This window comes from Bos indicus, chromosome 2 (assembly GCF_029378745.1).
Source record: "Bos indicus isolate NIAB-ARS_2022 breed Sahiwal x Tharparkar chromosome 2, NIAB-ARS_B.indTharparkar_mat_pri_1.0, whole genome shotgun sequence".
In the NCBI taxonomy this organism is placed as follows: Eukaryota; Metazoa; Chordata; class Mammalia; order Artiodactyla; family Bovidae; genus Bos; species Bos indicus.
Genome location: NC_091761.1, coordinates 58,100,201 through 58,172,289, shown reverse-complemented (window position 1 = coordinate 58,172,289; position 72,089 = coordinate 58,100,201).

Below are 72,089 nucleotides of genomic sequence, written 5' to 3'. Positions count from 1 at the left end.
TATGAACATTTATGAATAAGTCTGTGTGAACATGCATTTTTTTTTTTCTTTTGAGTAAATTCCTATGGTAGGATTGCTGGGTCATGTAGTAAATGTATGTTTAATTTTCTAAGAAAATTTCTAAAGTAATTAAACAAGGATGTAATTTGACTGAGATGACACTGATGCTTTGGCAGCCCATGTAGACAAACTAAAACCTAATTGTGTAAATGCCTTCAGGTTGTGAAATTAAAATGGTAAAAATGACCAATCACAAACAGCTAGCCAGGCTTTCAGCAACAGCCAATCAGTCATTTTCTTACTTTTCTCTGCCTTTTCTCTGTGAAAGTCTCTCCCTGAGCTCCTGTCCCCAGAGTACTCCTAACCACTTCTCTTTGGTGCTGCCTTATTTGAATCAATTTTTTTCTTAGATAAATTCTTAAAATTTTTCAAATGCTCCAGTTAATCTTTCAACACTGGTTTCCAAAGGGATTACCATTTCACATGCCTACCAAAACCAGAGGACAATTCTATTTATTCCACATCTGCTCCAATACTTGGTATGGTCAGTCTTTTAAATTTTATCCATTTTAGTATGTGTGGAGCATTTTCTTCTTGTTCAGATTTGCATATCTCCAATTACTAATGATTTTGGACATCTTTTAATATGTTTATTGGCCATTTGATTATTATTGGTATATTGTCTGTTCAAGTTTATGTTCATTTTTAAATGGCTTGTTTATTCCTCGTTACTGGATTCCAAGAGGCTTTAAAAATATATATTTTGGATATAAGTTCTCTGTCATATATATGTATTAAGAATGTATTATTCCAATATGTGTTTTGCCTTTTGAAGAGAAATAGTTTTAAATCTTGATGAAGTTTATTTTGTTGATGTGGTTTCTTCCTGAGAAGTTTTTGCAATTTCCGAGCAAAGATAATTTCTTGTGTTTTCGTCTAGATACTTTATGTTGTTAGTTTCCATGTTTGGGTCTTTGATTCACTTGGAATTAATTTTGATGTACAGTGTGAGGTAAGTGGTGGAGTTCATTTTTTCCAACTGTATGAATACCTGGTTGTTTTAACATTATTTGTTGAAAAGACTTTTTTCCTCAATATTATCTGGAAAGTTTTGTTGAAATCAATTGACATATGTATGTGACTCCAGAGCTATTCTGTCCCATTGATCTATTTTTCTATCCATATGCTAATGCAAAATGTCTTAATTTCTGTAGCTTTAGAGTAACTCTTGAAAACAGTGTATTTCCATCGCCTTTTTCCAGATGGTTTTTACTTTCTAAGTTCCTTTGAATTGCCATAAAAATTAAAGTCAGCTGGTCATTTTGTACAAAAAGTCCCAATAGGATTGTGCCTGGAATTGTTTTGAGTTTATAGATCAATTTGGAGAGAAATAAAATTTTAGCAATATTGAGGGTTTCAATCCAACTGTTTAGGTATTTAAAAATTTCTCTCAATATTCTTATAGTTTTAGTGTAAATCTTGCAGATTTATATTAAAATAATTCCTACTGATGTTGTAATAATGATATGATATTTTATTTTTATTTTTTGTATGCAATCGTGTTTCATTTTTTAAAATAATTTAAAATAATATTTTAATTATTAAAAAATTTCCAGTTTATTATTAATATATAAAATAGAAATAAATAGGGACTTCCCTGGTGGTTCAGTGGATAGAAATCTACTTTCCAGTGCAGGGAACACGGGCTCGATTCCCGGTCTGGGAAGATCCCACATGCCGTAGAGCAACTAAGCCCACAAACCACAACTCCTGAGCCCACATGCCTAGAACCCGTGCTGCCCGAGAGAAGCCGCTACAATGATAAGCCAGCGCACCACGAAGAGGAGGAGCCCCCGGGGAGAAATGCCAAGCACCGTGACAAAGACCCAGTGCAGCCAAAAATGAAAAATAAATAAAATTATTAAAAAAAAGAGAAATAAATATTGGAGTTTGTGACTTTTAAATTTTATGTATTAATTCTATTAATTTGTTTGGTGGTCATTTTTTGATTATGTAAAGAATCAAGTTTATGCTAATAAAGGAAGTTTTACTTCTTGCTTTTCCAATCTATTTTTTTCTTTACAAATGTTCATTATTTAAATTTTTTTTTCAAATTCTATGAGATACAGATTGTTATAGATGAATAAATAGAATCACAACAAAGAGTAAGTAAATTGCCCAAGGTAACACAGGACTTGAACTTAGGTAGCGATTTCTGTTCTTTTTTCTTGCCTTTGTTCCTCCATACAAATATGAATAGGAATGAAAAGAGCAGAAATTCTTGCTTTGCTCACAGAACCCTAGGGCGTAAGCCTTCAAAACTTTTACATTAAGTATACTTTAGCTGTAGATTCTTCCTAGGGGGTAAGCCTTCAAAGCTTTTACATTAAGTATACTTTAGCTGTAGATTCTTCGTAGATGTTCTCTAATAGATTTAAGATGTTCTACTTATGTGATGAGAGTTTTTATCATATTCATTAAATGTTGTCAAGTACTTTTTCTGCTTCAGTTGAATAACTTAGGCCTTTTCCTATTCTTTTATTAATATAAAATTCCAAATGATTTCGTTTCGAATGTTAAAACACCATTGCATCTTGGGATAATTCCCACTAGATCATTATGAATTAGCCTCTTTATAAATCACTGGATTTTATTATTTTATATTTTGTTTAAGGATTTTTGCATCATAAGTGTTGGTGGTCTATAATTTTTTCTTGTAAAACGCTTTTCATATTTTGGTAACAGAGTTATATTAGTCTTATGAAATGAATTGGGAAGTATTCCTTCTCTTCTTTTCTTACAGCATTAGTATAAGATTGGCATTATTTATTCTCCCTGGTGGCTCAGTGGTAAAGAATCCTGCCGATGCAGGAAATGAGGGTTCAACCCCTGGATCGGGAAGGTCCTCTGCAGAAGGAGATGGTAACCCACTTCAGTATTCTTGCCTGGGAAATCCCATGGGCATGGCAGCTACAGTCCATGGGGTCACAGAGAACTGGACACGCCTCAGCCACTAAACAGCAACAGCAACAAATATTTGACACAATTTATCACTGAAGTTAGCTGGACCTTGAAGGTTTTTGTCAGGTGGGTAGAGTTTACCATGATTTCTTTAACAGAAATCTGAGTTTTTTCCTTTTTGTGTCAGTTTTATGACAATGTTTTATGACAAACTTATCCATTGTGTATAAGCTTTCACATTTATTGACAAAGTTTTTTTTCATAATCTTTGCTTTTTCATATTTATATAGTATATAGCAATGTATTATTTTTATTCCTTCTGTGAATCATTTGTGTCCTTTCTTTTTTTATCTGCCTACCTAGATTTTGTCAGTTTTTAAACAATTTCAAAGTTTTTTCTTTTATTTTTTGTTATTAGTATTTTTTCTATTGTATTAATTTTTGCTCTTGCATTTGTTATTTCTTTTCTCTCTCTCTCTCTTTTTTTTTTTCTGAGTTATTTTATTGTTTTACTGGCTCCTTAAGGTGAAAGTTCTAGATTGGTAATTTTAACTTTCTCTTTTCCCTCATTTAAAGCTATAGTATTTAGTCTTGAAATTGTTTACCTGCTTCCCATACATTGTGTCTTTTGAGTTATAATTAGCTTTGCTGCTGCTGCTAAGTCGCTTCAGTCCTGTCCAACTCTGTGTGACCCCATAGACAGCAGCCCACCAGGCTCCCCCGTCCTTGGGATTCCCCAGGCAAGAATACTGGAGTGGGTTGCCATTTCCTTCTCCAATGCATGAAAGTGAAAAGTGAAAGTGAAGTCTCTTAGTCATGTTCGACTCTTCGAGACCCCATTGACTGCAGCCTACCAGGCTCCTCTGTCCATGGATTTTCCAGGCAAGAGTACTGGAGTAGGGTGCCATTGCCTTCTGTAATAATTTCTAAACTCACTTTTAGTCTTGTCTTTGGTTCATAGGTTATTTAAAAGAGGATTAGTTGTTTTCCATATTTTTTCTATATCTTAATATCATTGATCTTAATTTAATTTTATTGTATTAAGAGAATATACTGTAGATAATTTCAGATCTTTGAATTTTATTGAGACTTGGACTTCCACCAAGTAAAGAATCCACCTGCAATGCTAGAGATGGGTTCTATTCCTGGGCTGGAAAGATCCCCTGGAGAAGGAAATGGCACCTCACTCCAGTTTTCTTGCCTGGAAAATTCCATGGACAGAGGAGCCTGATGGGCTACAGTCCATGAGGTTGCAAAGAGTTGGACATAACTGAGCACACACACACTACTGTGCTGTATACAGTATATGATATATTTCAGTGAATGCTCCATGTGATTTGGAAAAAAAATGTGTATTCTGTTCTTGTTTTAGGTATCAGTTCAGTTCAGTCGCTCAGTCGTGTCTGACTCTTCGAGACCCCATGAATCGCAGCATGCCAGGCCTCCCTGTCCATCACCATCTCCCGGAGTTCACTCAGACTCACGTCCATCGAGTCAGTGATGCCATCCAGCCATCTCATCCTCTGTCGTCCCCTTCTCCTCCTGCCCCCAATCCCTCCCAGCATCAGAGGCTTTTCCAATGAGTCAGCTCTTTGCATGAGGTGGCCAAAGTACTGGAGTTTCAGCTTTAGCATCATTCCCTCCAAAGAAATCCCAGGGCTGATCTCCTTCAGAAGGGACTGGTTGGGTCTCCTTGCAGTCCAACGGACTCTTAAGAGTCTTCTCCAACACCACAGTTCAAAAGCATCAATTCTTCGGCACTCAGCCTTCTTCACAGTCCAACTCTCACATCCATACATGGCCACAGGAAAAACCATAGCCGTGACTAGACAGACCTTTGTTGGCAAAGTAATGTCTCTGCTTTTGAATATGCTATCTAGGTTGGTCATAGCTTTCCTTCCAAGGAGTAAGCATTTTTTAATTTCATGGCTGCAGTCATCATCATAGTGTTATATAAATGTCAATTGTATTAATTTGATTTAAATATTCTTACTAATTCAAATTGTGTGCATGTACTCAAGTATTGAAAGAGATATGAAAATGTCCCTTTACTGCTGTGAATTTTTGCTTCCTGTATTATATTTTACTTTAACCCCTTTTGGGGTTGCAAAGAGTCAGATACTACTGAGTGACTGAACTGAACTTAACCCTTTTATCCTTTTGAAGTGACCCACTACTTGACTTGAAGTTTAATTTGTCTGGGATTATTATAGCTTCACAAGTTTTTTTCTAGTTAGATTTTGTGTGGTTTATTTTTCCCATTTTATGTTCCTCCCCTTGCCTCCTTCCTCCATTTCCTTTCCTTTTATTTCCTTCCCTTTCCTTTTCTCCCAACGTTCTGTCAATATTTTAAGTCATTAGTAAAAATGTTTACCAGTACTAAAAGTCTTATTATTCCTTCTCATTTATCCACACTTGTTTGTCCCTCTCCCCGTACTGACATTTTTTAAAAGCATTCTTAAAGTACCTAGATTAATACTGAGGATATCATAGGTATTTTCTTAATATTGATATTAATAGCTTGAGTTCATGAACAGATATTTCTTTCTAGTTATAAAGTACTTTTGAAAACTTATAAAATAAAATATCCCTCATAATCCCATATATTATGAACTCTGTTAATATTTGGGTATTTTTAAGTACTTTTACTGGACTTTTTAAAGAATAGTTTTCTGCTTTTTTAAGAGTTTCATAATTAGTTTTTAGATAATTTCAAATAAACAGAAAAACTACAAGAACTGTCAAATGAATTTAAATATCCTTTTAACCCAGATTCCCCAATTGTTAATGTTGTATTACATTTAAGAAATTATCTCTCAGTTTTATCATGTATCCCCTGTTTTAGTGTGTCTTTTCTTTGAATTCTTTTATGACTTTATTTTGGTTTTAAGTCAGTTGACTATGAAATTCTTAGGTGTGGTTTTCTTTGTATTTATTCTATTTGAAAAAATAGAATATTCTTTGTATTTATTCTATTACTAGCCTTTCGGGATCTCTGATTTGATGTTTGTGATTAATTTGGAGAGGTTGTAGTCTTGCTTTGCCTAATATCTCTTCTGTGTCATTTTCCTCTACGTTCTTCCTGAGATGTCAAAAATGTATATTTGACTACTTAATATTGCTGTGTGTATGTACTAAGTCACTTCAGTCGTATCCAACTCCTTGTGATGCTATGGGTTATAGTCTGCCAGGATCCTCTGTCCATAGGATTCTACAGGCGAGAATAATGGAGTGAGTTTCTCTGCCCCCCTCCAGGGGTTCTTCCTGACCCAGGAATCGAACTTGTGTCCCTTATGTCTCCTGCACTGGCAGGCAGGTTCTTTACCACTGGAAGGTTCTTTACCACAGTGTCATCTGGGAAGCTCACTTAATGTTGTTGTACTACAATAATTATTTTAAACATTTTTTTCTATAGTTTAGCATGAGTGATTTCTAATTTTTTATATTCAAGTTTATTGATCCTTTCTTCTGTTGTGTTCAATATGCTCTTAAACACACTCAGTGAATATTTTATTTCAGGTATTTATTTATTAGTTTCCAGGATTTTTTTTGTTTGTTTGTTTTCTTTTATATTTTTAAAATCTCTCCTGAAATTTCACATTTCTTTGCTCATTTCATTTATAGTATTCTGTAGATTGTTATACAAACTTATCAGTCTTTTTTATTTCTTATTTTGTGATTCCAGTATGTGAGCCATCTATCTTTATTAACTGATTTTTCTCTTGATTGTAGGTCACAATCATATTTTCCTGTTTCTTCACATTCTTGTTTTTAAAACATTGAAATCTAGAATTATGTACAAAGGAAAGTAAAGGCTGGAGTGGATTATGATCTTGTGAGACTGGAAGTCCTTTAGGTTTTTGGGATGGTATGGTGGTGAGAGTTCACAAGCATGAGACCTTCCACATCCTAACTAGTAGATTTAAAAATTTTTAGAAATCACAGTATTGAGGTTTATCTGGATCCAGTACAATAATCTCTGAAGTTTCTATTGAAGGACATAATATATTTGTACACAGTCACCCATAGCAGTGTCTGATGAAGAAGGAACTTGTCTTAAGGGAAGACAGTGTTACTCGCTCAGTCATGCTCACTCTCTGCAACCACATGGACTGAGGCTCACCAGGCTCCTCTGTCCAGCGAATTCTCTGGTCAAGAATACTGAAGTGAGTAGCCATTCCCTTCTCCAGGGGAATCTTCCTGACTCAGGAATCGAACTCGGGTCTCCAGCATTGCAGGCAGATTCTTTACTGTCTGAGCTATCAGAGAAGCCAGAGTTTATGTAAAAAGGCTTAGTGGGTAGCCATTCAATAGGGAACAGAGGAAAAGAAGAGAAAAGACACTAGAGTTGTCTTCTAGGTAAATCCCAGTCTGTGAAACCTGGAGGGATGGGATAGGGAAGTGATGAAATGGGAGTAATTGAAATTATGTGCAGTATAACTTGGGATCTTGCAATAAAATCAGAGCACAAGAGAATCAATTCTGTGGTTTATATAATATATTGAAACTGTGAGCCAAGAGCATGTTATCGACTTCTGTGTAGCAATTATTGAAGCATAATAAAGAAAGATAAGCTATTAAGTATTTCTGTGAGCCACAAAAGAAGAAATAGTTGATGTCATATAGCATCTAATGTATTTTACTGTAGCTGCTTAACATGCATTTAAGGCACCTGGTGAGTTTGATTTCTCAAACAAATTGTTTTTCCATATATATCCCAGTGAGAAAGGAACCAGAGATATTGGTTTGGAAAATATGAGTATGGATTTATTGTATTTTCTGGCTAGTGTGACCTGGGAGAAGAAGAAGAAACATAGACCCTAGAGGGAATGGCTAGATCATCTTCTGACCGTGGAGACACAGAAACTTTTTATAGTGATTTGCTTATTATTCTTGACTGTGTAACTCTTAGAGAGAATAATCAGAACTGTATAGAGGCATCTCTTATGTGAAGATTAAATTGTGATTTCTTGAAGGGGAGGCCAGGAAAGGAGTGGACATTGGCTGTAGTGGAGAGCCAAATTAAGGTGTCCAAAGTGGGTCACAAAGCCAATGCACAAAGTTAAATATGAAGTGAGGAAGTAAATAGAAGCCAAACAAACTTGGAACTATGAGAAGCAGGCCATGAATACCTAGAAACATGGAACAAAGAAGTTTCATCATTTACTTACAGTTACACTGGCCTTAAACTTTAATTGTGAGTTTCTGTGAGAGGTTGTTTATCCTTGGGCCACACAGAATGTGTTCAGTAATTGCCCATCATTATTTTGGGGGGAGGTGGCAAAATTAAGCGATTGACATCTGCAGATGAGTTATTTCTCTGCACTGTATCTCATGATAAAGGTATCTTCTTTACCTGCTATTTGGGGTGATTGAGACAGAGCTGAGGGTAGCAGGAAGTGATTCTCCTTTGATGACATATGTTAACTTTTCCATTATTTCCTCTGAAATAAATACAGAAGATTTACACATAAATTCAGGCAGACTGTTGGTTAAGTTCTCTAGTGATACATCTAATTTGTACTGAGATAAAATCAGTAGAAACCCATGTGCTGTGAGAACTTATGTAGTTTTCTTTTCCCATTTGCACAATTTAAGAGCACAGGCTAAATGGCTCTGACTTATCGGACATCCCCCATAGCCATTGCAGAGTTTAGAGAAGTGGACTGCTTATAATCCACTTTTTCTTCAAACATCTTTTCCTAATCCTTGACTTCCGAACTGTGGTTGACATAACCAAGATTCCTTATTGACTTGACACCAAATGGCCCCATGATTGTTTCTTTCCAATGCCTGGATTTCTTTCCCCTGCTATGAGGGATGAGTCTGGGAAGGAAGTTCAGTCCTTCCATACCTGCTAATTTCTCCCTGTGGCCTGCAGTCTCCTTTAGTACCACCTTATCCTTCTGTGGCTTCCCTGGTGGCTCAGACAGTAAAGCATCTGCCTGCAATGCAGGAGACCTGGGTTCAATCCCTGGATTGGGAAGATCCTCTGGAGAAGGAAATGGCAGCCCACTCCATTGCCTGGAAAATTCCATGGATGGAGGAGACTGGTAGGCTACAGTCCATGGGGTCACAAAGAGTCGGACACGACTGAGCGACTTCACTTCACTTATCCTTCTGTGTATTTCTCTTGGGCCCAGTCTTACCAAACTCTTGTCAATTGAGTTGCATTTGCTTATATTTTAGGCTAATCACTCCTAGAGTAGCTCTGCATGTTATGTGACCTGGCAAAAAAGACACACTCTTTGAGTTGTGTTTCTTTTACCAGTGAGGACAAACTTTAGCTTATTTTTGCATACTTTCTCACCTAGGTAACAAGGCATATATTTACAGGAAATTTATCCAAGATTTGCAGAGTAATTTTGGGTTTTGGTATAATGGTTTTTGGTCCTTTGCAAAATGAAATAATAAACTACCTTTATTGGGAATTCATTCAGCCTTTTAGTCTAGTATGATTTTTCTTGTACTCATATCTCTTAGACCAATTTTCCCGGGATTCCCCTTGTACATGCATGTTGCCTTCATTGAAAGCAGCATTGAATACTTAAAAAGCCTTGTGTATTCTGAGTACCTGAGTATATGAATACTTAGCTCCTTCTGAACTAGAAAATTAAAAATATTTATGGCGAGCTTACCTGTGTTATGCTTAGAATGGGGCCCAATAGCAAGAAAGGTTCAAGTTTGTGAATAAAGCTAAGTGCGTTTGAGATGATGTCAACTACATAGCTAGCACTGACGCTGGAAATAGAACTAAGGTTGAAATGAGAGGTGGAGCTGAAAGAATATTGAGGATTTTGTTATTACTTGCTGTAATATAACAGAAAAGACACAAATAAATTTAACCAGTATAATAATCTGCTGAGAGGATAGATTACTTTATAATTATCTCAGAAAGAAAATCATATGCTATTTTCTTTAAACTCTTTATAGCAGAAAGAGTTATACCACCTCAGCTAGAAATTTCCTATGGGTCTATGAATTCTTACATCACCCCATCAAGATCTTTTATAGAAGTTTAACATAATATGTTTTTTAAGAGGCTAAATCATGGTTTCAAAGTCACACTGCCTAGGTTCAAATCCTAGCTCTGTCACTTAGAAGCTGAGTGACTCAGCTTTTTGACTTATGTATATCTTATTTTCCTCATTTATAAAATGGATTTTAAAGGGTTGTTACAAAAGGTAAATTCATAGACATTTGTAAAGAACAGCCCCTGGTATTGGGAGCTTTTCAGTTTATTTATTTACTTTTAGTTTTTTTTTTAGTTGAAGTGTAATCGATTTACAATCTTGTATTAGTTTCTGGTGTACACCTAAGTGATTCCATTTTATATATATATACACACAGACACATATGTAAATATACACATGTGTATGTATAACACATATACATATGGGTATTTGCATACATATGTGTACATATTCTTTTTCTTATCCATTTCCATTATGATTTATAACAGGAATTCAATAGGCTATTAATAATAAATAAACTATATTCAATAGAATATAGTTTCCTGTGCTGTATAAAAGGACCTTGCTTTTTATCCATTCTGTATGTAATAGTTTGCATCTATTAATCCCAAACTCTCGATCCATCCTTCCCCCAACCCTCCTAACCTTTGGCAATCACATATCCATTTCTATATCTGTGGGTCTGTTTCTGTTTCATAGATAAGTTCATTTGTTTCATATTTTAGATTCTGCACTTTGATATCATACAGTATTTGTCTTTCTCTTTCTGTCTGTTTATTTTCTTTCTACATTTTTTCCCAGATGAAATGACTCAGTTTCAATCCCAGTTTCTCATATAAATACCACCTTAAAGTAAACACTGTCTTCTTTTAAAGGTCAAACCTTGATGAGTCTAGGAGAATGGTTTTCTAATTCTTAGACACTGCGTACCTTCCCTGGGTAGCAATTCTGTTACACTGAGCATATGCCACCTGTTTGACAGACAAGAACTGAGAGCACCTCCTCTGGAGCACAACATAAGGGCTTTGCTTAACAGTCACACAAGCAGCTCTTGAATCAAACAGAACAGGAAGAAAGGGAGAAAGTTATAATTTGAAAATAAGGAAGAAGGGTGAGACATTTGTAAAAGGGCAAAGAAAAAGACTAACCACACGTACACACATATACACTCAACAAACACTAGGCTATTAGTCTGTAAGCCACATTACTTTTTCTCTTAGAATAGTTTCCAAATTATATCACAAATTTCCAACATGGCCTGGTTCTACAGAATGTGATTATATACAGAGAAATCTGTACTTTGGCATTTGTTTTATTTGCCCAAAGTCTCAGTCTCCATGATAAGTATAGAACATATTTGTGTGGCATCTCTGTGTTACAAATCCATTCTGGCCAGTGGGTCATAATTTCCTCTCTTCCATTTGCTCCATGATTCCCTTGTGTCATTGGAAGGCAATGTTTGAAATGTATCACCTTGACGGTGCACTTCATCACTCTGCAGCAAAACTTTTCACCCACAAGCTGGATACTTAATTCATATGCTCTTTACAATCGGTTTAAAATTTCCAAAATATCAAATATTGTTTTGCATGACACAGGTGATGCTCATGAACTTATTACCTCTCTCAAAGGCCATGTCTCTTGGCAGCTGCTTCACACTGAATAAAGATAAAGCTTCTTCAAATTGAGATGAATATCAGTACAGCTGTGTCCTACTGAGTTTGAAAGAAGTGAAAATGAGATTAATTTTTCAGTGGGTGAGGTCGATCTATAGAATATGTAGGCACAATTCAAGCCAGAAACTGTTTTGGAAGGTTTCACACCTCTAGTCTAGTAACAGAGTTGCTTAATTCCTTGAATTTAATTTTGACTAAGCGTTACGGTTTAGATATTTTTGCTTTTTATTAGAATTTTGTGTTGTCCAAGCCAGGGAAATTCAGTTGATTTTTACTTCCTGCCAGTTATATATGGTCTAAGGCTGTGCATCTCACCATGGCTACACATCAGAGAGTGACTTGGGATACGGGAAGGATGTAAACAAAGTTAGGAAACATTGGCATTGTATTTATTCTTTCATGTGAATATATTTAACTGGATGCATACTTGTGCAGTGATATATTTATTGATTGAGAGTCAGATTTTTTCAGATACTGGACATTAAAAAATCTAAATTCCTTGACTTTTCAGAAGTAGGGAAATTGGTAAAGAGAATATCTATACACAGTTCTTGAATTATGTGAGAAAGAGTGTGTGCATGTGTGCTAAGTTTGCACATGTGTGCTAAGTCCATGCTAGGTCCATGCTACGTCTGACTCTTTGCAACCTTATGAACTGTAGCCCAGCAGGCTCCTCCAGGCAAGAATACTGGAGTGGGTTGCCATGCCCTTCTCCAGGGGATGTTCCCGACACAGGGCTCAAACCTGCATGTGTTAATGTCTCCTGCATTGGAAGGTGTTTTTTTTTTTTTTTTCTGTGAGTGCTGCCTGGGAAGCCTGGGAGCTGGTAGTGCAAGGGATGGAGTTGGTGCGGAGGAGGCTACTGAACTGAACCCAGCAGGATGGAAAAGAATTCACAGGCTGAAAAAGTGTAAGCGGAATTTCATGGAAAAAGACTGTGTGAGCATGGATAAAAACTCTATTTGTTATGTTAGGAAAAACAAAAGCAGTTTGGTTTTTCTAGAACATCAAGTAGGAGATGAATCAAAAGAGATGAGACTAGAGAGTAGTCAGGATCCCCGGTCTTGATGTACATTGCATGTTAGGCTACGGAGGATGGGTAGATTCGATACGTGATGGGGAGCTCCTGAGAGATTCTAGGTTTTCACTTTATTTTTATATTTTATTATTATTTTTAAAATCTTTTTTCCCTTTGGTCTTGATAAAGGGCAGGCAAGATCTGAGTTTGAGCACCCCCTGCTGTGAAAGCTTGGAGTCTCAGCCACCAGGGAAGTCCCAAGGATTTCACTTTAGACAGCTCCCTCTGGTTTCTGATAACACAGTGGAAGACCCAGAGTCCTGATCTGTGTAAAGCAGGTTGGGTGATATAAATAAATATGTATTAGATATGTTAGACCCTCCTGAAAAAATAATTATTATCACTCAGCAATGCAAATTAAATGCATAGCCACAATATAGAGCCTTATAAATCACAGAAATGGCCCAGGCAATCATTCCATAGAGATTGAGGTAAAGGGGAAATCATTTCTGGCTGAGTGTTCAGGGACAGTTAATTGGGTCCAGTGGCCCATGCTTTGTCTTGAAGTAGGGGAAAGTTTTAATAGGCAGAATTCTAGCATGAAGAAAAGAATAATGTTGAGCAACAAGACAAAATGTGAACTCCTTTTTGTTACAATTGGCAAAAAAATATGTCAGAAAAAGGGGGATTCTTAAGGGAATAGGAAGACAGAAGACTAGAAAGTTAGGTAGGAACCAGTCACGCACAGCAGGCTTTGCTGAATGTCAAACCAAATTTTTGGGCATTTCTAGAAAATGCAATCCAGGGACAATTTCTAAGCAGGAGAGAAGTATTTTCAATACAGAGTCCTATGAAGATTAAGCTAGCAATAGAATTCCTGATAGAATTTTTAAAATGTAAATCAGTACAAACAATAAGAATCTGAACCAGTGCAGAAGCAAGCAGAAACAGAAGAAATCTCTAGGAGAAGAGAGACTACACACCCAACTCTGATCTATTGATCCAGAAACTTTTTTATTAAAGCCTTTTTGTAATTGTGAACTGAATCCGGAACTGGAAGCAGTGTCTTTGTCCATATCCTCAATATCCTTAGTCCTGAGGACTGAATTTTTCACTGGGAGGTGGAGCTATCTATATCAATGTGGACTATGAAGCAATTCAGATATTTCATCAGTGTTCATCAGTGCGCCTATTAAAGTCTCCTGGAGAACTTGTTAAACACATTTCTGGATCCAGTTGAGCTTACAGAGTAGGAACTCCAGGGGTGCAGACAGTCTATGTAAGTTCCTAGTGATTTTTATTATCAGGAAACTTTGGGAAACCATGTAGTAGGGTAGATGTTACTTCAAAGCAGTGAAATAATTGATGGAATATAAGGGCTTGTGTTGGGATCATTGCTATAGCAATTTTTAAAGTATAATGATTCTGTCAGCTTTCTCAGGTCCTGAGAAATTGAAATTATAGTCCCCTCTTCCCCAATTTCACCATCTCTTTGTTTCCATCCACCATGATCTCCTTCCAGAGCTGTTGTATTTATATCCTAACTGGTCTCTTTTCTGAGATATAATCTGTTTCCCATACAGGAGATGGAACAATCTTTTAAAAACAAATATCAGATTATGCCACTCCCCACTCCTCTGCTCCACACCCTCCCCTAGTTTCCAATTATGTACTTAAAAAAAATCCCCGGACTTTCCTGGTGGTTCAGGGGTTAAGACTTCACCTTCCAATGCAGGGGGTGTGGGTTCTATCCCTGGGGATCTAAGATCTCACTTGCTTTGAGGCCAAAATCCAAAACATAAAACAGAAGCAATATTGTAACATATTCAACAAAGACTTCAAAAATTGTCGACATAAAAAAAAGAAAAATCTTCAAAAAATCCAAACATTTTCTGTGGGCTCTGTAGCCACCCTTGGGCTGGCCTTCAGTCTCATTTCAGTTCCTACCACTCTCACCTTGCTCACTGAGGCTTGTTTCTCTTCCTTGTGCATCCCAAGCTTGTCAGACTCTCTGAGCTTGATCCTCATTAATCTTGCTTCCTAGGACTAATTATTCCCTGGACTTGTTCTGTTAGTGTTGGAAGTGGTCATTGAGAGGATGTTGGTTAACCTGTGGGCTGGACCCTGGCACTTGGAGACCGTTCACTTCCTCCCTTTATCCCTGGAAAGTGTGTTCTGCCCTCCATTCTCACACTAGAAACTGTTTCAAGCCTTGAAGGAGTTGTGTGTCACTGAGACCCTCTGGATGGTATCTGTGATTGGATCCCATTTAAGCTTCTCTATGAACTTTGAAGGGCTTCCCTGGTGCCTCAGCTGGTAAAGAATCCACTGGTGGGTGAGTACAGAGATCAACTTGTACCCACCCATGAGAAACCTTGTATGTGATTTCCTTTCCTTATTAACCCTGCCACCTACAGATCTGGAGTGGTCTGCCTCTTTTGTCTTTCTTCACCCTCCATGTAAAGGGGCCAGTTTTGAATTTCAACCCCTGAGGAACTCTTGAGGTTGTGAACCCACAATTGTGTCATTGAGAAAGGTCTTTCTGAACCACTGTGGAGAGGAGCTGCTACTTAACATTGTCACCTGTTCATACTCTGCCTAACCCTTATCCTGATTCATCTTACCTCAAAAGTCTTCTCAGTCTACTCTCACAGTATGTATTCATATATATGCTTTTCACTGTCTTCCTTACTAGAATGTGTGTGCTTTAAGATTCTGGATTTTATCTTGCTTATTGCATTCCCCAGTGTTAAGAGTGGAGCCTAACACTTAGCTACTCTTCAATAAACATTTCTTGAATGGATAGATGGATGGATGAATGGATGAATGGATGGATGGATGATGTGCTCAGAATGTGAGAGGAGCTATTTATTGTATATATGTTTTGAATCAGTGCCTTTTCTATGTTATTGTCTCCATAATCCAGTCTTGAATGATCTGGACTACATATCTTTTGTAATTTTTTCTCACAATTTCATCCTTAAACACCCAATGGTCTGATTTTCTTGTGTGATAACACTGCTTATTTATACCATACGTTATTATATATATTGGGAGAAGTCACTGTTATGCATAGTTGGGTTAAGAAGAAATTTCCTGTATTCATCTCATTATACTTCTTACTTCTCAAACGACTTCCTCCTGGGTGTTCAATCATCCTACTCATGAATCTGAGTGGGGAGGACTTCCCTACATTTGTTCAGGGTTTTATCAAGGATCATATAGTCCTTGGTTCCTCTGATATTTCTCCTCTGATATTTCTCCAGCAGTTACCTCCTGGACTGATCATCGTAGACAAGCTCTTAGAAATGGCTGTTGCTTCCAGTGGTAATAGAGATCGGTCTAGTTTGGGATACTGATAGCATTTAGGGGCTGGGATTCCATTAGCTTCAGAAAAGTCTGAGAAGCCAAAGATTCCTATAAAATACACTGTGTAGTCCAAACACATTTACATTCCTGAATTTGTCTTAAAGACATGAAATTTAGAGCAGAATGGCACCCAGCAATTGATTTAATCTTCACTGTGTCTGTGTCATTGGGCATCAAGTCAGTCACAATTACCCGATCTGCTCTTTCTTGGTCTCTTTATTTGAAACTTCCAAATTTCTAAATTGGCTTCACAGAAAAACCTAACCAGTGGGCAATTCCAAATAGGGTTTACAAGACAGACTTAGGATCTCTTATAATCATTGATTCAGTTCACTTGCAGAAACTCAGGAATTGCTAAGTTGTTACTGTTGTGTCTGTTTTAAGTAATCTGCCAGCTCTATGTTTTTTTTTTCCTTCTCATATTTGATTTCTGTCTTCTCCTTAAAAATAAATTATCTTGAAATCATAGGCGGTAAACTCAAGATCAGATGATAAGAATCATTAATTGGATTGCATGTTGATGATACAACTGTGTGTGTAAATGGAATGTTCATAAACACATGCACAGATCTATCAGCTGAATTTATTCTCCACCCAACAGAAACATACACAGACTTACACCCTCTGCTTTGTCTTTTCAGAGCAAGACAGTTCAGCATGGCCTCAGAATCTAAGTTAGTACTTTATTAAAAGAAATTATTTTTCTTCCAGAATCATCAGTTCATTGAAAGGCAGAATGTTGAAAGGAGCCTTAGGGAGGGTTTCTATGGTTCCATGCCCAGTGGTTCTGCTGGCCGCATGCTGACCTGCCTTCCGGGACAAACTGAAGTAGTTTCCTGACTCGAAGCTGCAGTCCCTGTGGCTTCCAGCTGATTTTCCAGGCAGGTAAGAACTGTTGCCTGTCTGGTAGGTTTCCTCTTGTTGAGGATCTGCCTCGAGGCATATCCATCTAGTTAGCTGCCTGCCTTTTGAAGCTACACTGAACACAGATGCTTTTGCCTGCATCTCAACACCTACCTGCCGGGAAGGGACGCCGGCTGATAAGTCCTGACCAGGGGGCCCAAAGAATTATTTACCTGGAATGTGAGTCTCTCCACAGGCACCTAGAGACTCGATTTGCAAAGCCCGCTTTTCATCACTTAAGGTGATTTTTTCTGGTTCAGATGTCTAGAGCTAAAACATAGAATATATTTTTGTGGTTGCAGGAGCATCCCTTTTCACAATTTGACTGGGGCAAGGCTCTTATGAGAGGTAATTGGCATACAGACTGTTAGTACGTGATAATAATGCCATGAAAACACGGAAGCAACTGCTTCCCTTTCAAATGGCTGTACGATCGGGTAACAAAGGAAAATTTGAGGGCTCACGGATGGTGGGCAAAATGTGTGCAGCTTTGAAAAAATAAATCTAAATTAATTTTGGAAAGTTCACGTTTCTGTTATTTGTAATGAACATCTAACTCTGCTCAGACCAAAATATGCAGTAGCTGTCCAACAGCAGGGTGCCCACATAGTGCTGAGATGTTGCATTAAGTGGGATTAAAAAAAAAAGGAGACTGAACAGAAGGAATGCTTTAAAAACACTGAAGTGGCTTCCTAAATGAGTCACCCAGCTGTGGACTGCTTGGAAACAGCAGGCTTACCCAGACAAGACTGGCTTTCAGCCCGGAGGTCAAGGGATAATGCTTACAACCTCATGTGCACCCGAGTAAGCGTCATTGGCTCATCCACACAGCCAGAAGCCGTCTCAGTGGGGCCAGGAGGCCACTGGGCTTGGCTTGCCTCACCATCAACAGGGCTCACACTTAGGCTTTCAGCATTCCCCCCAAGTGAGGTGATCCACGCTATCTCAGAGATTCATGACAGGGCTGGAAAAAAATAGGTTGTAACATATGAAACATATGTCCCATTACCTATGCCACCATGCTTCTAGGACATGATGAACTAATATATTTAATCAATTAGGCAAAATATATTATTGTGAATCTGATATTGGTTCATTTATTAATTTATTGGATGTCTGTACTCTTGAGGCCTTCTCTGGTGGCTCAATGTTAAAGAGTCTGCCTGCAATGCAGGAGACCCAGGTTCAATCCCTGGGTTGGGAAAATCCCCCTGGACTTGGAAATAGCAACCACTCCAGTATTCTTGCTTGGAAAATCCCATGGACAGAGCAGCCTGACATGTTATAGTCCATGGGGTCACAAAGAGTCATGTACGACCAAGCATGTGTGCACTCTGTGACTGCTCAAGCTCTTAGATGCATACTTAAGTCAGGTGTTATCTGCAGGGACTAAGTTTATCATTCACTTCAGCCCTGCCAGTGGCCTCCCACTGCTCCTAGGAGAACATCTAGTGCCTAGAAGCTGCCCTGTCTCTTCAGGTTCATTTCCTGTTGGCCTTCTGACTCTTTCTTTTCATTCCAGCCACATTGTTTATCTTTCAGTATTTTTTGCCATGCTGTCTCTCTGTCTTAGACTTTGCATGTGCCGTTCCTCCCTGAAACCTTCTCCTTCCCCTCATAGTACACTGGATGGCTGCTGCTAAGCTGCTAAGTCACTTCAGTCATGTCCGACTCTGTGCGACCTCATAGACGGAAGCCCACTAGGCTCCCCCATCCCTGGAATTCTCCAGGCGAGAACACTGGAGTGGGTTGCCATTTCCTTCTCCAATGTATGAAAGTGAAAAGTGAAAGTAAAGTCGCTCAGTCGTTTTCGACCCTCAGCGACCCCATGGACTGCAGCCTACCAGGCTCCTCCATCCATGGGATTTTCCAGGCAAGAGTACTGGAGTGGGATGCCATTGATGGCTGAAGGCAATGGCACCCCACTCCGGTACTCTTGCCTGGAAAATCCCATGGACGGAAGAGCCTGGTAGGCTGCAGTCTATGAGGTTGCTCAGGGTCGGACACGACTGAGCGACTTCACTTTCACTTTTCATTTTCATGCATTGGAAAAGGAAATGGCAACCCACTCCAGTGTTCTCGCCTGGAGAATCCCAGGGACGGGGGAGCCTGGTAGGCTGCCATCTCAGGGGTCGCACAGAGTCGGACACAACTGAATCGACTTAGCAGCTGCAGCAGCAGTTCCTTTTAATCCCAACTGAAGGGTTATTAGGATCCCCTGAATGTTCCCAGCTCCCAGACCAGCTTCCACCCTTTGTTACCAGGTACGTGGCATATTTTATTATCACCACCCTCATGTTCCTGCAATTACTTATTCAATTATTTGTCTCCCCTGGAAGACTGTAAGTTCTGTGAGGGCAGAAACTTTTCTGTCTTGTTCAAAACTGCACTGTCACCCTTCACTTTGTTCAACTAACATTTGTTGCATGAAAACCCTGTGATCACAAGTTTTTCTTTGTTTTTTTTTTTTCTCTACTTCTTTAAATGTGCTTAGTGGTTACCTTTGAATGGGAAAGGAATTAACTGGCTGCTGCTGCTGCTAAGTCACTTCGGTCGTGTCCGACTCTGTGCGACCCCATAGACGGCAGCCCACCAGGCTCCTCAGTCCCCGGGATTCTCCAGGCAAGAACACTGGAGTGGGTTGCCATTACCTTCTCCAGTGCATGAAAGTGAAAAGTGAAAGTGAAGTTGCTCAGTCGTGTCCGACTCTTTGCAACCCCATGGACTGCAGCCTACCAGGCTCCTCTGTCATGGGATTTTCCAGGCAAGAGTACTGGAGTGGGTTGCCATTGCCTTCACCAAAAAATTGGCTAAGAGGTAGGTAATTTAGTAAATTGTGTCCTTGTGGACATGACAATCTCAACATAAGTGCTGTGGATACTTCATAGTCGTAAAATGGAACCGTGACACATAAAAATAATATTAATACTTCATAAAATAATATTAATACCTCTTCAGTGATGCAGATTAGAGTCTGTGAAGGAGCACAAGTTTTCATTGACTCTGTCTATTATAGCTTTGAACGTGTTAAAAGATTTGATTGAGAGCACCATTTAAGCCAGGGATTACTGACCGCAAGACCCACAAGGACCAGTCATTAAGGTGAATGAGTAGAGCTGGGTGGGGGCTGTGGTAAACTGGGATTCTGCCGTAGGTTACTATTTCATTGTAGAATTGTGAGCTCAGCACTGGCCGGTTTCCTGATTTTTCAAGACAGAATCAGAAAACTCACGTTTTTAATTTAATTTTTAATTTAAAGATGAAGTCTTTAATTTTTAAAAATGTTCGTAAATACTTTCAAATTTTTAAAGATGCCTTGCTTACTGGATGAAACATTTCTACTGGGACAGAATGCTTCATAAACTATGAATTTAAAACTTAATCGTTAGGTTGAAATCAGAATTATTGAGACAAATGGTTTGTTTGCCAATGCATAAATAAGTGATGCATGGAAATTTAATCAAAGGATCACTGATACATAAGTAGTAATCAAAGAGTTTTAGAATGAGAAGGGAGATTAAAATCATTTAATGAACACCTTCTTTCCTATTATAGATATGAATCTCACATTTGTGAAAATTACAAAGCTAGGGCTTGAGCTTAGATGCACAGAATTAAGTAACATGGACTTGAATCCAAGTGTCTTTTAAAAAATATATTTTTTATTCTTTATTTTTGGCTGTGCTGGGTCTTCGTGACTGTGCATGGGCTTTCTCTGGTTGTGCGAGTGGGGGCTACTCTCTAGTTCTGGTGCATGGGCTTCAGGAGTTGCAGCCCATGGGCTCTAGAGCTTAGAGGTTCAGTAGTTGTGACACATGCCCCAGGGCATGAGTTGCCCCAGGGCATGAGGAACCTTCCCAGAGCAGGGATTGAACCCATGTCCCCTGCACTGACAGCTGGATTCTTAACCACTGGACCACCAGGAAAGTCCTTGAATCCAGGGTCTTGATGCTTGGCTTTTCTCACAATGCTGAGCAACCTTGTGCATGCATGTGAATGCTATAATTAAGTGGAATGAAATATTGTGGCCTGTGCCAGTGCTTCTCAAATTTTACTGTGCATGTGAATCAACTGGAGAACCTCATAAAAATGCAAATTCTGATTCAGCTGGTCTGGGATGGGGCCCAAGTTTCTGCATTTCTGAAAGCTCTCAGGTAATGCCAATATAGAACCAAACTCCGTGTAGAAAGACCTACCCTCCACCACTGCTCTGGTTGCCTGGGCTGCCTTAAGACTTCCCAGAATAGAATGTGTGCTTTGTTCTATTCTTTGCCAGCCACCTCTGGTGCTAACATTGCTTCTCTTTCATTCTCAATTTTTGGCAAGTAAAATATACTAAATTAAATGCTAAATCCATCAACAAAAACAGTAGATAAGTAAACTACTGGAAACAAGGGATGGTGAGGGAAATCAACAAACAATATGAATCAATCTGTGTGATGTAAAATGCATGAATTTTCTCATGTCTTATTTTTTAGATAGATATTAGTTATGGTTAATTTCTGGGAAACTCTTGGGTCATTTTGTAACTAGTAGTCATGGAAAACGACATTCCAGAAAATAAAGGGAAATGCTATCTCAGAATATAAGAGCAAACAATCCACAAGATGGCAGTAAATTCCTATGCTTTACATTTTTCTTAACTTGAACCTTTTACTAAGTATACATTTATCAGTGGAAATTTTTCTGAGAAATACATTATATATATATGTTTGGAGGAGGAAATGGCAACCCACTCCAGTATTCTTGCCTGGAGAATTCCATGGACAGAGAAGTCTGCAGGCTACAGTCCATGGGGTAGCAAAAAGCTGGACATGACTGAGCACATCCACATGTATATTTGTTAATGAAAGAACTAAACTGAAGAGAAGCTATGTATTTTTCTTAGACCAAGGACTAATGCTTATATTTTGTCATACTTTCTTCTTCGTATTGGTATGACATACTAATGTCATTGCTTTAGCTTGTATTTACTCTATCTGGTTCCCATTTAAAGCTTTCTAAATACAATACTATTTCGTGAATATTAAAGTGCATGAAACAATAGATTAGTGATTATATTTAAAGTTTTAAACACATTGTCCAACTCTTAACTCTGGTCATTTCTTTATTTTCATCTAAAGAATCTCTTTAAGATTCAACCCACTGATTAAGACAGAACCATAAAAGTGAATTCCTCATAGTTTTATCAAATTAAGACTAATGGTAATTATATTTTAATAAACATTGCATTATATGACTATAAACATTAAAGAAATCACATTTCTAAGACTTGTTTATAAGCTCTGTATTCTCTCTAATTGGAGAAGGCAATGGCACCCCACTCCAGTACTCTTGCCTGGAAAAATCCCCTGGATGGAGGAGCCTGGTGGGCTGCAATTCATGGGGTCGCTAAAAGTCAGACACGACTTCACTTTCACTTTCATGCATTGGAGAAGGAAATGGCAACCCACTCCAGTGTTCTTGCCTGGAGAATCCCAGGGACGGGGGAGCCTGGTGGGCTGCCGTCTATGGGGTCGCACAGAGTCAGACACGACTGAAGCGACTTAGCAGCAGCAGCAGCATTCTCTCTAATACAGTCTCAGGAGATGAAAGAGGCATGAATTAGGAAAAAGAAAATACAAAATGCAGTAACAGGTTTTTTTTGTTGTTGTCCTATGAACAAGAAAAAATGGATAGTTTATTGACCCACAGATATTTATTGTGCATAGATACTATGTTGACTCCTGCGGCAATGCTGGCCAAATTATGTGTTATCCTGTTTTCATTACCAAATTTGTATATGACCTGGGCCAACCCATTTAATGGTTGTGGGGTTCAGTTTCATCTGATATGCTCTCTTGCGCTTGCTCGGTCTGACTTGCAACCCCATGGACTGTAGCCCACCAGCGTCCTCTGTCCTTGGAATTTCCCAGGCAAGAGTACTGGAGTGGGTTGCTATTTCCTCCTTCAGGAGATCTTCTTGACCCAAGGATTGAACCTGTGTCTCTTGAGCCTCCTGCATTGCAGGCAGATTCTTACCACTGTACCACCTGGGAAGCCCTGGTGTTAAATAAGGCATATAGATTAGTTGATTTCCTTTTCCAACTCCTTTAACGATCTATGCTTCTCAGGAAAAAATAAAATTAAGATGAGCATAAACTTTGAAGAAAGACCATGGTGACTGCAGGTTTCAGTGGTCTTTAGCATACCCTGCCTGTTATGTTTTTCCTTTATGTATTCTAGATTGCTCACAGAATTCCTGAGCTCTATTTATTAGAAAATGATTTAGAAAGAGGCTGGCAGGGCAGAGTGCTGGATCAACATTGAGAGGGGAGTGTATGTGGCTGTTATCTATGTTCCTGAAATAACTTTATTATGGATCCCTTTTCTTCCCCCATAATTTTCATTTCATTAGGCACTTAAAATAATAAAGGGAAGAGTTGACAACTAGAAAAATGATTTGCACTTAGCAGATAGTTCAGGGATATTAGAGGGAACTTGGAACACAGAAACAGCTGAGTAAGTTGTGAAACTGTGATGCCAATTGATGACTTTGCCCCCTCCCTTGGCAGTACTGGCTTCCTCCTTTGCCTGCCTTCCTCTCCTGCTTGTCCCCTTTCACCTATTCTCTCTGTGCTTTCTGTTCTCTTTTCTTCCTCAGCTTTCTGGTCTCCAAGCCCAAGTTTCCCAGGTCCATCCCATTTCAAACACAGCCCCTTTGACCGTTGGCCACATGTAGACCTGGTCACACAGAGCATCTCATTGTATGCAACTCCTTTTGGACAAGGTGGTGCTTTATTTTACACATATCACTCCATTTATTTCTTTTTAAATTAATTTTTATTGGATTATAGTTGCTTTACAATGCTGTGATAGTTTCTACTGTACAGCAAAGTGAATCAGCTGTATGTTTATATATGCATGAGTGATAAGCCGCTTCAGTCGTGTCTGATTCTTTGAGATGCTATGGACTGTAGCCTGCCAGGCTCCTCTGTCCATGGGATTCTCCAGGCAAGAATACTGGAGTTGGTTGCCATGCCCTCCTCCAGGAGATCTTCCTAATCCAGGGATTGAATCCGTATCTCCTGCGGCTCCTGCCAGCGGATTCTTTATCACTGAGCCATGGAGGAAACCCATATGTTTATATATATATCCTCTGTTTTTTGGATTTCCTTCCCATTTAGGTCAACACAGAGCACTCAGTAGAGTTACCTGTGCTATACAGTAAGTTCTCATTAGTTTGCTATTTTATACAAAGTATCAATAGTGTATATATGTCAGTCCCAATCTCCCAGTCCATCCCACCCTCCCCTTCCCCCCACCTTGGTATTCATACTACTTCTGTGTCTGAGGATAAACTATTTTACTGTTTTCTCCCTAATCAAGCAGAGATTCCTTCCTTTCTTCCAAATGATTTTCTGTTAGGCATTGACTAAAAGCACCATTGCTTTAGATGAAGCCACTTAAACTCACTATGTTTATAAGCATTTGCCACTTGGTAGGAAGTATACAGGGCTTCCCTTGTGGCTCAGCTGGTAAAGAATCAGCCTGCAGTGCGGGAGCCCTGGGTTCGATCCTTGGGTTGGGAAGATCCCCTGGAGAATGGAACAGTTACCCACTCCAGTATTCTGGATTGGAGAATTTCATGGACTATCCATGGGGTCACAAAGAGTTGGACACGACTGAGAGACTCTCACTTCACTAGGCTTCCCTGGTGGCTCAGACGGTAAAACATCTGCCTGCAATGTGGGAGACCAGGGTTCGATTCCTGGGTCAGGAAGATCCCCTGGAGAAGGAAATGGCAATCCACCCCAGCATTCTTGCCTGGAAAATCCCATGGATGGAGGAGCCTGATAGGCTACAGTCCATGGGGTCCCAAAGAGTTGGGACATGATTGAGTGACTTCACTTTCACTTTCAGGAAGCATACATGCTAAATGCTTGCTGACCCAATTCCAATGCTAACATTTTTTTCATAAGCCTTCCATATATACACTCACATTTATGACTCCAGGTTGTTTATACATATGAAGGCTAAACTATGGGAGAAACAAACACAGTTTTCTCTCAGGATCTTAATTTTTAGACTGGCAGACACTTCCAAATGTGTGCCCAGGGATCTATGATGTAATTCAACCTTGGGTTTTTATTATTATTATTTTAATTTTCACTTTTTGGCCATGCAGTGTAGCATGTGGTATCTTCGTTCCCTGACTAGAGATCAAACCTGCACCCCCTGAATCATTTAGAATTGGCTTAACATCTAGGCCTAAAAAGGTTACAAGGTTAAATTAGGCAGATTATAATTGATTTGGCCTTTACTTTCCAATTTAATTCTCAACCAATTGTATCCATACCTTGTCTCTCTTTTGAATAGTAAAAATTAAATTCAACTCAATGAGTCAAACTGGAAAAATGTAAAACAGGAAAAGATTGTTTTCAGGATTCCCTCAGTTCTCCCCCTCAGAGTTTCCATATCTAGTTTCTGTACCCAGTTCCCATCTTCCTGTGCTACCACGGTGGCCTGGTTTCTCTAGGATCCTACCAGCAATTTAAACAGGATGATGGACGCTGAATTATTTGTCCTAGCTTGATAGTGATTTTTTCACTCCTCTGAATTCTTGTCAAGTTTAAGTAATGGGGCCTGGGAGCTGAGCCCAGAGCATGAGATAAGAGAGAGGCATGCTGACTGTGATCAAGTGGACCATTCTGTCTTTACTGCACATTGGGGTGAATCCTGGCAATTTAGTTACTCTTAGGATAATCTCCCTGCAATGGACTGGAAATATTTTCAGTTTAGTAACCAGTCCGTTCAGATTGGGGATAATTAGATGAACTCATCAGGACTTCCTAGGTGGTTCAGGGGTAAAAGAATCTGCCTGACAATGCTGGAGATGCAGGAGACACAAGTTCAATCCCTGAATCAGGAAGATCCTTTGGAGAAGGAAGTGGCAACCCACTCCAGTATTCTTGCCTGGAGAATCCTATGGCCAGAGGAGCCTGGTGGGAGTCAGACAGGACTGAACAACTGAGCATGCACACATGCAAGATGAACTCATCATCAATCATACAGTTGCCTTCTTCTCAAACAATCACATTTATCGCTAATTGCTTAAGGGATATCTATACAAAGATGGCCTGCCTTTCAGAAGCTGATGGAGTATGAGAGGCACTGATTTTACCAGTGGTACAAATAGCAGCCACAGAACATGATAGTGTTTAAAATAAGTAGCAATAGAGGTGGAGCTGCCACATGGCCCAGTGGTCCCCGTCCTGGGCCTAGACCCAGAGAAAACCATGATTTGGGGGGATGTGTGCACCTCAGTGTTTGTTGCAGCACTATTTGCAATGGCCAGAATGTGGAAGTGGCCTGGATGTCTGTTGGTAGAAGAATGAATGGGGAGGATGTAATGCGTATATGCAGTGGAGTATTGCTCATAGAGGGAAACAAGACTGTGCCATTTGTAGAGATGGTGAACCTGGAGTCAGTCGTGTGGAATGGCGTGGGTCAGATAGAGAATGAGAGACAGATATCATGTATTAATGCATATATGTGGAATCTGGAAAAATGATGAACAATTTGCAGAGAAAAGTTAGGACCAATTTAGACAGCATATTAAAAAGCAGAGACATTACTTTGCCAACAAAGGTCCATCTAGTCAAAGCTATGGTTTTTCCAGCAGTCACGCATGGATGTGATAGTTGGACTATAAAGAAAGCCAAGCACTGAAGAATTGATGCTTTTGAGCTGTGGTGTTGGACAAGACTCTTGAGAGTCCCTTGGACTGCAAGGAGACCCAACCAGTATATCCTAAAGGAAATCAATCCTGAATATTCATTGGAAAGACTGATGCTGAAGCTGAAACTCCAATACTTTGGCCACCTCATGAGAAGAACAGACTCATTTGAAAAGACTCTGATGCTGGGAAAGATTGAAGGCGGGAGAAGACTGGGATGACAGAGGATGAGATGGTTGGATGGCATCACCGACTCAATGGACATGAGTTTGAGTAAACTCTGGGAGTTGGTGATGGATAAGGAGGCTGGCGTGCTGCAGTTCATGGGTCACAAAGAGTTGGACATGACTGAGCGACTGAACTGAACTGAACTGAACTGAGTTTCAGAGCAGGAGTAGAGACACAGACATAAAGAAAAAACTTATATCCACAAGTTATTAATATATCCATATCAAGGAGGGGGGGAAAGGTAGTGGGATGAATTGGGAGATTGGGATTGACATATTTACACTACTGTGTATAAAATAGATAGTTAATGAGAACAGGCTTTATAGCACAGGCCACTCTACTCAGTGCTCTGCAGTGACATAAATGGGGAAGAAATCCAAGGAAGATGGGATTTATGTACATGTGTGGCTGATTCTGGAGAAGGCAATGGCATCCCACTCCAGTATTCTGCCTAGAAAATCCCATGGACGGAGGATCCTGGTAGGCTGCACTCCATGGAGTCGCTAGAGTCAGACACGACTGAGCGACTTCACTTTCACTTTTCACTTTCATGCATTGGAGAAGGAAATGGCAACCCACTCCAGTGTTCTTGCCTGGAGAATCCCAGGGACGGGGGAGTCTGGTAGGCTGCCATCTATGGGGTCGCACAGAGTCAGACACGACTGAAGCGACACAGCAGCAGCAGCAGCAGTGGCTGATTCACTTTGGTGTACAGTAGAAGCTAACACAACAGGTAAACCAACTGTATTCCAATAAAGATTAATAAAAAAAATCCAAATTATTTTGTACTAATAAAAAAATTTAAAAAACTGGCAAGAAGAAGTTCAGGATTGAATGGAATTTGGGAAGAGTAGTTATATTTCATTTATATTCAGACAAACCTATAAGATATGTCATGGTGAGTGTAAGTAGTTAATCTGATTGCTATTTATTTAATTATTAATTATGAAGTGACACCCCATGTTATGGAATCTTGCACTTATTCATTCATTCAGAAATAACTTTATTCATTGAATAGATACATATTGTGAATTTGATATTTATGAGGCATGATGCCTTGATTAGACTTAAGGCATATTGTGAATTTGATATTTATGAGGCATGATGCCTTGATTAGATTTAAGGATGAATTAAAACATCTGAGGTATGTAACTGTTGGAACAAGAAAAGTTAAAATCATGTTTGTTTGGTTTTTTCCTAAATGGAACAAATATAAAAGATCTTATGCAATATACAGTGGATTTAGTCCAACTCCTTTATTTTACAAGTTCAAGATCTGGGGGTTAAATTCTATTCCCAAAGACGTACAGACATTCAGACTTAATTTTGCAACTGAAACCTGCATGACTCTGTTTCTTTTCCAGTTTACTTTGCACTATTTCACACTGACATTATTTTCATTGATCCTGGTTTTAAACCTTGGGCTTTTGGCTCCAACTTGGGCTCATTTTATAAGGCCACCCTGAGTGCCAACCTGTGCTTCAACTCCTTTCCTTAGAAGTAGCCTGTTTATACATCTCCAGTCTTCTGTCATGGCATATACACTAACACACAGGTAACTAAAACCCCACTGTTTTCCTTCCTGAGGAAATCAGGAGAATCATACTGTGTAGATCTGAGGAAGAGTTAGGAGCTTGTGCTCAAAATTCAGTTCTGTCCCAGGTGACCTTGCTTGACCAAGTCATGGCAACTTACTTAGTTGACTTTTCATTGGTTTCATCTACCATTTTCATGTTAGGAAGCCACAGTCTAATAGATACTTGGGAACTGACCACTGAACTGCTTCCTAGCTCAGAAGTTTTCTGAGGGCATTTGAAGAAGTGGTATATTTTCTGCCAATTATTCTACTTTAATAAACTCTACTATTCAGTTCAGTTCAGTCACTCAGTCGTGTCCGACTCCTTGAGACCCCATGAATCGCAGCATGCCAGGCTTCCCTGTCCATCACCAACTCCCAGAGTTCACTCAGACTCACATCCATCGAGTCAGTGATGCCATCCAGCCATCTCATCCTCTGTCGTCCCCTTCTCCTCCTGCCCCCAATCCCTTCCAGCATCAGAGTCTTTTCCAATGAGAGAACTCTTCGCAGGAGGTGGCCAAAGTATTGGAACTTCAGCTTCAACATCAGTCCTTCCAATGAACACCCAGGACTGATCTCCTTTAGGATGGACTGGTTGGATCTCCTTGCAGTCCAAGGGACTCTCAACAGTCTTCTCCAACACCACAGTTCAAAAGCATCAATTCTTCTGTGCTCAGCTTTCTTCACAGTCCAACTCTCACATCCATACATGACCACAGGAAAAACCATAGCCTTGAGTAGACGGACCTTTGCTGGCAAAGTAATATCTCTCCTTTTGAATATGCTGTCTAGGTTGATCATAACTTTCCTTCCAAGGAGTAAGCATCTTTTAAATTCATGGCTGCAGTCACCAACTGCAGTGATTTTGGAGCCCCCCAAAATAAAGTCTGACACTGTTTCCACTGTTTCCCCATCTATTTCCCATGAAGTGATGGGACCAGATGACATGATCTTCATTTTCTGAATGTTGAGCTTTAAGCCAACTTTTTCACTCTCTTCTTTCACTTTCATCAAGAGGCTTTTGAGTTCCTCTTCACTTTCTGCCATAAGGGTGGTATCATCTGCATATCTGAGGTTACTGATATTTCTCCCAACAATCTTGATTCCAGCTTGTGCTTCTTCCAGCCCAGGGTTTCTCATGACATACTCTGCATATAAGTTAAATAAGCAGGGTGACAATATACAGCCTTGATGTACTCCTTTTTTAATTTGGAACCAGTCTGTTGTTCCATGTCCAGTTCTAACTGTTTCTTTCTGACTGGCATATAGGTTTCTCAAGAGGCAGGTCAGGTGGTCTGGTATTCTCATCTCTTTCAGAATTTTCCACAGTTTATTGTGATCCACACAGTCAAAGGCTTTGGCATAGTCAATAAAGCAGAAATAGATGTTTTTCTGGCACTCTCTTGCTTTTTCCATGATCCAGCGGATGTTGGCAATTTGATCTCTGGTTCCTCTGCCTTTTCTAAAACCAGCTTGAACATTTGGAAGTTCATGGTTCACGTATTGCTTAAGCCTGGCTTGGAGAATTTTGAGCATGTGAGATGAGAGCAATTGTGCGGTAGTTTGAGCATTCTTTGGCATTGCCTTTCTTTGGGATTGGAATGAAAACTGACCCTTTCCAGCCCTGTGGCCCCTGCTGAGTGCTCCAAATTTGCTGGCATATTGAGTGCAGCACTTTCACAGCATCATCTTTCAGGGTTTGAAATAGCTCAACTGGAATTCCATCACCTCCACTAGCTTTGTTCATAGTGATGCTTTCTAAGGCCCACTTGACTTCACATTCCAGGATGTCTGGCTCTAGGTGAGTGATCACACTCTACTCTACTATTACTTTGGCATAAACTGTCAACTCAAACAAGTAGCTTTACCACTTGGCTGAATCCAGATAAATGGTCAATTGCAATTCTTATTGAAATTTACAGACTCTTATATGAGATGGAAAATGTACCTTTCATGCATATGCTTGTTTTTTTTTAATCATAGCAGAGGGTATTTAATTCTCATAAAAGTCTCAGAATCACTGCATTTGGTGTTTCTCAATACATTTATCTTTTGATGGAAAAAGTCATTGTCAAAATTCAAATTTATAATAAGATTCTGCACAAAACACTCTACAGTTCTGAGAATAACAGGAGAAAGAAAGTAGTATTCAGTAATGCAATGCAAAGCACTAATTGCAATATTTCAAAGAAAACCTTTCTTTTTTTCAAACCTGTAAGTCTATTAATCCTAGAATTATGATTCATTCCAAGGATATTTTAGCACAAGCTAAAAAATATAATATAATATTCTCAATATAATTAGTAATCCAATAAAATATTTTGCTCTAAATTACTTAATAAATGTACTATGTGAGTAATATTATTCCGAAAATGAATTCCAGGACAATTCTTCAGTTTCTTCTTTCAGGATAATTGCATAAAAGTCTAAGAAATATATTGGAGATCAAAATACTGCAGCCTTTATTTTTTTGAATTAGACAGCACACAGGCTAGTGATAGTCCATAATGAAACTGCTAGATGTTGAGGCAGAAAATGATGAAGGACTCTACTAAAAGCTTCCAGAAATTCAGCTGAGTGAAAATTCTCACATTGTGCTGTTTAGCCTCTGTTTTACCACAACTAATAGAGAAGCAATAGAATTTGATTTCTTTTTCCTCCCATTACTATCAAGCTGCCAGTCCAATCCATCATTAAATAGATAAACATGTTTCTAAGCTTAAAAGGCAAAGTCCCATCAAAAATTGATACCCTATTCAGTAATAGGAATCTATTAGTGTTTCTAAGAAGCCTTTATTTTTCCAGTGATTTATTTTGTCTGTTTATCCTCTGAGCTCAATATGGGAGAGATGTAAGCTTTCCTATCTGAAAATCCTCAAAGAGGGGGGGAAACAAAGCTCCATGTCATTATGATGAGAGGCAGTGGGTGTCCTCCTACATGATAGAGAATGTAGGCACATTCATTTTCTTTCACTTCATAGCTCCAGAGAATTATCTGCTTTGTTTCATGAGACACCACTAGTTATGTATTATAAAAAAGGGATGCGGTTTGAGGAATTTAGCATAAATACTGGTCAGCTTTTTTCTGGTGACATTTTAGTGCTCATCTTTTAGACATTCCTTTTAATGCTGTCAATATTTACAATGGAACATCACAAGCATAATTTCACCACTGAAAGTCAATTTCATGTAAATGCCATTCTCTCCAAGTGCTGGTGATGAAAGACCCTCCTCCAGAGTCTCTCTCCTTGCCTATTACACTGTTTCCTTCTGCACTTTATTATCTGTGCCTTCAGCCACACAGACACTTGAGAGAATGAGACGATGATCTGGTGTGCCAATTAGCTTCAGACAACCCTTTCTTTAACATTGCTTATTGATGTTGGAAATGATCATGTTTAAGAGATTCCTAACACAGATTGAGTTTTTCACTGCAATTCTCATATGGTCATGCAAAATGCAATGTTGTTCAAGCTCATGTGATCCTATGCTCCTATCTAGTCAACATTTTCCTCTTATTCTACATCATACATGTCCTGTTCCTAGCTGACCACTCCCCTGACTCTGGGACACGCAATGCTGACCCCATGTTTTTCCTCCTTTCTTTGCTCTTTCTATTCCTCTCAAGTAAATTTCCCTTCTTTGACAACCAGCTGTGATGAACATAACCATTGGCCAGCTCTGCTTTATTCTCCTTTGTGAAACCCTCCCAGATCACCCTGAAAGACTGTCTTGCATTTAACTCTAATGCAAACTCAATGCATAGGTGGCCTTCTGTAAAAGTAAAATAGATTCCAGAGCTCTTACTACCTGTAAGGCAGGATCTGATTATCAGTGATTTCATTATGACTATGCTGACTATGAATATCAGCCTACAATTTTAAGATATGGGAAAAGTACAACTTTCTTCATTACTTATAACTAGTGAATTTCCCTTTTGACCATCTCACTGGGCTGGTCAACACACAATCTCAGCGAGGAGTTATACTACAGAACATGATGCTAAAGCCTTGGGAAAATATTTTTGGTTGAGCCAGAGTATGTTCTCCATCCTATGCTCTTGCATCATGAGAAGGGAAGAAATCCTGGCGAAACTGTGGAAGGTCTGTCTGCCTATGCATCATAGCTGGAGGCCATTCATCACCATGTCTTTATCTGGGAAGGAGTCTGGTGTCTTTAACTGAGAAGTGAGTTATAAGTCTTTTGCTCCCTGATTCCATAAACCTTACTAATATTCTGCTATTTTTCTTGCATGACATAGGATCCTTTTCTTTGGGATGCATCAATATTTATGCCCTTGACAGTCCCCTTCAGTCACTTTCTCCTTGTCCTAGTCCTGGGAGTCTATTCTAATCTGAACAGGTGAGAGTTGGGAGCAGTTCAGGTTTACTCTTGACTCTCATGTTTTTGCAAAATCTTTTGTCTGTGTAGGAATCTTTTGAAAAAACAAACAAACAAAAAAACTGGGAAGAGGGACTCTCTGGTGGGACAGTGGAAAGAATCCTTCTGCCAATGCAGTGGATAGGGGTTCCATCCCTGATCCAGAAACATTCCATATGCTTCGGAGCAACCAAGCCTGTGTGCCACAACTGCTGAGCCCGTGCTCTGGAGCCCACACCCTGCAAGTGCTGAGCTCATGTGCTGCAACTACTGAAGCCGTTGGGCCTAGAGACTGTGCTCCACAACAAAAGAAGCCACCACAATGAGAAGCCCTTGCAACACAACGAAAAGCAGCCCCCGCTTGCTGGAACTAGAGAAAGTTCTTGCATGCCAATAGAGACCCAGTGCAAACAAAAAATAAAAATACATAAATGGATAAATTATTTTTTAAAAAGACTAAACCGAGCGACTTCACTTTCACTTTTCACTTTCATGCACTGGAGAAGGAAATGGCAACCCACTCCAGTGTTCTTGCCTGGAGAATCCCAGGGATGGGGGAGCCTGGTGGGCTGCCGTCTCTGGGATTGCACAGAGTCAGACACGACTGAAGCGACTTAGCAGCAGCAGCAACAGCAGCAGGAAGAAATGTATTTTTTCATCTTAATGCTGGCATAAATAATCTTATATGTTAAATGAAAAATCATAAACACATATGTCTTGTTAAATATTCAAATAGTGAAGGCAAGGTTGGGAAGAAAAGAGAAATGGTGGAAAATATGTATAAAAACACTCCCCAAATACATTAAAAACCTCTCTGACTTAGTGTGCCAAAATATCCTGATACATTACCTTTTACTCTCATAATAGCTTGAAGACAAGGGGCAGTTGGATGCCCTGTAAAGCCTAAGATCATGGTACATTTATGTAAGCAATTTGTTAAAAATTCTTGCTGAATGATTGATGGTTAGACACTTGTGATTCAATCAATACAGCTAATGGATAAATTACTAGAATAATGTACACTTTGTAATAGGACTTACTTATCTTCTGTTATTGTTGTTTAGTCTTTCAGTCATGTCTGACTCTTTTGCATCCCCAGGGATAGTAGCTCACCAGGCTCCTCTGTCCATGAGATTTCCTAGGCAAAAATACTGGGAAAGGAAGGGAAGTCGCTCAGTCGTGTCCGACTCTTTGCGACCCCATGGCCTGTAGCCTACCAGGCTTCTAGGTCAATGGGATTTTCCAGGTAAGAATACTGGAGTGGGTTACCATTGCCTTCTCCAGGAGATCTTCCCAACCTAAGGATTGAACCCGGGTCTCCCAAATTGTAGGCAGACACTTTACCGATTGAGCCACCAGGGAAGTCCAGGAATACTGGAGTGGGCTGTATTTCCTCCTCCACGGGATCTTCCTGACCCAAGGATAGAACCCAGGGCTTCTGCACTGACAGGCAGATTTTTTTTTTTTTTTTTTACAGTTGAACCACCAGGGAAATCCAGTATTTTTTAGCATCACAAAAGGTTATGCAGAGGTAAACAGCAAGCCAAGTTCACTGAATTTGTTTGCTATTTGGGAAAATATATAAGCTTCTGAAATACGTATTCTGCTTGCCATGTGCAGTGAAATTGAGCTTAAGAAATTTACATGCAAGAAGCCATTTCTTTAACCAAGAAAACGGAGGGATCTGAAAGGAAGTGAAAGATTAAAAAATTGAGTAATCTTGGTTGTGATAAAGCAGCAAGATATGCTCAGGACTTAGGCGCAAATTTTGCATAAGTGAACTCCCAACATTTTGAATACAGATGCTAAACACCTTTTCCTTAGATTTGGGGAACTTCCTTCACAGTTATCAAAAGAAATTTGTTGCATAGAATCATCATGGAGATTATGTTCTCCCCAATCCTGAAATCAGACATATTCACACCTCAGATAATTAGGCAAGATGAAAATAAATTTTTTATGCCTTCAGCAATTTTGAATATCACTTTTTTTTTTTTGGCAATCATGATGTAGTGATTAGGCAGGCTTTAATGAGAGGAATGCCTCTGACATTAGCTGAAAATCACCCCTAATGTTAGTCCCTGTTTAATTACTTGACAGCATGATGGCCTCTGCTGTGAGTAGCTATTTAATAAAGATGCTGGATTTTAATACACTAACATACTTTTCATAGAATTCTTTGATTATATTGGCTGCTTATTTTAGTTATGTCAATTTCACTACCAAGGTAGGACTCAAATGAGGGTTTGATCTCTGCCTTGACCACTTAGGTAAACTTTGTTCCATAGCCATAGGGCATGCCATTTAGCACAGGTAACCAGCTCAATAGTATAAAGATGGAGAACACAGGCAGCTCCAGGGTATCCATGTTCCTACCACTGGAAAAAAATCCTAGATGCATGTGTGGGTGTGGTAGGCTTCTAGAACCTTCAGACAGGAAAGATAAATCTATGTTTATATTAAATGATTGTAAGGCACTGGTGTGTGCATGCAGTAGCTCTAAGTCACTAATACAGGACACTCAGAAATGCTCCGCATTTGCACCAAACCATCAATTTCCAAAAGTGGCTGCTGAGAGTCTTTATGCTGCAGAGATGATCCTATATAAGAGGTGTTCATATTTATGCTATTCCCTTGTGACATAACTCATTGTGTTCTGCATTTTGTACATTCTGTTGTTTTACTCCCTATGGCTTGGGCAAATTTAGCATTCTCTGTGTTTATCCTCCACAAGGAGGTCTACAATTTGAAAGTGTAATGATGCTGCCTAACATATATCTGGACTATCAAAGGAAAAATATAAACGCCTTTTCATAAGCAGCTATGCATTTAAGAAGACAAACATGAATAAGCACAGGAATACAAACATGATTCCATTGAATCCCCAGTCCTGGGCTAGGAGTTCAGAGGAGTTCAGGGAGCACAGTGTCTTCCTGTGTTTTCAGAGAATCCGAGAAGAGTTTATGAGTAAGGTGTCTCAAAAAGAAGAATGTTTGGTGCTACATATGTAATAACAATATTGGCCTTTTGGTCTTGCCCTTTAGATTAAATAAGATGATACACATGAAGGGTGGAGTTTGTGTTCTACCCTTACAAGGTACCCTCCAAATACTAGTGTTTTGTCTTCCTTTCCCTTTTCTTCTCATTCTTTGGGACAGCTCTCTTTTCTCTCTAGTTTGCCTACCTGTGTTTCCTGCCTTTGTCATCCTGGTTTGGATTACTTTACTTCTTTCCCCAGAAATCACTGTCTTTTTTCTCGGTTCCTATCAAAGGTGATGGATTAGTCCAAATGGAAGGAGGTCTAACCTCACAGTGCTGCAGAACACTCCCACCTACCCTCTTCTTAGAATGACTTGACCTCTGAGTGTTTGTTACCCTTTGGGCCACTAAAAAATGGTATAGCTCTTTCACAATTTATTCAATTAGAGGACATAAACCAAAAATGAATGGTTCTTTGTTCTTGGCTACACTGGTAACTCTCCTCTTCTTCTCTTCCTGATTTTCTTAGAATAGAGAATAGAGTCACTGATTCTCCTTTAACTTAGTACTTAGTGCAGTGGTTCTCACACTGGTTTTAAGACCTCTTTCAACTCTTAAATGTTATTGAGGACTACAAAGAGATTTTTAAAAAATGTGATTATACTTATGGACATTTACCATGTTAGACGTTAAAGCTAAAATAAATTCTAAAGCATTTCTTTATTACTCTATTTAAAAATAACAAGCCTATTATGTATTAGTTGGAGAAGGAAATGGCAATCCACTCCAGTATTCTTGCCTGGGAAATCCTGTGGACAGAGCCTGAGAGGCTATAGTTCATGGGGTCACAAAAGAGTCAGACATGACTTGGTGCCTAAACAATACCAAATTATGTATTAGTATAACATTTTTAGGAAAAATTAACTATATTGTTAAAAACAAAAAATAGTGAGAAAAATGACATATTTTGCATATTTTTTGCATATTACAAATTTCTACATTCAACCCCTTGACATCTGTTATTTGGATAAAGAACATAAAGAAAATTTGGTCTTATCCATCTGTATATTTGAAAAGGAGAAATATTTTATATTCTTTCAGATAATTATAGATATTCTTCTTTCATATGGCACTGAAACTCCACAAGTGGTAATTTCTTGTAGGGTAATTGAAATGTGGATTTCAAAAGGCTAAAATTGGACTTTTTCATTCTCTGTTGTATCATGATTCACTATTCTGTTTTGCACTACAAGTGGATCATGTATTTACCATGCATTACTTCATAGCATTATTTCTTACAAATACTTACACACTTCATTACATGATGTCCAAAAATATATTTGTTAATACTATCTCTGATCTTATCAGAAAATTCTTCAAGTATTGGGAAGCTGTCAAGCTCACAGTGTAGATATACAGTTTCCAAAATTCTAATATTCACTTGAAAATTTTTTCATCAGAAGTTGTTTTTCCTTGAAAGTCTTAACTTCATTCATTTTCATTGCCAAATGCCCAAATATGAATAACCATACTGGTCTGTCAATTGTTCTTTCGAGGAGAAAGTTTTACATGCAACAATCGACTGGAACAGCCCACAATTTAATCATTCTAGGGCTTTTATTTGAGATAAATGTTGTACTTTGGTAGGCAGCCTAAGTGTTTTATGTGAACTTCTCATTTCATTATACAAAATATCAAAAAATATTTATTTAAAAGTTCAAGTGTCAGAATTTAAGGAAATTAATTGTTACTTCTTGATGAAGAACATTCTTAGGTGAAGCTAATATATATTAATATAAATATCATGTTTATATATGGTGCTGGTGGTTTAGTTGCTATGCTATGCTAAGTCACTTCAGTTGTGTCCGACTCTGTGTGACTCCATAGACGGCAGCCCACCAGGCTTTCCCATCCCTGGGATTCTCTAGGCAAGAACACTGGAGTGGGTTGCCATTTCCTTCTCCAATGCATGAAAGTTGTGTCCAATTTTGTGACCCCATAGACTATAGCCTACCAGGCTCCCTCTGTCCATGGGATTTCCCGGGCAAAAATACTGGAGTGGGTTGCCATTTCTTTCTCCAGGGGATCTTCCCGACCCACGGACTGAAACTGTGTCTCCTGCATTGCAGGTGATCTCCTGCTTTGTAAATGAATTCTTTACCACTAATCCACCAGGGAGCCCATATTTATGTATAGTGGGAAGGAATACCATTACTACTAGTACAGCTTGGTACCACTTCAGACTTCGTCCTTAGAGGATCTGCAGCAATTTTACCCACTCTTGCTTTTTTCCATCAATGCACAGTCACACAATGAAAAGGCAAATAACTTCTTAGTATTATTATTACAATAGTCTTCGTCTCATGAATTCATCCCAGAAGGATCTTGGGAACTCCTAGGAGTCCATAGACCAGACTTTGACTCCTTGCTTTAGAGTATTTTGGCTTCCCAGATTCTTTCATTAATTGCTAGGTGTCTGCATCCTAATGTAAAAATTATTTGAAATATTGAACTATTCAACACTAATTCTCTTAAAATGTAGAGGGATGGAAGACAATTGCAGTCTCAGTCTGACTGAAAAAAAAGTGCATATATGAATTTGACCTTCAATAATTTCAGTATTTGACTTGTGTCAAGAGCTGTGGGCACCTTTATTAGTCTGACTCTTCCCATATCATGGTGTTTTCTGTTTATTATTCAAGATCCCTGGAAAAGGCAATTCTAGCAGTGGCTTCAAGTAGTGTCCTTCTGGGTAGGATTTATGCTCCTGTGTGCAGTGGAGGTCATGGAAACCATGGTTCAGAGGTGGGGAGGAAAGACTCTGAGCCTCCCATTTAATCTGCAGAAGGGGCTTCCCAGCGGGTTCTGGGTTTCCCAGGTGGCTCAGTGGTAAAGTATCCAGCAGCCAATGCAGGAGATGTGGGTTCAGTCCCTGGGTCGGGAAGATCCCTTGGAGGAGGAAATGGTAACCCACTCCAATATTCTTGCTGGGAAAATTCCATGAACAGAGGAGCCTGGAGGGCTTACAGTCCATGGGGTCACAAAGAGTCAGACACACAGTCAGACACAGTCACACACAGACACAGCGACTGAGCACCCATGCAGCAGGGTCTGGCCCTTTCTCATTTTCTCTGTCTTCCTGTCAGTATCACTCCCAGAATCAGTTTTATTGTTCACTTTTTACTTAGGCTGAAGACCTATTTATTTGGAAAGTTTCCTTTTCGTGTTTTACATTTTTGCTGGCATGGTTTAACACGTCCCCTTTTTAGAGACTTGTCACCTTGTCTCCTACAGACAGTGACACATGATGACAGGAGCTCGGCTCAGTGAGAAACTGCTCTGACAGGGACAGACAGTGCTCAGCATGTCACACTGCCCCTGCTGCCCTCCCTGCTCTCTGGGATCCTGGCTTATCTTTTATGTTCTCATCTATAGATTTGAAAACTTGTGCAGGGAGTACAGACCTACATTAACTGCTGTGTTGGTTACAGAAAGCTGAATCAGATACACAGCTAAACATTTACTGACACCAGCTCTAAGAAGGCATAAGTCAGAAATATTATCCACAGCAACTTCCAGAAAGAAGGAACTCAGCTTTTTTTCTCTCTCCCAGTTCAATGATCAGTGATTTGGGAAAACACCAGTCTGGAACACTGTTAGTGAATGATCTGGGGACAAGCATTCTCCATAACTTCTGGAGTCAAAATGGATTTTGCAGTTCTTGTCCCCATAATCAATCCATCAATCTAAATAAAAATGTATCAAATCCAATTTTCTGTATCATCTAATGTGTATGAAGTAATGAGCTGAGACTAGCTTGTGTCTGGTTTAAAACCTATATTTGAAGCTATGAACATTTTCCTATATAGTCCTCCCTTGATATCTGTGGGGGTTTGGTTCTAGGACCCCCTGAAGATATTAAAATCCCTGGATGCTCAAGTCCCTTATGTAAATTATGTATTTGCTTACACATATCTTCCCATGTACTTTAAATCATCTCTAGTTTACTTAGAATATCTAAGGTGACATAAATTATAAATGTATCAGTGTAAACATAATGTAATTCAAGTTTTGTTTTTTGGAACTTTTGAAAAAATTTTCATAAGTATTTTTGGTTTGTAGTTGATTGACTCCACAGATGTGGAACCCACTGATATGGAGGGCTGGCTTGATTTCTCTCCTGCTCCAAGAAATCATAATTGTAATTAATTAGTCAAAACTTATTAGAGTATTTTCTTAGAAAATAAGCTCTAAGAGATGATGTCTATGTAGTTCATTAATAGAGAACAGCTTAAAAACTGAATTTAGTATCTGCTCTAACCCTGAATATTCATTGAAAGGACTAAGGCTGATGCGAAGAGCTGACTCATTGGAAGAGACCCTGATTCTGGGAAAGATTGAAGGCAAAAGAAGAAGGGGGCAGCAGAGAATGAGATGACATCACCGACTCAGTGGACATGAGTTTGAGCAAACTCTGGGTGATAGTGAAGGACAAGGAAATGTGGCATGCTGCAGTACATAGGGTTGCAAAGAGTTGGATATGACTTAACAACTGAATAGCAACAATGAAGAGTGTCTGCTAGGAGGCAACAGAATCCATTTTGATAGACTTGTTTTATCCATACCTCACTTCAACTAGATTCTGTGCTCAGATCTACATACCTGAAGCTGTAGACTGGCCTCTGCTTCAGACCCTGGAGACATGGGGCAAGCTTGCAGGGTGACGTGAGCAGAAGATGTTGCTTGGCTTCTGTGCTCTCCAGGCAGCCGCATCTCCTTGATAGGAAGCTTTAACATTCCACAGGAGCCTAACCCTTATTATTCCTCTTGTAGATATGAGAAACATGAAATCCAAAATATTTTTAAGGGGAAAACAGCCTCAGTTTTCAGATTTGCATTGTCTATAGCTGTTGTTGTGTTAGCAGCTCAGTCATGTCCAACTCTTTGCAACCCCATCGACTGTAGCCCGCTAGGCCCCTCTGTCCATGAAATTCTCCAGGCAAGAATACTGGAGTGGATTGTCTTCCCTTTCTCCAGAGGATCTTCCCAACCCAGGGACCAAATCCGGGTCTCTTGCATTGCAGGCAGGTTCTTTAATGTCTGAGCCACCAGAGAAGCCTACAGAGCTTGTCTATAGAGCTAGAGTCATAACTCTTCAATTTTATTCTAAAAGCAAAGAAGGAAACAGTTTCAGCAAAATCAATGACACAACTCTTGACCAGACAAATGGCAACTTCCTTAATGAAGATCCTGACTTTATTTTCACTAGTTTCAGGGCTAAGTAGTTTTGTTATTTTGTAATTATTTATAAAAGATTGCATTTAAGTTGCTTGAGGGCATCTGGACATGATGTCTTTTTCTTGGAATCCCCCAATATCTCCTTGGTAATGAATACCTGTAAGTTTGATATCCCTGGGTCATAATGTCAGTTATTACAGGTACTTGCTTTCCTCTGGTTAACATAGATAGTTTAATAAAAATTCAGATTTTTAGGAACTATTACAGGGATTCTAACTGAGATGGCTTAGAAGTGGGGCCCAAGAATCTGGGTTTTAATCCATCAGCTGTGATGGCGCATGTATGTGTTCCATGGACTGCAACTAGAGAAGTGCTGCCCTAATAAATAAGACTGCGCTCTGCCTGGAAGGCTGGGGAATAAAAAGCCACTCCTACCTGTTAAAAGACACTTATTTCTTGGAAGGAAAGTTATGACCAACCTAGATAGCATATTGAAAAGCAGAGACATTACTTTGCCAACAAAGGTCCATCTAGTCAAGGCTATGGTTTTTCCAGTGGTCATGTATGGATATGAGAGTTGGACTGTGAAGAAAGCTGAGTGCTGAAGAATTGATGCTTTTGAACTGTGGTGTTGGAGAAGACTCTTGAGAGTCCTTTGGACTGGAAGGTGATCCAACCAGTCCATCCTAAAGGAGACCAGTCCTGGGTGTACATTGGAAGGACCGATGCTGAGGCTGAAACTCCAATACTTTGGCCACCTAATGCGAAGAGTTCATTCATTGGAAAAGACCCTGATGCTGGGAGGGATTGGGGGCAGGAGGAGAAGGGGACAACAGAGGATGAGATGGCTTGATGGCATCACTGACTCGATGGACATGAGTTTGAGTGAACTCTGGGAGTTGGTGATGGACAGAGGCCTGGCGTGCTGCGATTCATGGGGTTGCAGAGAGTTGGACATGACTGAGCGACTGAACTGAACTGAATTGAACCTGTTATAAGTTTGGGAAAAGGAATTTTGTCTTTTTGTTTTTAAACTTTTTATTTCATATTGGAGTATATTCAGTTAACAATGTTATAGTTTCAGATGGACAGCACAGGGACTCAGCCATACATATATATGTATTCATTCTCCTGTAAACTCTCCTTCTCATCCAGGCTGCCACATAACATTGAGCAGAGTTCCCTGTGTTATACAGTGGGAGATTTTCATACTATGTGAAGTAAGTCAGACAGAGAGGGAGAAATTTTGTATGATATCCCTTATATGGGAACACTAAAGACAAATGATACAAATGAACTTATTTACAAAACAGAAAGAGACTCACAGACTTAAAGAATAAACTTATGGCTGCCAGGGGGAAAGGCCAGGGGAAAGGAATAGTTAGGGAGCTTGGGATCAACTTGTATACACCACTATATTTAAAATGGATAACCAACAAGGGATAAGGAATTTTTGAAATCTGGTCTGCAGAAAGCCAACTGAATATTAAGAATGGTTATCTGAACTTGATCACCGTTATGGTACACACCATCTTAGATATTGTTCTTGACTGCAGATCTACGATTCAGGTTTTATGTTTCTTCTGTCCTAGAGTCGGATGTTTCTTTTGCTGTTTGGATGAGATTTACGACTTTGATGGCAAAACTCAGGCTCTTTCAGTTGTTTCCTATAATCCTGGTGCCCATGACAGAGCTCTTCTCACAGTAGCTATCACTAAATGAGTCAAGATAGCAAAACGAATGACAGTGATCTCAATTTAGTGAATTATTCTTTTGATCAAAAATCTTGCCAAGTTCCTGACTGTCAGAAACCACTTGACCTGCCAGGCAGTTAGAGGAGGAACATGTGGAAGTGTCATCATTCAGCTGGAATTTGAGGTGAAAGCTCAAGAGAAACTGCTTTAGTGAAAAATCTGGCAATGGAGCTCCATCCAAGTACATTAGAAGGCATCAAAAGGAAAATGTTTTCTCTTGTGATTTTTCCTTTTACTATTAACTGAACACTTGTAAAACTGATGATGATGAATCTTACCAGTCACCTAGAATTCTCTGTACCACGGGAGAAAACAAAATTACTTTAATATTTTTGAAGGCTTCTTTACTTTTTAAGATGTATCTGGGGAACTTATTAAGTTCATTAGAAAACTGGAAGAAATTTAAAATAGTTCTAAGGGCCTTCTTCTCCTTTTCTCAAATTACTTTTCCAGTTTTAGATGGGAGCATGAATAGATAAAAGGAGAGCTTAGCTAAAATAAATAAAAGTTAATATGCATTTTTGAGGTGCATATGAGGGGAAATGAATCTGTTAATTTTTCTATAGCTGGGCCTGTCCTTCCCTAGTGCCAATAATCAATCCTGATTGGAGCAGGAGATTCTTTAGGAAAAAACTGTCACTTATATTGAGATGCAGTCTATTTCCCTAAATTGTTAATGATCCTTATTATCAGTGTTATGTCAGTGATAATGGTACCTTATTATGCGTGACGACAGTTGAGAACTTTTATTGTGTCATATACTGGGCAAGGAACACAGGCATTTGCTCATCGAATTCTTACAACATCCTTATGGAGTTAGCACTAATGACATCCTACATTGTTATTGTCAAGAATATTAAGAAAGAATACCTTCCCAAGACATTCAGGTAGTCAGGGTGGAAGCATTCTGGAAGTCTAAAAAGGGAGTACTTTTTTCTCTGCCCTGCATATGGACTTGGAGGTTTTGAGAGAGGTAACGTTGATTATCTGGGGTTCTAGTAAGTTCTAGAAACTTTCCCCTATTAAACTGGGGTAGAGATGGGATTGGGAGAGGTTAAAAAAAAAAAAAAAAGGAAGTTTTTTGTTTCTCTGTTTCCTATTGTTATATAAGGGAATATATAAGGCTATATTCAGTATCAAAGCTCAATGCTTTGTGATGACCTAGAGGGATGGAATGGAGAGTGTGGTAGGGAGGTCCAAGAGGAAGGGGATATATGTATACCTATAGCTGATTCATTTGTTGTACAGCAGAAACTAACACAACATTGTAAAGCAATTATCTGCTCAGCTGCTTCAGTCATGTCCAACTCTTTACAACCCGATGGACTATAATTCTCCAGGCTCTTCTATCCATGAGATTCTCTAGGCAAGAATTCTGGAGTGGGTTGCCAGAGTATCTTCCCAACCCAGGGATCAAACCCACATCTTCTGCACTGCAGATGGATTCTTTACCACTGAGCTACCTGGGAAGTCCCAGTAAAGCAATTATACTCCAATTAAAAAAAAAAAAAAAGCAGAAGCTGTGTGAAGGCCATGTCCTCACTGAGTCTACCATGACCACATGACACTGTGTCCATTTCTTCAGCACCTGTCTGTCCTCACTTGGCAGTCTAATGCCCGTTTTTTTACTTTTCCTGATTATTTCTTAAATACTAAGAAGTGAGAGATTTTCTGGCTGAAAACCAAAATATATTCTTCTGGTGATAAAAGGAAACCACAGACTTGGTTATATGGCTGGATCTCTGAAATCAAATTCCTCTATGAGATTTCTGGTGGGCTTCAAATTTGGTTCCAATTTTAGAACTTGTGTACTGAGGTGGAAAGGTAAGAAGCGTGTGCTCTGCTGGCAAGATACTGCAATTGTTTTTGGCAGCAGAGGAGGATGTAGAAATCAATAGGGAGATGACATAAGTGTCACTTGCTCTTCAGACGCACCTTATACTTGACCTGGAGGAGACGGTTCTTGCAGTTGAAGTTTAAATGACTATGCAGGCATTTTGAAGGGCTTTCTTCCTTGAGGTTACTTCCAGAGAATCAAAATCTTGTTAAAATTATTCTGGGCACTGATTCAAAGTGTGAAAGGCTAAAATATTGCCAACATGGTAATTTACACAATATAATAGCAGGAGAAAATAAATTATCCACAACTTACAGCAATGCCCTGTGAGCAGTAAGCCTCTTGGAGCACACAAAAATTATATCTACAATATATCAGCAACATAAAGGCCAGGATTATAAGAATCAGATTCAAGTTCTTGAAAAATTAGTAGAAATTCAATTTTGCCATCACTTTAGAAATTGAAAAGTAATAATAAATGGGAACAGCCAATACTGGGGTATGATTGATTGAATTACATATTCTGTTCTGGACTTATGTCCTCAGAAGGCTTTGCCCTCATGCTTTGAGTCAAGTATGAAAACTTGATAGCATTCTCGTTTTATATGCAAGGAAATTGGAGCACTGGAAAGTGAGTTTCTTTCAAAATCACCTCATTGATATGAGATGAAGCTGTAATGAACTAGGGAGCTGTCAAATCCTTGTGTTCTGGGGCTGACCAGGGCTGTGGTTTAAGCCAGGTTTTCAGAGCTGTGGGAGATCAAAGAATAAAGGCAGTTGTAGGTGCTGATGAGTCATACCTCTAAAGAACTTTTAATTGAAATCACTAGCTTTCTTGTGATGGAGAAGGAAGTGGCAACCCACTCCAGTACTCTTGCCTGGAGAATCCCAGGGACAGAGGAGCCTGGTGGGCTGCCGTCTTATGGGGTCGCAGAGAGTCGGACACGACTGAAGCGACTTAGCAGCAGCCTTCTTATGAATCTATTGCTTTCTGGGTTTTGAATAAGATTTTCCTTTGCTGTGCAGCTTCTTGGCCATCACTGTTGGGGGCATGATGTTTCCTTGCTGTGATCAATATTATGTGACTGTTATTTCCTAAGAAGATTTTACCTCAAAACATAGCTTAGCATTATTAAACAGCATGATCCCCACCTGAATAGTATGTGAAAAGGGCAATTGCATGAGATTTTTATGTAGGATACAGAAAACTACAAGGAGAGAGTTAACAGAAAATAAAACAAAAGAGGAAGAGAAAATTGTGTATTTTTAGATACAGAGACAGTGGACAAGGAGAAATAGTTTGGTGCAGGGAAGATGTCAAAACTACCAGTTAGATATGGAATTCAAATATGTTCATCTGTACTATTTTTCTAGATTCCACATATGCATTAATACACAACACTCATTTTACTCTTTCTGATTTACTTCACTTTGTATGACAGACTCTATATCCATCCACATCTCTGTAAATGATCCAATTTTGTTTCTTTTTATGGCTGAGTAATATTCTATCGTGTATTTGTACCACATCTTCTTGCAGGGCAGGAATAGAAACGTAGACATAGAGAATGGTTTTGTTGACACGGTGTGGGGAAGGGAGGAGTGGAACAAATTGGGAGAGTGGGATTAACATATATACACAACCATATGTAAAATAGCTAGCTAGTGGGAACCTTCTATATAACACAGGCAGCTCAGCTTTTTGCTCTGTGATAACCTTGAGGGTGGGATGGAGGGGTGGTGGCGGGTAGGCTCAAGAGGGTGGGGATATATGTCTGATAAGTGTTAGTTGCTCAGTCGTGTCTGACTCTTTGGGACCCCATGGACTGTAGCCTGTCAGGAATTCTATAGCATTCTCTAGGCAAGAATACTGGAGTGGGTTGCTATTCCCTTCTCCAGTGGATCTTCCCAACTCAGGGATTGAACCCCAGATGTATGTATACATATAGCTGATACATGTTGTTGTATAGCAGAAACTAACACAATATGGTAAAGCAACTATACCCCAATAATTTTGTTTTAAGGGAGAAAAGAGATGGAATTTGTTTTAGTTTCTCTCATTCCATGTTGCCCACGTCCAGCCATGGAATCAAACATCCCCACCCATTCCTATCTTTCTGTAACTTCTGCTAGATGAAAATAACACATAGCATCTGTGCTACAGGTATCAGAGAGGGCTTGACCAGAGAACCGAATAACTTTCTCTTTCCCTTTCCACCTAACTTGCTGTAGCAGCCTCCTAAATTCCTCTCTATTGGTGGTCTCTCCCCAGCCCCCTTCTACTATATTCCACTACTGGATTAATTGTTTTAACTGACCATATTACTGCCTAGCTGAAAACCTTTGATCACCCTTCTTGGCCTTTATTTTACCCTCAATCTAAAGTCAGCTGATTAAAGCTCAAATTCCCACAATCCTTCACTATTTGCTACCAACTTATCTTTCTTATGTTAAACCTTCCCTAGCCTGTTTCACAGTCTCTGTTTGAAATTAGCTGTTCTCTGAGCAGATCTCTAAATTTTTATATTACTTCACTATTTATTCTCTTTCTCCCATGGAGAAGGTCATCCACTTCCTGATCCAGTTCTGCACCTGCCAACCTCCTACTTGGCCTTCAGGACTCACTTTAGTGTCACCTCTTGACTGTGTGTCTATTTCTGTAGTTATTAAAAATCACTTGCATTATGGTTATTTGTCTGCCCCATCTTCCCTGCTGGATTGAAAGGTCATTAAGACTAGGGACTGTGTCTTCATTAGTTTTATGTGTTTCTCTTCCTGTCATCTACACCCAGTTCCTGGCATGATGCTGTATTTATAGGAATAGCCAAATAAATGGGTAATAAATTGAGTGAATGTAAAAAAAAAAAAAAATGAATGACATATGAATTCTAGAGAAATAAAGAAATTAAAAATCAGCTCTCTGTACTTCAAAAAGATAAAATTTACAAGAGATGTAAAACCCATATTTTAAAAATGGAAACAGTTATGTTTGTGTAACATAAGTTAAACGTTATGTGAATTTTCTAGCACAAATATACTACAAAGTGCAGCTGGAAAAGGAGATCAAACTGAGATCAGTGACTTTTTTGAGAAGCTGAAACTTAAGCTGAGTCAGATATATGCATGGAACTAAAGTAACTTCAGAGGAAATCGTGTTTATTCTATTCTAATGAGTTTTTTTTTTGTAATTGATTATATATATGCATGTGTTTGCAACTGGATTGTTGAATCTGATGAAAAGAATCTTTTTTTTTTTTATTGCTATGTGCATGCCCTAGTACCTACTGTGTACCTGGCATATAGTACATGCTCAGTAAAAGTTTGACAAATGAGAATATTCAGCTTTTTATGAGGTGAGCAAAGAAGCAGGGATTGGAGTTCATATGGAATGTTTAGAAAACTGAGGAGAGTGACTGGAAAGAAAGGAGCTGCATTATAAGAATGAGTTCTATTTTTTTCCTAAGAGTTGATTCTTTAACGGTAACCATAGAAGGGCTTTAAAATGAGAAGCAACCATCGAATGAATGTGTTGGAGAAGTTCTCTGGTAGCTGTGTATGTGAGATGAGGACTGTGACATATATTTGGTTGTGAAATACTTCCCTAAAACCCCTGCCCTGCTATTTTGTTACAGGATTATTTAACAACTCCTTGATTTCAAGGGAGTTAGACCCAAACTCAAGTTTAGGAATAGGCATATAACCTAGATGTACCCAAGAAGGTGCTAATTGGAAGCTTCGGGGGCGATTCCAGAGAAACGCTTCTCTCCTACCTCTCCTTACTGCTACTGCATCTTGGGATCGCTACTGGGTGGCCAAGGTCATTGTGGAGATGTTGACTCAGGCTCTCAACAACCTTAAGGCACCAAGATACTAATAATTTCCTCTCACCACTATGGGGGGAAAAAGGAACAAATATAATTTTACATATTGCTATTCCAGCTTTCTGTTTTTCGTTATTAAAAAAAATTCCTATTTCTCTTTCTTGAAGTCTCTCTCTCTCTTGCTTACATGAACACATATAAATTCACATAGAGTTGGTGGTTGAAGAGAGTATATATATTGGAGGAGGAGAAAATAAGAATCACTTGCCTGGAAAAATTCCTACTCCATTGTCTGCTTCTGAGAGTTTTAAATTTTGAACCAAAGAGTACAAGTTTCAAAATTTAAACTCTAAAAAAAAAAAAGGGGGGGAGGGGGCTTCAGTTTGAGAATATTTTGTGAATGGAGTAACTCATTTCTCTGTGTCTTTATTTTCTGATCTGTAAAATATAATAGAATTATAGTAAGAGTTAGCTCATAGATTTATTATAAAATTAGAAGTGAATGTATATAAAATGTAGAGGATAAGATGGTCAGAGAGCATCACCAAGTCAGTGGACATGAATTTGAACAAACTTCAGGAGATAGTGGAGGACGGGGAAGCCTGGCATGCTGCAGTCCATGGGGTTGAAAAGAGCTGCATACAACTTAGTGACTGAACAACAACAATAATGTAAAATGCACATCATAGTGCCTGGCACAGACTAAGTACTCAGTGAAGGTTAACTCTCACTAAGTTCTGTTCTTACTTTGGACCTTGGAACACTGACCCTGAATCACCACAGGTCACATCTACTCAGTCCTAGTCTAGTTACCAGAAGCCTTAGGGGTGAAATATGTCAGTAACTGAAAGGAAAACATGACATCACTTTCAAGTATAGAACTTTTTGACTTTGTTATTGGAGATGTGGGGAGATAAGAGTCTACAAAGCTCAGGTGATAGATAAGAGCAGTAACAAGGATAAAATAAAAAACGAATAAATACTATTCTATTTGAGAGACTAGTATTTTTTCAAGACCAATTAGATAAGAATCATAATTTTAGATGCAACATGATGAGATCTTAGATGAAAATTGTTAGCAAGTGAGATGGAAAGAGTTTCGAGAGGTATGGCCATGAAAACAGCCTGGACCTGTCAACAGACTTAGGTACATCAAGTCCTCAGACACAAACATTTTCCAAGATGTGAATGTGTGTTTGTGTCAAATCATATAAATTTGTTCATGTGCATGCATCCTCTGTAAGTCTCCTACTGCTGATGACTCTTCAGCTCTACCATCTCCCACCTTCTCTCTCTCCTGCAGTCAGTAACTCTTCTTGCCTGTTCACTCAATGCCAGCCCCTGTATGCCAGCTGTTGTACTGTGCTACTATACTTTTTAAGGTACCATATGGTAGGATTAAAATGTTTATTTTTTGTGTTTGTTTATTTTTTATGTATTATTTGTGTGAAAAATATTATAAGCCTATTACAGTACAATACTATATAGCTGACTGTGTTGGTTGGGTACCTAGGGTGACTTTTGAACAAATTGGACTTAACAAACATGCTCCTGGAATGGAACTCGTTTGTGTGTAGGGAACTTATTGTACTGTGGGTGGTAGCTGCTGCTACTGCTAAGTTGCTTCAGTTGCGTCCGACTCTACCCATAGACAGTAGCCTACCAGGCTCCGTCATCCCTGGTACTCTCCAGGCAAGAACACTGGAGTGGGTTGCCATTTCCTTCTCCAATGCATGAAAGTGAAAAGTGAAAGTGAAGTCGCTCAGTCGTGTCCGACTCGTAACGACCCCATGGACTGCAGCCTACCAGGCTCCTCCGTCCATGAGATTTCCCAGGTGAGAGTACTGGAGTGGGGTGCCATTGCCTTCTCCAGTGGATGGTAGAAGGGGCAAGAAAATAATAACAGGTTGTTATGTGTGCTTGCGAGCTCAGTCATGTCCAACTCTTTGCAACCCCCTGGACTAGAGCCTACCAGGCTCCTCTGTCCATGAGATTTTCCAGGCAAGAATACTGGAGTGGGTTGCCGTTTCCTTCTCCAGGGGATCTTCCCCACCCAGGGATGGAGCCTGAGTCTTCTGTGTCTCCTGCATTGGCAGGCGAATTCTTTTACCACTGAGCCAACTGGGGAGCATAAGCAAGCACGCACGGGAGATACTATCTATCTGGTATGTGCCTAGGGGGCATGATTCCAATCATGGTTGTAACTGAACACAGGGTGAGTGTTACTGTTCTTTTAATATGAGAAGAAGGCTGAACATTTCACAGCATTTAAAACCAAAATGAATTAGCCTCATTATGGTGGACCATTTCTGGAAAACTCTTGGTATTCAGTTAAGTTTTCCCAGTGATCTTTATGATGGAGGTTAAACAAATTGAGTGGAGTTTTAACATTTCCATCAAGACATTAAATGTGAGGGCAATAAACTAGCTTCTGCGGGGCCTGGGGAGGATCTGCATGTCTGCCCTCTATTTGTTTCAGCAGCTCTGGATTCCTCTTTCATCCACAATTTACAGCACTGATGTTTTTCAAACCTAGAGCAATTTGAATGGAGAACTCAGTTGAATTTACTGTATGATTTCCGTTCAAAGCCACTGCTGAGCGGATCCTCACCAGAAACTATTATGATGAGGATTTCTTTTTGTGATGCTGAAAGTGATCCACTTAAAACCCACTGAGATCCCAAACTTATGCACACAGATCCTTCTTCTGAATTGCAAGGCCTCTTCTTTAGAGCTAAAAGATAACCTGGAAGATCTTAGCAAGTAATAGGATATAGAATCTGATTCTCAGCCTAAATTTCAAGCAACTCCTCTATTAGTTTGCTGGAACATGGCATTAGTTTGACACGACATTAGTTTGCTGCCATGACAAAATACTACAGGCTGGGTGGCTTCAACAACAGAAATTTTTTTTCTCACAGTTTTGGAGGCCAGAAGTCCAAGATCAAGGTGTCAGCAGGTTTCATTGCTTCTGAGACCTCTCTCCATGACTTTCAGATGGCTGCCTTCTCTCTGTGTTTTCATATGGCCTTTTTTCTATGTGGGAACTCCTGATGGCCCTCTGAATACGTTGCTAGATGCAATCATATTCTGAAGTACTGAGGAGCAGGGCTTCAGCATATGAGTTTTGGGTGGGTATAAATTAGCCCATAACACTCCATTCTCTGGACCTTCAAAGTTTATTGTTCTCACATGCAAAATATATTCATCCCCATCCCAGCAGCCCCCCAAAATATTAATCCATTCCACCAGCAACTCTAGGTCTACAATGTTATCTGTATATCATCTAAATCAGATACAGGTGAGATTCAAGGTAGGTATCCTGAGGCAAAATTCCTCTCTTCCTTTGAACCTTTGAAGTCAGACAAGTTATTTGCTTCTAAAATAGAATTTCAGGGACAGGTACAAGATAGACATTTCAATTTTAAATGAGGGAAATTGGAAAGACGAAAGGGGTCATAGGGTTAAAACAGGCCCAAAACAGAATAGTACTCTTGCCTGGAAAATCCCATGGATGGAGGAGCCTGGTGGGCTACAGTCCATGGGGTTGCACAGAGTTGGACACGACTGAGCAAATTCACTTTCACTTTTCACTTTCATGCACTGGAGAAGGAAATGGCAACCCACTCCAGTGTTCTTGCCTGGAGAATCCCAGGGATGGGGGAGCCTGGTGGGCTTTCATCTATGGGGTCGCACAGAGTCGGACACGACTGAAGTGACTTAGCAGCAGCGGCAGCAGCAGCATTATATTTACCCCTGATAGCTCAGTTGGTAAAGAATCCGCCTACAAAACAGGAGACCCTGCTGAAACCAAGGTGGTACCTCCTCTGTCCCTACCCCTAACCCTGAAACTGAGAAAAAGATGATTTTGCCCCAAGTACCTGTTCCCTCTGGGCTCAGAGTGTCAATGACAACCCTGCTGATCTCTGAATCACCTTTGGGTCAGTGTTCCCTTTTCTTGTTGACAGCCAATAGCTCTATGTCCTGTCCTATAGAATCTCAGAAATATGACAGCCTTCCTTCATTTTGTCCTTTCTCTGTCCCCTTCAAAACAAGCTGGCAGAGTTTCTGCTGAGATAATTGATTGGATTCATCTATGAGTCACACTCTTACTAATCTTTTTATCTAATGGATGTTCAGCCACACCCTTGGTGTTGTCTCCAGAGTGTACTTCATTTTTTTTTTTTTTTTTGCAATATGAATAGGTTGATAATATTCTACAGCTTCGAGTTTTGTTTTTGTTTTTTTTTGCATAAAAATGTTTTTTTCCATTTACCTTTCTCCTCTCATATTCTACTATAAGCAGCAAAAAGAAACCCAGCTACACCTTCGATAGTTTGCTTAGAAATCTCCTCTGCTTTCTAGGTGGCGCTAGTGATAAAGAACGTGCTTGCCAATGCTGGAGACAAGAGGCACAAGTTCGATCCCTGGGTTGGAAAGATCCCCTGGAGGACAGCATAGCAACCCACTCCAGTGTTCTTGCCTGGAGAATCCCATGGACAGAAGAGCCTGGTAGGCTATGGTCTATAGGGTCACAAAGAGACTGACATGACTTAGCATGCCTGCAAATACCCAAGATGATCACTCACAAGTTCTACTGTCCACAAAACATGAGAACATAATTCAGCCAAATTCTTTGCCAATTTAAGGATTACTTTTCCTCCGTTTTCCAGTACCCTGCTTCTCATTTATATCTGAGGTCTCACCAGTAGTACCTTTAATGTATTTAAACATCTTGCATATTTCATTTAAGCATATTAGCATTTACCTATCAACAGTTTCTTCAAGGGAATTTAGTTAATTTTGTTTCTTTGTTTTTACATTTACCTCAAACCTCTTCCAGCTTCCAATCATTATCCGGTTGCAGTGCCACATCCACATTTTGAGATGTTTGCTACAGGGGCATCCACTTCATGGGACCAAACTCTGTATTAGCTTACTAGGGTTGTCACAACAGAGTACCACAAACTGGGTAAGTGAGCTAAACAACAGAAGTGTACTTGTCACAGTTCTGGCGGATATAAGTCTGACTGAAAGGTGTCAGCAAGGTTGGTTACTTCTGGAGGCTCTGAAGGAGAATCTTTCCTCGACGCTCCCCAGCTTTTGTTGGTAATTATCAACTCTTGGCTATTCTTGACCGGCTGCTGTATCACTCCAGTCTCTGCCTCTGTCAACACGTGGTAGCCCTTCTGTGTGTCCCCATGTGTGTCTTCTGTGTGTCTTCTGTCTGGCTTTCTTACAGTTGTCATTGGGTTTGGAGCCCACTCTAATCCAGTATGGTCTCATCTTAACTTCATTACATCTTTAATATCTTATTTCCAAGTAAGGTCATTGTCACAGGCACTGGTGACTAGAACTTCAACATATCTTTTCACGCTCCCAGCACAAAGCAGTGTTATTTCTGTCCTTTCTCTTCTGTGATTGAAGGTCACCAGAGTTGGACTCAAAATTTTACTCTTCTGTCAAGCTTTTCCATTTTTTATGCAAGAGACCCTATCTTGAATTGACAGGACACGGTGACTAATTTGAAAAAGGTGGAGATAAAAATATAAAGAGTCATATAACTTCACTCTAAAAGCCTTATCAGTCCCTGAGATAAGCTTGAAGAAGTCATTATATGCAGAGTACGTAGGTAAGATGCTCTCTTTAGCAACCCTTCTATTCAAGCAAGGCATTATCTTAGGACTATGTGGTCTTTGCTTCCAAGTGTAAAATTCTAATTACTATGGCCTACAGCTCCCTAAATGAGTTACCCATATCTACTTCTCCATGCTCAATTCCTGCCTCTTTTACTGTTACAAACTTTCTTGTCGTTGTTCAGTTGCTCAGTCATGTCCAACTCTTTGTGACCCCATGGACTGAAGCATCCCTGTCCTTCACCATCTCCCAGAACTTGCTCAAACTCATGTCCATTAAGTCAGTGATGTCATCCAACCATTTCATCCTCTGTCGTCCCCTTCTCCTCCTGAACTTGTTTGTCATAAAACTGTATATTTCCTTTTTCTTCTTGAGTTAAGAAAAAGAAACAAGTTTTTGAGCTTCATGCTGGGAAATCTTCCCAGCCTCTTTTGCAGTTCGACTATCCATCTGACTCTTCTTCTGGTCAATGAATGAATGTGAATGAAAGTATTGTGTTGGCTTTCAGGGAACATCCTTAGAAGAAGAGGTTTTTTTTTCATCCTTTTCATCTGCCCATAGCTGGAATTCAGTTATGAGGGCTGAGCTCTCGTAACCATTTTAGATCATGAGGCAGATGATGAAGCCATAGTATAAAAAGAACCTGGGCCTCTGATGGTTTTTTGAACCTGCCTTTCTAATTCTAGATTAATGATTTCTACTTCAGCTACACCTACTTTAGAATTTTTGTTATTTGATACTGACTCTAATCCTAACTGATACATCTTCACACTGATTATGCCTCAGTCACACTGTACTGCTTGGTTTTTGAAAGCACCAAGTACAATTTGAATTTAAAAAATTACATTTACAATTACCTCTGCCTGAAGTATCTTTTTCTGATTTTTGTGGCTGTGTGACTGCCTTCTGGTCCCTTTTCCAGCTATGGCTTATATGTCACTTCTTGATAGAGTCCTTGGCTTAAGTTACTGACTCCATCTTCATTTTGATTCCAGTTTCTCTCCACCTTCTTACCTCTTCTTTGCTTGGAGCAACTCTTGTTACTTTCCGAAGATACTTTTTTTTTTACTTGCTTATTTTCATTCTCTCCATAGAGCATAATCTCCAGCATCTTGTGTATCTTTTCATCATTGTATCTACAATGCCTAGACAATATTGTGACAGTAAGCACTCAATAAATATGTATAGAATAAGTGAAGTCTTCTTCTGCATCCTCTCTTACTCTTAGAAGGGTACAAGATTGTATTACCTTTTGTTAAAAAAAAATCAATAGACAGAAGCCTCAATTAAATAGTCTGGAGATCAGAAAGGGGTGCTCCCATGCCCTGTAATGTTAGTAGAGCCCAACAATAGGAAGAAGAAAGACTCATTTCCTGACAAGAACTCAGCCAATGAAGAGTCATGGACTTTGTTTACAATAGCCTTTCCAAATTCCTTTTCTTCTCTATAAAAACTTTGTTCTTCTCTTGCTGTCTGAGGACTTGCCCTTGGCCATACTTGCCATGATTGCAGACCCCAAATTGCAATTCTCTGCTGATCCTGAATAAATTCACCTTTGCTGGAAAAATAGCTGGGACTCAATTTGCTTTAGGTGAGCATTTTTCTTCTGTCTTTGTTTCTTTCATTTATGTGACCAATAACTAAAAAAAGAATCTTGGAATTGTTACTGAGATTTGGGCTTTGTGTTCTTCCTTCTTGAACTTGCTTTGTATGAGCCAATGACTCACAAAATTGTTTTTACCGTCTAAACAGGAACAATACATAAATCAGCCTAGTAAATGGCACATTTATTCAGGAGAATGATCTGGCTTTAGAGCATAATTAGTTCTGTGTATTTTTAAATAATTGTCTCTTAGATTTCATTTAAAATATTTGAAGATGTTTGTGTGTCAATACTTGGACCCTGAGTGTGTGTTTAGTTAGACTCCCAGTTAGAAAATTGAAAATTTCTATTCATAAAACTATTCTGAGTGTGGATATAATCAGTGTGATGGAGTAGAAAGAGCACATACTTTGAGTCAGACATTTGAATTCTGTTACTGGACTTCCGAGGTGGTGCTAGTGGGAAGAGGAGCCTGGCAGGCTACAGTCCATAGGATCTCACAGAGTTGGACATGACTGAAGCAACTTAGCACACGTGCACTGGGTCTATGGACACTGGTTTTGTGGCCTTGGGCAAATTCCTGGATGTCTCTGAACTGCTTTCTCTATCTCCCCAACAGGAAAGGTGATAACTCCCTTACTGGGTTCTTATTAATAAAATTGGAAGAGATTATGCATATAAAGGACTCAGTAAGAACCCAGTAATTGTCAATCTCTTTCCCTTTGTTTAAGTAAAATTGCATAACAACAAACAAACACAAAAACAAGCAGAAAATATTTCTTTTTAAGTCCTTCTGTTGTGAAATAGAAAACATATATAGGTAAGTGAATACAACATAACCATATAGCTTAATGGATTATATACTGATCATCAAGTTAATATATTGAATACTGAGTCCAGAAATTAAACATCACTGGTGCCTCCAAACCTTGACACGAGCAGACCTCTTCCCTCCTCTTCCTCAAAATGATAATCACTATTTTGACTTCCATAGTTATCTTACCCTTCCTCTTCTGAGGATTTAAAACCTAAGAACACAAGTCTCAGCACTGTATCGCTCACTGTTAAACACCAAGGGACTTTAGCGGCATTGACCATAACATAATTGGCCCTCCATACACAAGGTTCCTCTGTATCTATGGTTCTGTATCTGGACATTCAGCCAACTAAGCAATCACAAATCATGTAGTAAATAGTGTTTACTGTTGAAGAAAATCCACATATAAGTAGACCCCTGCAGTTCAAACCTGTGTTGTTAAAGGGTCAACTATTGTTTACTTTTGAACGTTTTTGAAATGTGTAAATGAAATCAGGTGGTATATATTATTTATTTATTGGAGTATAATTGCTTTAAAATGTTGTGTTAGTCTTTCAGTTGTGTCCAACTTTTGCAACCCCATGGACTATAGCCCGCCAGGCTCCTCTGTCAATGGAAATCTCCAGGCAAGAATACTGGAGTAGGTAGTCATTTCTTTCTCCAGGGGATATGTATACATATATCCCCTCCCTCTTAAACCTCCCTCCCACCCCCATCATCTCATCCATCAGATGGTATATATTCTTTACTGTTCAGCTTCTCTTATTCAAAACTGTATATTTAGGAATTTATCTGCAATGTGCATATGTCTGCAGTATTCCTTTTAGGTTGAATCTAGCACTCCAAATTATGAAAATAATCACATTTTATCTATTCTATTCCTTATGGACATCCTCCCCCCTCCCCCACTATGGGGATATTATAAATAAAACTACTATCTTTATTATTTTTGTCTCTTAGAATACGTCTATCAGTAATTTTTTAGGGTATAAGAAGTTGGAGTGAATATGCATATCATAACTTTACTAGATGATCTAAAAGTGTTTCCAAAATGGTTTTAACACTTGGTTCTCCCAGCAGCAGTATAGGAGACTTTCTCCTGTTCCTTGTCCTCGCTTCGATTTTCTTTTCCACAGTAAAATTTGTGAACAGCAAATTGACTTTCTTCATAGTGAAAGCAAAACAAAAAAGGAGAGACTAGGAAAATAATAGTCACTTAAGGAAAACCAAAACAGTGCCATTTCATTGAAGTGAATTGAAGGAATGAGACATAATAGCTGTTAGTATTATAGAAAGATAATCACGCTTGCCCCTTTCCTCTCCCCCAGGAAACCCCGTAGATCTGATTGCCTTCAATACCCTAGGGCGGTAATTATGTCCTGCACCAACAATGAGACACCCAGAGTGTTGTTATCAAATTCCTCTTAGCACTGTAGCTAAACACATTAAATGAGGACTTTGTCAACTCTGAGGTCTGTGGGGATTAATCTGCCCTTTCTCAGTATGTAACTGACAGTTGAAATGTTTTTGGAAACTGTTTTGCATTTTTTTTTCCCTCAAGGGTCCAGGAGGAATTTCTTATTTCAGAAAGACCAAAAGTAGAGAATACAGGATTTCATTAACTGAAAAATGAAACTGAAATCCATAAACATGTCTCCAGAAGGATGGATAGAGAAGGTTAAAGAAAAAAGGATATTAAGAATTCCTATTATGTTTACATTCATAGAATTTAAATGCTTCTTCAAATAAATGCAAAGACCTTTATTAATGATTTTTTTCTTAACAAGGCTGGTTGAGGAATGACTTGAAGGCAGAGAGCTTAATATATATTCAAATATTTCTGTTTATGTCTCTCTTACAATTACAGTATGGGGTCTTATATTTATTTTGTGCTTTCCAATTAACAAGCTACTTTTCTTTTTGCCTTCTAATTTTCTTCCTCTGAGAAAATTTTCGTTTATACAGTTTATATTTTTTCCTTAGTTTATTGTATATGTAAATTTATTTATGAAACTATTAATAGCAACCACCATTTATTGAGTCTTACATAATCAGTGATATTTTGCAAAATGTTTGGCATAGATTACCTTAAGGAATAGACTATCTTAATTTTTCACATCAATCCTAGGAGACGGATTATATTATATTCACGGTGGAAATCAAGAGACAAAGCTCAGAGAAGTTCAAGTAGCCTGGTCTAGGTCACAGTTGGATGCATGGTGTAGCTTGTCTGAATTCTAACACAATACTTATTCCAGAGCACTCACTGGTGTTTCTCATAAGAGTTGAGAATTGGCCTTTGGGTGTCTGATCCTTGCTTATTTGACAGTGTATTGCAAGGTGTCTAGTACTAGCACTCCTACATGCCTCTGGTCCTTGCAGGGGTGGCAGTGGTGGTGGCCATGTTACCCACCATGGTTCATTCTAGACCAGCAGGTGCTGCACTCAGTTACTGTGTCGTGTCTGACTCTTTGTGACCCCATGGACTGTAGCCCGCCAGGCTCCTCTGTCCAAGCAATTTTCCAGGCAAGAATACTGGAGTGGGTGCCATTTCTTTCTCCAGAGGACCTTTCCGACCCAGGGACCATACCCACATCTCTTGTGTTGGCAGGTAGATTCTTTATCACTGCACTACCAAGTCTAGTAGGACCAAGGACCTACTGTCTGTGGGCCTGTCTGTTATTTCCACAGGCCTGTGAGATGCTCAGAGAAAGTGACCATGTATAATGCATTTTGTCCCTTTAAAAAAAGTCTTGTAGACAAAAAAGACACGTCATCAACATTTCTTTAATGGTTATTGAATATTAATATTAAAAAAAAATGACAATGTCAAGACAAGAGACTTCCTTAAAGTTATACAACAAGTGCTGAGCTCAGGCTCTACTCAATGACCTTTAGAGAAAGAAAACACTGTGGAGGTAACTGTTTGAGAAGACTGACCTACATGAGGTGTTATTTTGGTACAAAAGAATGAGGTTTGCGTTGATATGATTCTGGCCACAGTGTTAGGATCTAAATTCTCTCTCTCTCTGGTTTTGGTTTTATTTTTAATCTTATTTGTTGAACACTTTCAATATGCCAGGTGTTGTTGGAACTGTGAACTGTGTTATATATATTATTTAGCAATTTAGTGAGGTTATTATCCACTGAATTCTGTTTTTAATAGTTAAAGCTATTAATACTTAAGAGATGAGTAAACTTGCCTGTAGCTCAGCTGGTTAAGAATCTGCCTGCAATGCAGGAGAACCCCGTTTGATTCCTGGATCAGGAAGTTCCCTTGGAGAAGTGATAGGTTACCCACTCCAGTATTCTTGGACTTCCCTGGTGGCTCAGCCGGTAAGGAATCCGCCTGCAATGTGGGAGACCTGGGTTCGATCACTGGCTTGGGAAGATCCCCTGGAGGAGGGCATGGCAACCCACTCCAGTATTCTTGCCTGGAGAATTCCATGGACAGAGGCGCCTGGCCGGCTATAGTCCATGGGGTTGAAAAGAGATGGACACGACTGAGTGACTAAGCACAAGTACAGCACATAGTCATACAACTGTGGTAAGTGTCAGAGCCAGGATTTGAATCCAAGTCTGCCTGACATTACAACTCATGTTTTTAGAAACTGAATTATAGTTTCAGGATCGTTTGGGTCCTAGAAAAACTGAAGCATCCCGAGTAACTGGGATATATTTTATCACTGCTCTTGCTTCAGATGGGTGACCTCCAGCTAATTGTTAAATTCTGTTTAGTTCTCCTAAAACAGGTGCTGGTGGAATTTCCTTTCAAATCACTAGCCCTCTGCCATGTTCAGAGGACCCAGCTCACAGAGAATTGTCCACATGGAGTAGGTTGGTTGCAAACCAGTCAGGATTTCAAGGCACAAACAGCTTGATAGCCTGTCTGATTGATGAACAGTGATGATGTCAAAGGCAGATTCTCCCTAAAGCCAACAACAGTAAAGCCCCCATAACTCTTTGGTGTGGATGACATACTCCATTCTTACCAAGAGTTTAGGCAGCCTATAAGTGCTCTCACCACCCGTGTGCCTCTTGGCATGGGGACTCAGTGGTCTATAGCTTCTGAATTTGTTCTTCTGTAAAGTCAGCTCAGATCTTATTCCCCCCTTATTTTACCCACCAACTCATTTCTTACTTTCCCATAATCCATTCAACTGTGCAGTGCAGTACAGTGCATGCATGCTCAGTCATGTCCGAATCTTTGTGACCCCATGGACTGGAGCCCACCAGGTTCCTCTGTTCATGGAATTCTCCAGGCAAGAAAAGTGGGGTGGGTTGCCATTCCCTACTCCAGGGAATCTTCCCAACCCAGGGGTTGAACCTGCATCTTTTCCATCTCCTGCATTGCCAGGCAGGTTCTTTACCACAGTCGCCACCTGGGAAGCCACAGACTTAGGAACTAAATGATTTATTTGTTGTTGCATGATGATGATGATGTTGATGAGTTTAGTTGCTTAGTCATGTCCAAGTCTTTGCAACCCAATGGACTGTAGCCCACCAGGCTCCTCTGTCCATGGAATTCTCCAGGCAAAAATACTGAAGTGAGCAGCCTTTTCACTTCTGCAGGGGATCTTCCCAGCCCAGGGATCAAACTCTGATCTCCTGTATTTTAGGCAGATTCTTTATCAACTGAGCCACTAGGGAAGCCCCTTATTGTGCATGCCACTGATATTTTGTCGTTGTTACTCAACATAACATTATAAATAGATAATAGATACACCCGCTTCATAATTTCTGAACACTCCATTTGTGATTGCTTTTAGTTGAGTCATATGGACAAGAGGGGCATTCAGAAAGACGGCCAGGTGAACCCTTGCTCAGATTGTGAATAATTGTGGTGCTCAGATGGCAGGTATAATGAGTTCAGAGATGGCTTCTAATTGATAATTATATTGGATCAGAAGTCAAATAGACGCAAGACCCACAGCAGGCTAGGAATATGGTCAGACTGTTGCCAACCAAATGATGAGAAATCCTAGTCAAAGGCAGCAGGATAAATAAAACAGAAACATTATTCCTATAATAAATGTGAGCAACTGCTGGTAATAACAGGTTGCAACTATGAAAAGCTAGAGAAAAAACTCATTTTTGTCAGATAAATTCAGGACAGGGTTGCCAGGTAAAATAAAGAATACCATTTTTTTTTCATGGAAAGGTATTTTATTATAAATATAAAAAGGTGTATATGTCAATCTCAAATTCCCAATCTATCCCTCCCCTACACCAATCTATCCCTTCCCCACTGGTGACCATAAGTTCATTCTCTAAGTCTATGAATCTGTTTAATAAATAAGTTCTTTTGTATTTGTTTTTAGATTCCACATATAAGTGATATCATATGGTATTTGTCTTTGTCTGACTTACTTCACTTAGAATGATAATCTCTAGGTCCAAGGGATGCTAAATTTAGTTTGACTTTCAGATAAACAGCAATAAGCAACATAAGTCCCAAACATTGCAGGGTATATACTTAAACCAACTATTTTCTTGTTTACCTGAAATTCAAATTTAACTAGCAACTTATTTTTTCTTTGCTAAATCTAGCAACCATTACCTGAGGTCCTCCTGAATAATGCTCACCTTGAAGCTTACTAGATCTCAAATGACCACATGTCATAATTGTATTTCTTCTAAAACACTAGCAGAGGCAGAATTCTTCTCTGCCATCAGTCAGTGGATAATCTAATATATTCCACATGAGGGCATCAAATCCCACATCTAGGTGTGTGCCAAAATACTATCATTGTAGTAGTGATCTGTGTGTTTGTTTCCAGATTCTTCCCTTCTATTCCTATGTCCCTTTCTCCACTCAGTATCTTGGGCATTCTTGTATCAGTGAGGTGATGACAGCAGAAATGATGAAGGAAAACACACAAAGGGATGGAATGACTTAGTGTACAAAAACAAAAGATTAAAGGGGAGTGATTAGGAAGAGAAAAGTTTTCTGCTGCCAAGAAAACAAAGAAAAAGATCCCTTGTGTTTGAGATAAGGGGACACCTGTATCTTACCAGCCCCAGACCTTTCTGAATGCCCCTCTGTCCACATGACTCAACTAAAATCAATCACAAATGGAGTGTTCAGAAGTTATGACGTGGGTGTACCTATTATCTATTTACACTGTTACATTGAGTAATAACCACAAAATACAGGTGGCAAGCAACAATAAGGGGCTTCCCTTATTGGTTCAGATGGTAAAGAATCTGCTTGCAATACAGGAGATCAGAGTTTGATCCTTGAGTCAGGAAGATCCCCTGGAGAAGTGAATGACTGCTTACTCCAGTATTTTTGCCTGGAGAATCCCGTGGACAGAGGGGCCTGGTGGGCTACAGTCCATGAGGTCGCAAAGAGTTGGACATGACTGAGCAACTAACATCATCATCATTATGCAACAATAAATAAATCATTTAGTTTGTTCAGTTCAGTTCAGTTCAGTCGCTCAGTCATGTCCGACTCTTTGTGACCCCATGGACCGAAGCACGCCAGGCCTCCCTGTCGATTTAGTTTGTGAGTCTCTGCAATTCATCTGCTCTGGTCTGCTCTCTGGGAGCTGATCTGTGCTTGCTTGTGCATCTGTGGCTGCTTTGCCTCAGCAAGGCAGAGTTGTTAAGATTGGCTAGACTTGTTCACATGTCAGCTGGCTGTGGGCTGAACAAAGATGGTTTCTTCTGTGAAAACTGAAATGGATCTTTCCTCTTACAGGCTGGCCTGGGCATGTTCTCATGGCACTAGCAGAGGGCTAAATGGAGCAGAAATGCATGAGAACTTTTTTTAAGCCTGGGCTTGAGTCACATCTATTAATAAATATCCCTTTGGCCAAAAGAAGTCTCTGATGTCAATCCAGATTCAAGGAGTAGGGAAACATACTGCTGCTTTAGTATGAGGGTCTGCAAAGTAACATCACAAAGGGTGTAGATGGAGGATGAGGTGAAGAATTATATTATCAATGCAGTCAGATTACTGCTGTTGCTTAGTTGCTAAGTTATGTCTGACTCTTCTGTGACCTGATGAACGGTAGCTCACCAGGCTCGTCTGTCCATGGGATTTTCCCAGACAAGAATACTGGAGTGGGTTGCCATTTCCTCCTCCACAGGATTTTCCTGACCTAGGGATCGAACCTGCATCTCCTGCACTGGCAGGTGGATTCTTTACCACAGACCTACTAGGGAAGCCCAATCAGATTACTAAACACACATAATTTCCTAAACTCTTGTAATTTAGAAAATTAAAAAAAAAGACATATCACCAAAGACAGGTTGCATAGAGAGTGGCCCAAAGACAGGTGACAAGAACAAAGTATGGGGTTAGGAGGAGGCCAGGGTGGTCGAAGTGAGATTAAGGGTGAGGAGCGAGTATACATGGCCAGAGATGAGGCTAGACAGGTAAGAAGGGGCCAGACAGCCAGGTCTTGCTGGTCTTTTTTTAAAAAAATTCATTTAATGAATTGTTCTCATTTTACAGTCATTTTACTAAACTTATGATGATTTTGTCACATATTATTTTCTCCACTCTATAATGAGAGATTATATTAAATCAAAAGTTAATTTTGGGAATAATCTAGCTAGCAAACATGGATTTTGGGGGACAAGAATAGCATTAATTAAATTTTGTGATGCTTTATGAGAATTCTGTTCTTCAGGTTTCCACAGAATATTCTATCCTTTATAACTTGCTGTTTCACACATTTATATTTTCTACCTTGCTCCTAGGGTGTTTGAGTTTGGAAGTCCTGAGTTAGGCAATTTTTCAGTTCTTTTTCAGTTTTATATTTCTCATTATCAGAGAGGCCTGGGTATAAATTTGAGATGGCACTAATTAGAGAGATAAAGCAAAGTTAAGTGAAAAATAGTTTTATATAATCCCTTTTAAAATATCAGTGGATCTAGAACTATCTCAGGCTGGCAATGGAACAACTAAAATAAGTTGGTTAATTAAGCGAACCAACATTGTTGGGTTGAAGATAACAAAGTATTCTTGTCTATTTATTTGCCACAGCAGAACATGATAAATGAAACCATAAGCTAATAAGTTATGTAGAAATTACAAGCACTAGAGACTGAGGATCAGAGAATGTTCTTTATCTGAATATCTTTCTTTTAATTTAAATTGAACTCCAGATTTCTTAAAAGTTCTGTATTGTAACACTTTTGAAATAAATGCCGTCATGCCATTGAAAAAGGAATGATACGCAGAGAGGAAGTGAAGCATCCTTGCCATCTCAAATTACGCTCTCCATAAGTGAGAACATATGTTTTATGTATAACAGATTTCAGAGAATTATCTTAGGCATAGTATGCTACAGGCCCATTGGACTGAAATTCACAAAGGATGCAGACTTGCATGTCCACATGTCTGCTAGACAAGGAAATGTCTCACCAAACCTTGGCTTCACAGCAGAATCTCCTGCCATAGTCTTCATACACATCTGTCATATGGAACCAACAGGAAAATCAGGAAAATGTTTCAATCTGGAGGATTTTAGCTTACAGTGCAGTTAAAATCATATTATTTAAGGTGAAAGCTAGAAAACATGTTTATATTTGCTTGTTTTTAAAGGTGTTAGGTCCACTGAATTTGTCTTGGCAACACAGGAAGCCAGCCACTGAGACAGATTTGGGACGAGGGAGACCAGGGTGGGCCTCTCATTTTGAAAACCAGGCAGAAGTACTGGAAAGCTGATCCTTTCTTCACATATAAAGGTTAATCGTAGTCACTGACAAATCAACAGGGAAGGGAGGATGGGATGGAGGTTCAAGAGGGAGGGGATGGATGTATACTCATAGCTAATTCACATTGCTGTACAGAAACCAACACAAACAACAAACCAACACAACACTGTAAAGCAATTACACTCCAATAAGAAAGTTAGAGAAAAAACTGAGTTAATAAAATTTTTTAAAAAGCCAATAATTCCAAATTGGTAACTAGAGCAAGTAAACAGTTCTTATGAAAAATTTATCAAAGGTAGGACCATTCAAAGGTAGGAAGGAGTAAGACTCCTGACAGAGGCACATGGGACAAATTCACCAAACAACTTGCTAAGATGGAGTTATGATTCATGGATGGAATAGCTCAAATCCAGGAAAGCTACTCTTTTTTTTTTCCTCTGCAAAATTCACTTTTATTCACTTATTTTAACATTAACAAAGAAATTATCTGAAAATCTGTGTGATTGGTGGATAATAGACAAACAATATCTACTTTTGAATGAATGAATAAAAAAATATTCAGTTCAGTTCAGTTCAGTCGCTCAGTTGTGTCCGACTATTTGCGACCCCTTGAATCGCAACATGCCAGGCCTCCCTGTCTATCACCAACTCCTGGAGTTCACTCAGACTCAAGAAAATACAGAGAAGTCAGAAGAAAAAAGCAAAAAAAGAAAAAACAAAAGCTTCACTGTTAGTATTTTGGTTTAAAAATGGATCATATTATATGCAATGTTAGCAAATTTTTCATACCATGAATCTGTTACCATGCCACCAAGTGTGCTTGCAAAAACTAATTTTTATCCAATGAACAGCAATTTCATTGTTTCTAGAAAAATATTTATAGATTGCTTATACAAGACTCTATTCACCTATTTTACACTCTTTATATTTTAACTTAGTGTTTTCAAAATTCTTTTAGTGTATTGTAATTATGTAAAGAGTATATATTCACTGAAAAAGACTTATTAGATATACACAATAAAAATGTAACATTTTCTCTATTATTAGATAATATTTGTTGATAGTTACACTAATATTTACTAACATTTTTTAAGAAAAAATATTTCATTATATATGCCTGTCCATTGTAAAATACAATCTAATATGAGATTGAGTGGAAAAATATGTCTCAGAATCAAAGATATACAATGTCAGTAATAATCACAGTGAGTATCTATGGAGGATGGTGGATGTACCAACTTGGGCAAGTCATCACCACAGGCTTCTGAGGAAGGTGTGGTGCTGTTATCATGTCATATTTTAAAGAGAAGAAAATCCATACTTTGAGGTTACTAAATAACTTATTCAAGATTATGTGGAAGGTGGTATAGGAAAGTCCAAACCAAGAGCAATTTGAAGCAACAAATAGCTTTATTATGATAAAAATGTATGTACTATATATAATATACATATATATATAACATGGTTATTATATACATAATATATTACTTATATATCACATATTTACTTGATAAATATAGTATTATAATATATGATAAAGTATTTAAAATAAAGTATATAAAGTATAATTGTATAACAAATATATGTAATATAATACATATTATATATAATATATGTAAGCAGTAAGCACTGTAAGCAGTTTTAAATTTACAATTGATGGTGTTAATTATATTCACAATGCTGTGCAAGCATCACACCATATATTTTTGAAACTTTCTCATCATCCCAAGCAGAAACTGTAACCATTAAGCAATAACTCCCCCTTTTTCTCCCCTCGCAACACTTAGTAAGCACTATTTTCAGTTTTTATGAATTTGCCTGTTATAGATATTTCATATAAGTATGTATGTGTGTGCTCAGTTACTTGGTCGTATCCAACTCTTTGCAACCTTATGGACTGTAGCCCACCAGGCTCCTCTGTCCTTGGGATTCTCCAGGCAAGAATACTGGAGTGGGTTGCCATTTCCTTCTCCAGGGGATCTTCCCGATAGGGATCAAACCTGTGTCTCATACATTGTGGGCAGATTCCTTACCATCTGAACCACCAGGGAAGTCCACATATAAGTATAAACATCCAATATTTGTTCTTTTGTGCTTGTTTTATATCACTTAGCATAATGTTTTAAAGACTCATCCACATTGTAGTATGTAACAGAACCTCATCTCTTTTTATGGCTGAATAGTATTCCACTGTGTGTGTGTGTGTGTGTGCGCGCGCATAGTGTTTTATTTGTCTGTTCATCTCTAGACAGATGTTTGGATTATTTCTGTATTTTAACTATTTTGAATAATGCTGCTATGAACATAACTATAAATGTTTAATTGTGTACCTGCTTTTAATTATTTGGGTATACACCTAGGCATGGAATTGCTGGGTCATATAATAATTATATATTTAATTTTTCAAAGAAACAATGTTTCCTCAATGGCTACATCATTTTATTTTCCCACCAGAAATACAGAGGATTTCAGTTTCTCCGTGCTCTTACATAGACTTGTTATTTCTATTTCTAGTATCATAGCCGTCCTAGTAGTTGTGAAACAGTGATTTGTGGTTTTGATTTGTGGTTTTCTAATGACCAGTGATGTTGAGCATCTTTTGATGTGCTTATCAGCTATTGATATATTTTCTTTGGAGAAATGTCTATTTAAGCATTCTGCCCATTTTTTATCTAGTTGTTTATATTCTTGTTGAATTGTAGGAGTATGTTATATATTTTGTATAGTAAACAATTCTTAAAAGATACATGATTTGCAGATATTCTATTCTATTCTGAAAAGCGTCATTGGAGTTTAGATAGTCATTTCAGTGAATTTCTAAGTCACTTTGGGTAGTATTAATATCTTAACATTATTAGATCATCCAATCCATGAACCTGGGATGTCCTTCCATTTATTCAGGTCTTCTTTAATTCTTTTTAGCAATGTTTTATAGTTTTCAGTGTACAAAGTCTTACCTCCTTAACTGAAGAGCCAGTTCATAGAAAGTATTGATAAAATAAAATTCTTTCAGGTATAAGTAATTGCAATCCTAAATGAAATGAACAGTTTTCTAAAAAATATACGTAATATATATAATATTTTTATATATTTATATTATATAATCTATTCATATTATGTGTATAATTAAAAAGAAATGTGGTTAAGGGAATGAATAATGAATAAATGAATGAAAAGAAAGGAATTAGGAAGATATCTGTCAAATTATCAACAATTATCCCCTCTGAGCGATAAGCTTAGGGTTGAATTTTATTTTCTTGAAAAGTAATAGTAATAAATTAATAAAAAACTCAAAAGCCTTGAAATTAAAAAGCAAGAAATAAATTATCTTTATTCACAGATGATAAAATTCTACATTAGAAAATCCCAAAGAATACAAGATAGATATTAAAGTTAATAAATGAATTCAGTAAGTTTTAGGGTACAAGATCAACTCATAAAATCTATTTCTGTGTACCAGCAATGAACAATTAAAAAAATTAGGTAATCCATATGCACTATCTTCTAAAGTAATAAAATACCTAAGAACTTTCAAATAAATGCCATTTTGCCATTGAAAAAAGAACAGTAAGAGCATTTTCAAGAGACTATAAAAGGATCTATAGGCGGGTGATATTTTTGAACTTGAAGATACTCTGGGGAGCTTTTTAAGTGCACATCTCAGACTCTGAGAGCAATTTGCAGGGTCTGTTTACTTGGTACACTCAGGAATATCCAAATGGCACAAAATTACCAAAGCAGGTTTAGCAAATGCCCCTGACACTCAGTGCTAATGACATATCTCATAAAAATAATTTCATATCATTTCAGGGAAAATGGCTAAGGAGAAGAATATAACTAATGTATGATAAAATTAGAATATTAAAATAACATCTTCTTAGACATAAGAAACTCACATGCTTAAGTATATGAACTTTGACCAGGTTAAACATAAGAAATCCTTTTCCATAAAATAGAAAAACTAGAGATTGATTTGTTCTAGAAGATTAATTTAAGCATTAGCTAAAGGTTTTTTTAAATCACTTTTTAAAAGTTAACATCAGTGTCAGTATTCAAATATGAGATATTTTCAGAAAGTTTCTCTGTCCATAGATTTCTTAGAAAAGATCTGTGAGAGATTATGTTTTTCAAAAACAGGAGTGGTGTTATTTCTCATCCCTCCACCCCCTCTTACAATAGGATATTAATACTCTTCTCATAAGGAAGTTGGTATCTATGATTTTTCCCCTTTTAACTAGGGCAGACTTGTAACAATGGCAGTAATGATACTAAGTGACATCTGAGACTGGATATACAAGGCAATACAGTTCCCACCTGGTTCCCTTGACTTCTTAACTCTACAGACTCAGCTGCTATGCTGCAAGGAAGTCAATCAGCCATATGGAGAGGAGACATGTATGTGTTCTAGCCAACAACTTCAGCTGTATCCACCAGTACCAATTACCAGGTAGGCTGTGGGAGAGCTTCCCAGTCCTTGAGCTGCCCAAGGTGATGCCATAGGAAGCAGGGGCAAGCTGTGTCCCTTGAACTCTGCCTCCAGTATTTCAGACTGCATATCAAAACCAAAGATTAATGTTGGTTATGTTGCTAAATTTCAGAGGAATTTGCAACAGTAAAGGGTATAAGATGTTACATAATGAGTGTTATAACCTTAATATGTCATTATGGGTATTTCCAATTTATATGTCAAATCTAGAAAAATATTTTTAAAACATCTAAAAGCATGGTCAATCCTTATTAAATGCTGAGAGACTATTGTGTTAATTAGCTTGTATGAACCAAAGTGTATGTGGAGAAACTTGAAAATAAGCCTTAGATCTTAAGAGGAAATAAAACATAATAAAACCACTTCTTCCAAGAGGGTATTAAAGAACGAAGTGGTAAGGTCTCTGTTTCTGCCAATGTTGTGCTACACCAACTTGTTTAGAATAACTAGAAAATCCAGAGAATGTAGAAAAACATATAATTGAAAGTGTCAGTAAGCAATCAAGAAAATTAATGCTTGAGGAGTCATGGTCTTTAAGGAATAGGAAGTCTGAAGAGGTGATGCAATATTTGGCACTTCTTTTTCCTTCTAGGAATTAATAGATTTAAAAGCTGGAGATGAAAGCCTGAAAAGTTGAATGAAAAAAGATACATGGGAAGCTGAGATATTGAGCAAAACTTTCAAAATCCTATGAAGGTAGAGACACCCTTGTGTTTAGAGTTTGTGATAGAAGAAGAGTCCTGGGGAATATACAAGCTTTTAGTTAGGACTCCTGAGGTGCTACAGTTAGAAATATGAATCAACATATCATCAAGCCAGAAACATGCCAGACTTCACAAAGACTAAAGCCTAAGTTTGTTTCTTTTTTGATTACTAAAATAAGTTGTGAACATCCATCATCTCATATAGAGACAAAATCAAAGAATAGAAAAAATGTATTTTTCCTTGTGATGAGAACATTTAGAATTTACTTTCAACAACTTTCATATATAACATACAGCAGCTGTTAATATATTTATCATGTTGTAAATTACACCCTTAGTACTTATTTTATAACTGGGTAATTGTGTCCTTGGACTTCCTTCTTCCACTTCTCCCTCTCCCTACTCCGTGCCTCTGGTAATCACAAATCTGACTTTTCCCCAATGAGTTTGTCTGTTTTTGAAGTATCATTGACTTTTAACACTATCTTAGTTCCTTTTACACAACATAGTGATTCAGTATTTCTGTACATTTCAAAATGATCACAGGAAGTTTAGATACCAACTGTCACCATACAAAGATAGTGCACAGTTATTGACTATATTCTCCACACTGTATATGTCATACTCATGACTCATCAACTTGAAGCTTGTACCTGTTAATGTTCCCTATCTGCTTCTCTCCTTCCCCTCCCCCTCCCCCGGCAACAGCCTTTGTCCTATATATCTATGACTCTGTTTAAATGTTTGTTCTTTTGTTTTATTTCTTATAGTCCACCTATAAGTGAAATCATAGAGTATTTGTCTTTCTCTGACTTATTTCACGTATAGCATAACGCTCTGTAGGTCCATCTATATCATTGAAGATGGCAAGATTTCATTCTTTTTTTATGGCTGAGTGATATTCCATTGCATTTATATGCATCTTCTTTATCCATCCATCTATTGATGGGTACTTAAGTTGTTTCCATATCTTGACTATTATAAATAATAATTACTACTGTAAATAATTTAGTGAACATAGGGATGCATATATCTTTTCTAATTTGTGTTTTTGTTTTCTTTGTATAAATACCCAGGAGTGAAATTGCTGGATAAAGCTCAAATTTGAATCAGTTCATTTCTTGATTGAACTAGGTGATCTATCCTTTTTCAAATTGGCTCGGAAACAAAAGCAAATACTTTTTGGAAGAAAATAACATCACTCAATGCCTTAAATTACCTATATATTTTCTCCTACCTTATGCATTTAGTGGGAGATATCCAGGTTTATAAAAAGGCAAAAATTGACAAACAAAAGAATAAAAGAATGTGTTCTAGAAATTATAGATCCCATGCTTTAAAAGTATGTGAATAGCATGTTCAATTGTGTTTAAGCAGAATGATTTAAGCAGAATACTGAAATTATTATAAACTAACATCACAATGATGGGACAGAAAAATATGTTAAATAAAATTTATAATTTGTTCAACAGCTAACAGAACAAGGAATAGAAGAGAATTAGTGAATTGGAGAATAGGTCAGAAGAAAATATATATACCGACATGCAATAAATGGTGTGATAGAAAAACACAGAAAAGAGAATGAGCCATGTAGAATAAATAAAAGTTTAAAAAGTCTATGCTACAAATAAGTCTATGCTATAAAAAATTCCTATCTTTATGTTCCAAAAAAGATAGGAATGGGAGGGTGGAATAGATGTAATATTTGAAGAAATAATGGATGAAAAGTAAAAG